General features: G+C 43.7%; 1 protein-coding gene across 4 annotated transcripts; it reads right to left on the bottom strand.

Annotated features, from left to right (window-relative positions):
• Positions 1-10,039: 10,039 nt before the first annotated feature.
• On the bottom strand, positions 10,040-51,543 carry Zcchc4 (zinc finger CCHC-type containing 4). 4 transcript variants are annotated; one of them, XM_021162938.2, is made up of 13 exons: positions 51,420-51,543; positions 50,336-50,454; positions 49,284-49,366; positions 38,516-38,791; positions 37,911-37,988; positions 29,936-30,008; positions 27,465-27,615; positions 26,226-26,326; positions 18,805-18,926; positions 18,490-18,565; positions 16,058-16,109; positions 15,448-15,592; positions 10,040-11,025 (listed from the first exon to the last, which is right to left on the bottom strand). In XM_021162938.2, the coding sequence occupies exons 1-13, from the start codon at positions 51,541-51,543 to the stop codon at positions 10,956-10,958; spliced, it is 1,470 nt and encodes a 489-aa protein (XP_021018597.1). In that variant the 3' UTR covers positions 10,040-10,955. The 4 variants fall into 4 exon arrangements, with proteins under 4 accessions (XP_021018597.1, XP_029333557.1, XP_085692820.1 ...); XM_029477697.2 differs by lacking the exon at positions 50,336-50,454 and having other exon boundaries at positions 51,420-51,492; XM_085836694.1 differs by lacking the exons at positions 49,284-49,366; positions 50,336-50,454; positions 51,420-51,543 and adding an exon at positions 39,252-39,412.
• Positions 51,544-64,410: the final 12,867 nt, after the last annotated feature.

Raw genomic sequence — 64,410 nt, 5'->3', positions numbered from 1 at the left:
ATGCACAGCAAGCACCAAAGGCATCCTTAACCATGTATACGCGAACGTGTGGGAACCCTTCCAAGCCTTTTCCGTTTGCTCAGAAATTCGCTGCTGTGTACCCAATCCCTTTTGTTCTAGGTTTAGGCTCTAATCAAAACTCCCGACTCACACACTGGACCTCCTTTGGCACACAGTCGCTTTCAGCCCTGGATGCACTGTAGAATTTAAAACAAACCTCTCTATCAGGCAGCATTTTAGCAAATTAAAAGAGGGTTAACAATGGACGGAAATCACCATTAAAAAGAAAACAAAACACTGAATGATTCCTATTTACAGACAAATACTGTTAAAGTGCTCGCACCCTCCCTGACAGGGACAAATAGTGTGTTTTCTCTCGCCTTATTTAAATGATCACTTAACTTGTAGCAAACTCACCACAGTTAAGAGGAAACAGGATTTATTCTGTGGCTATCTAAGCATTCAATTTTGTGAGAAAATGTGGACAGACACTGCCCAGGCAACCTCAATAGTCAATCTGTTGATCACAACTGCTCTGGGTTTTAAGTATAAAGACCATTCTGCAAGAAGGGAGAGCAAAGTAAGTCTACATTTTATCATCTGCAGTACTGTTTATCAAAACTGTTTCCCTCTGTCATGGTTTGAATATGCTTTGCCCAGGGGGTGGCACCATTTGGAGGTGTGGCCTTGTTGGAGTAGGTGTGTCACTGTGGGTGTGAGCTTTAAGACCTCATCCTAGCTGCCTGGAAGTCAGTATTCTGCTAGCAGACTTCATATGAAGTTGTAGAACTCTCAGCTCCTCCTGCACCATGCCTGCCTGGATGCTGCCATGTTCCCACCTTGATGATGTCCTGAACCTCTGAACTCAGAGATCTGCATGGCTCTGCCTCCTGTAATGCTGGGATTAAAGGTGTATACCACCATGCCTGAATCTAAATTTAGCTGGATGGAATCTTATCCCCAATCCCTTAATCTTTTATTTCCTAGAATGTAAGATTCAGCTCTCTTTCACTTCCTGGTGCCCCTTTAATATGTGAACCACATTTTGTATTTTTCCTTTCTAAGCTTGCTATGCTTATTTAAAAATGTTCTTCATAAGACTTAACCAGAGAACAAAGTCTCTTCTGGGCTTTTTTGAGACTTCCTTTGTCAATGCAATTAATATAAGTCTCTTTATCTTAGACTCAGGTAGACTCTTAAGACAAAGGCAAAAAGCAGCCGCAATCCTCACCAAAACACTTCAAAAACAGTTTCTGGGCCACATTGAAATTCTTCTCCACTGAACTGTCTTGAGCCAAGTCTGAACAGTTCAAATCAATCTCAGCAACTAAATCTTTCATATTCTTACTAGGATGGCCCATTAAGCCCCACTTAAAGCATTCCACTGCTTTCCAAATCCAAAGTCCCCAAATCCACATTCTTCCAGACAAAAGGCCTATCACAGCAATACCCCACTTCTGGTACCAACTTCTATCTTAGTAAGAGTTTTTACTGCTGTGAACAGACACCATGACCAAGGAAACTCTTATAAGGACAACATTTAATTGGGGCTGCCTTACAGGTTCAGAGGTTCAATCCAGTCCATTATCATCAGGATGGGGACATGGCAGCATCCAGGTAGGCATGGTGCTGGAGGAGCTGGGAGCTTTACATCTTCATCTGAAGGCTGCTAGCAGAATACTGACTTTCAGGCAGCTAGGGTGAGGTCTTAAAGCTCACACTGAAAGAGGAAAATTACTGAACTCTTCCTGAACTCTTCAACTCAGAGTCCTCCTACCCCTCCCATCTGAAGATTGTTCCCGGAACACTCCTGAACTTCTCACCCCAGAGTACATTCCTGAACTCTTCACCCCAGAGTCCGACCCCCTCCCAAATGAAAACTGTTCCAAGAACATTTTTTAGATAAGGGTCTCCTGGAACAAACCTAGTCCAACCCCTCCCAACTGAGGACTGTGCCAAGAACATTTTTGAGATAAGGGTTTGAACAAACCTCAGAATGTTCCAATAAGATCGGGTACATTGCCAAAATATAGGACACGACCCCTTGGTTACGGAAAGCCCCCTGGAAAAACCCTTGGCAGAACCCCTTAATGACGTACACTTGTACTTTCACTGCCCTGCTCCCCCCTTGGCTTTTTTTCCTATATAAGCCTGTGAAAAATTTGGGCCGGGCGTTGATTCTCCTCTGCACCTTGCTTGGTGTATGAGTTTCGGCCCCAGAGCTCTGGTTCATGTGCTTGCTTGTTGTTGCTTTATTAAATCTTACTCTATACATCTTGGGTTCGGTCTCAGCGTCTTCTTGGGTTCGCGGCTGTCCCGAGACTTGAGTGAGGGTCTCCCTTCGGGGGTCTTTCAACACCCACAGTGACACACCTACTCCAACAAGGCCACACCTCCAAATGGTGCCACCCCCTGGGCAAAGCATATTCAAACCACGATGCCCCCACTACTTCACTTACTGTTTTTGGAAAGAAATCCAGAGACTAACTCACATGATTCCAGTTTGAATAGTTTCTAGTAAGAGTTCTAGAGCCATAATATTTGCATTTATATGAAACACACACTTAGTAATATGATTATTGTTACATATAAAACAAACACCACACTGCATAGTAAGTAGTACATGATAATTATTAACACAACACATTTATCTACCCTTAAAGAAGTTCCAGATTTGGTAAAATGTGATAACTATAGGCTTGCTCAATGTAGTTTAAAAAAAATCAAACCAAATGTCCAACCATAGGAAAATATTTTGGACTTTTTTTTTTTTTTGGATATGGTATATCCATCCTGAAGAATTCCATCTTTATAGACATCAATTCTTGTATTTATGAAAAGATACAGAACATTAGACAGTGTGATGGTTTGTATATTCTTGGGCCAGGGAGTGGCACCATTTGGAGGGGTGACCTGGTTGGAGTAGGTGTGTCACTGTGGGTGTGGGCATAAGATCCTCACCCTAGCTGCCTGGAAGTCAGTCTTCCACTAGCAGCCTTTGGATGAAGATGTAGAACTCTCAGTTCTGCCTGTGCCATGCCTGCCTGGTTACTGCCAAGCTCCCACCTTGATGGTAATGGACTGAACCTCTGAACCTGTAAGTTAGCCCCGATTAAATGTTGTTTTTATAAGACTTGCCTTGGTCATGGTGTCTGTTCACAGCAGTAAGACCCTAACTAAGACAGAAGTTGGTACTGGGAGTGGGGTATTGCTGTGATAGGCCTGACCATGCTTTTATTTGAAAGAATGTGGATTTTGGGACTTTGAATTTGGAAAGCAGTGGAATGCTTTAAATGGGGCTTAGTGGATCATCCTAGTAGGAATATGGAAGACTTTGTTGCTGGGAGTAATTTGAACTGTGTTGACTTGGCCCAAGAGATTTCAAAGGAGAAGAATTTCAGTATGTGGCATAAAGACTGTTTTTGTGGTATTTTGGTGAAGAATGTGGCTACTTTTTACCCTTGTCTGAAAAGTCTGCCTGAGTCTAAGGTGAAGAGACTTGGATTAATTGCATTGACAAAAGAAGTTTCAAAAAAGCCCAGCAGAGACTTTGTTCTCTGGTTAAGCCTTATGAAGAGAAGTTTGAACAAGCATAGCAAGCTTAGAAAGGAAAAATATAAAATATATATGGTTTGAGTATTAAAGTGGTACCAAGAAGTGAAATGGAGCAAAATCCTGTGTTCTAGGAGATAGCAGATTAAAGGAATGGTACCTTGGGGCAAGATCCTACCCAGCTAAATTTAGATCCAGGCATGGTGATACACACCTTTAATCTCTGGAGACAGGCATGCTGATCTCTTCTTTCAAGGTCAATCTACAGAGCAATTTCCAGGATAGCCAAGCTTAGGCAGTGAAGGATTTGGAAAACAGAAAGCCAGTGACAATGTAATAGTACAAGCAGGCCATCTTCTAATTCCTGCAAGCAGCAGAACTCTTCAGTTTTAGCCATGTGGCTCTGGCTTTAGAGTCAATAATAGAAGGGACTACTTGGACAATTGATGCTGGTTAGCTGGAGCTAAGAAATTAGCAGTGATTAAGAAGAGACCAGAGTCACTGAGGTGAAATCTTCTGGGAATTGTTTTCTGTGAGCATATAGAAGCTGAAGAGATAGCCAAGGTTGTACCTCCCACTGCAGCTGTACTTGGTAATGGGAAAGAGTCACTAAGGTGGTACTGGTTTTGAAGAGCAGCTGAGGCTTGGCACTGTGAGAGGCCATGGAAGGCCATTGGTGAAGGTGCAGCCTCAGTTGTAGTTGATGGCCCAGAGCTGAAGGTGTCATGCAAAGTATTTGAGGCTTGGCACCATGAAGAGAGCCTATGAGAGGCTATTGGTGAAGCCTAGTTGGAGTGGAACACCCCAGTGTATTCGAGATGTCAGTACCATGGGATGATCACCAAGAACAGAAGCCATAGTGGAGTGGATCAACCTGAGCTTAGACTGCTACAGAGGACAGAGCTGGAGAAGTGATGCCAGCCCTTAGGAGGAGTCCAAAAGATCAAGTGGAATCCCAGACACGGAAACAAGAAGCTGTAACATTGAAATTGCCTTGGAGACTCAAAGATGTTAAAGATGCCAGAGCCATGGGATATATGGTTAGGAAAGCTGCTAACAGGGAGTGGAACCAGCCCTGGAGAAAGCAGTTTGTTGCAGTAAACAAAGATGAAAAAGGAGTGGAGATCTGAAGACCACTTTGATGTGGCCTCCCTTCCCCCAGCCTGGAACCTGCCTGCTCAAGGGTGGAGCTACCGGCTCATTCGTCCTGCCACGCCCACTGCTGGAACCTGCCTTTGCTGCCTGGAGTCACACACGTGTTCGTCCTGCTACTGGACCCTGAGTTACTTGGCGGGAAATTGGGTTTTCTCCCCCTTCCTTTATAAACTGGGTGTCTGGAAATATTAAATTGAGCCTCGATCAGAACTTGTTGTCCTGGCTTCATTCTTTTCTTCCGCCCCATCTAGTTTCCTCTCTTTTCAGCCTGAACTGCCTTTTTCAGTTGAACCGTTCGTGTTGTGGACCGCGGGCGGGCCGCAACACTTTGACATCAGCCTTGGAGATGCAGAGTTTGGAATTTGCCCAGCTGGTTTCCTGCCTTTCTTTGGGGATTACAGTTAAGTGATTGGATGAATCTGAGAAAAGACCTTGAACTTTGAATTTTTAACATTGTTGAGACTGCTATAGACTATGAGGAATTCAAAAGTTGGACTAAATGCATTTTGCATTATGCTATGTTTAAGTATGGCCCCCTATAGACTCATGTGTTTGAACAATCTATGGGGGCCAGGGAGTGGAATGTGATGGTTTGTATATTCTTGGACCAGGGAGTGGCACCATTTGGAGGTGTGACCTGGTTGGAGTAGGTGTAACCTGGTTGGAGTAGGTGTGTCACTGTGGGTGTGGGCATAAGATCCTCACCCTAGCTGCCTGGAAGTCAGTCTTCCACTAGCAGCCTTTGGATGAAGACAGAGAACTCTCAGCTCCTCCTGCACCATGCCTGCCTGGATGCTGCCATGATCCCACCTTGATGGTATGGACTGAACCTCTGAATCTGTAAGCCAGCCCCAATTAAATGTTTTTTTATAAGACTTGCCTTGGTCATAGTGTCTGTTCATAGCAGTAAAACCCTAACTAAGACAGACAGCATTCCCAATTATGGTGTCATTTATTTATTCATTTATTTTTGATGGGTAGCTTTAGCAAGTTTCATACTTCTACTTATAAAAGAATCTAATTGAAAAAAAATCAAGAAAATTGTACCTGGCTTTCTTTGGGTTGTAGTGTGATGCTTTTAACTTTCTGCAATTGCTGCTGCATGAAGTTACTGATAAGTTGCTAGGTAGCAGGGCAGACTGCTTGTATTAATAGAAGTTATTGAAATACAGAGTCATTTTGCAGGCCCTCGCCCAGCAGATTTTAGGTTTTCCTACAGGAGTCTCCTACTTAGACTCATTCTTCAGTGTGCTTACCGTTTCTATCCCCTACTGCCTTGTCTGCTTGGATTGTCTTATGGGATTGACTGGGTTCCGGCTTCCTTTGGTGAAGTCTTCCTTGAGCCCGGTTACTATACCATGCCTCCTCTGAGTCCCCCGGCCTTCTGTACCATCTCTCTGGAAGATATAAGCTTTCAATGTCAGTGCCCATTTATTTACTCTTCTGCCTTGTGCCTTGTAAAGTAAAATTTGGAGGAAAGAACCAAGTTTTTAGAGGCTTTGAGATGACAGACACACCTGAGGCAGGCAGAGGATTTGTTCTTCTTCATAAGAGGGAAGAAGAGAGAACAGACTCAGTTAAAAATGATCGAGGTAGTTATAGGACACACGAGGACTGTTTGTAACAGGGTCTGATGGCGGCTGTGCTGGGAGGACACTAGAGCCTTCAACTCCGTAAAAATAAACAGCTGTGCTTTCAGAGTAAAAAGTGAACCAAAAACCTTTTGTTGGTGCTTGCCCACTTCAATGTAATGTAAAAAGAAATATGAAAAACAGCCTACAGAGGGCCCGGACTTGCTGCCCCCTTCTTACCACATGCCCTTTATCCTCTCGATAGCTAGGGAGGCACATCTCTGGCCAGTGAAATGAATTTTGCTCTAACTTTTATTGACTTTTAGGCGTAAGTATAACTGTGGAAGTGTGTGTGGAGGTCAGAGAGCAGCTGGGAGGCATCCGTTCTCTCCCTCCTCCACGTGGGCTCCAACTATCAAGCTGAGGCTTGGTAGCAAGTGTCATTACCTACGAAGCCATTCCCCTAAGCCCAGTACCACTAATTTTGTAACAAGTGGAATGAAATTTACATGTAAATATTTTGCTGGCAGGTTTTTTTTTTGTCAACTGGACACAAGTTAGGTTCACCTTGGAAGAGGTTCACCTCAGCTGAGGAAATGTTACCGTGAGATTGGCCCGGTATATGAGTTTGTGGAGCATCCTTTTGGCTCATGATTGATCTGGGAAAGCCCAGCCTATTGTGGATAGAGCCACCTCTGGGCAGGCTATCCTGGGTTTCTAAGAAAGCAAAGTGAGCTAGCAAACCATAGAGAGCAAGCCAGTAAGCCGTGTTCCTCCACGGCCTCTACTTCAGCTGCTAGTTTTAAGTTCCTGTCCTGCTTAATCCCTCTCCTAACTTGATCGGTGATGAACTGGGATGTACAAACCCTTTGTTCCCCAAGTTGCTTTGGCCATGCCCTTTATCACAGCGATAGAAAATAAGTTAGGATCTTATTCATTTAAAATTCCCTTTTCAAAGCGTAGAGATCTTCAACTGCTGTCTCAAGCATGTACTTTAAAGTTCAGATACTCAAATGTCTAATCAGAACACTGAGCCCATTCTCACATCCTACGGCCCAGAGACAAAAGAAATCTTCCCATTAGCTTATTCTGAGAACAACAGTTCTATCTGCCTAAAATTAGTATTCACTAAGTGTAAGAACAGATTCATTAAACCACTTATTTTTAATTGTCTAAGAAAATAACGTTCATCTGGGTGGTGGTGGCACACGTCTTTATTCCCAGCACACAGGAGGCAGGGGCAGGCAGATCTCTGAGTTCGAGGACAGTCTGTTCTACAGAGTGAGTTCCAGGACAGCCAGGGCTACACAGAGAAACTCTGTCTTTAAAAATCAAAATCAAAACCAAAAACAAAACACCACCACTACCACCACCACCACCACCACACACACACACACACACACACACACACACACACACACACACACAAAGTCAAAAAAACCACCACCAACAAAACCAAAACCTGAAACTGAATTTAGTCTGACTAGAAGAACATCAGGTTCTCTTGACTACTGAACACTCCAAGTCTGAGAGTAGTTATTTAAAGCTTATTTTCATTTTTGCAGAGAGAGGGATGAAACCCAGGCTTTATTCATATCAGGCACACCACTAACTAAACCATATCCCTACCCCATATTAATTTGAGACAGGGTCTGGCTAAATTGCTCAAGGTGGTCTTAAACTTTTGATCTTAGTCTCTTGAATTACAATCTTGATTGCAATCTCAAGAGCGCTGAGATCACCTGCATGTGTGATCATGCCTCAGAGTTTTATAGTACATTACTCCTGACTATTACTAAGGCTTAGGCTCCTTAATTCTAAGATGTAACTTCTCTACATTTCAATATTTCCAAAATCAGAAAATCTAAAAACTAGTATGGACAATTACTGAAGTGTTGTGCCTTTTCCCTAGGGAAATCGAGGATAAAATCAATGGTGAATTTCTTGTGTTGAGTGGGCTAGGCCTAAACTCAGGTTCCAGCCATCCCCCCTCATCAGCCTCTAGAATAGCCAGATTGTAGGTATGTTCCATGACACCTAACTGGATGATCTATTTTATAACTGATAGTATCTTAAAATTAAGGAATATGGGGATACAAATGATGACTGGCCATCAGGACCCAACTCTTCAGTGGTCATGGTCCCTCCGATGTCTGAGTTCCAGAGAACCCAATAGATACCATGGTTAGGTAGACACAGGAAAGACTGGAAATGTCCCTATCCAGGCTGAAAACAGAGAGGGGAACACAGCGATGCCCAGGTCTTATCTCAAACCTGCCCCTCCTATCATCACAGTCATCTGTGTACAGTGACAGGATGGAACTGGGGCTGAAGCTCAGGGCTAGAACACTTGTCCAGCACACACTCACTCATACACACACACACACACACACACACACAAGCCTGGGTTTACCCAACAAGTAGACACAAAACAGAGGGAGATAAGAATTTCTTAAAGCTTAAGTCCCAGGACTTAACCAACTTTTAAATGTGTGTGTGTATATATATACACATAAATATGTGTATTTTGTATATGTGTGTATATTTATATATGCATATTTATATATAGACAACATAGATAGATAGATAGATAGATAGATAGATAGATAGATAGATAGATAGATAGATAGATAGATAGATAGAAAAATAAAATATATTTGGGGGTATACACGCGAATGTGTGTGTGCATCTGCAAGCAGGGGAAGATGTGCCACAAATATTTATGTGAGTCAGTTCTTCCCACCTTGCCTTGATTTGGGGTCTCTCCTATTTCTGCTACTGCATAGGTACCCTAGGCTAAGTAGCTCATGAGCTACCAGCAATTCTTCTGTCTCTACCTCCCGTAGGCGAACTGGATTACACATCTGGCTTTCTGCATGGTTCGGGGAAGGAACACAGATCAGCAGGCTTGCACACCAAGCACTTGCACCCAGTGAACCATCCACTTATCTTTTGATGCCACCTGATGTTGACCACTATCAATTTGATCTGCACCATGCTTAAACATCCCATATCACACATCCAACTGTTCTGGATTACAGGGAGTAGATAGAGAACTCACGGGGCTCCAGCTACCAAACCAGGAGGCTTCACAAGCAGTTCCAGAGCAGCTGCTTAGGAACAAGAAAAGTCATTATGCAAATTAAACCATTTGCAACCATTCAGTCTTACAGAGATAAAGCCAGGTAGCGGGCAGAGAAATGGAGCAATGAGCTGCTGCTTCTACGATATGGAACTACTCTCTTCAGTGCTAGGCACCTGGGTCAAAACCTGGGTTACACAGCTTGCTCTCCACAGAGAACCGAGATCACAAACCAAAGCTGACATATATGCCATACTGAAGACACAGAGGCTTAGACAGGAGATCTGACAAAGGCCACAGCCGGGAAGTGTTCCTCAGTACAGGAGTGAGGGAGTTAATCACCACCCTGCCTTATGTGACCGACGCCTTTCACAAAAGGGTAAACCTACAGCAGGTATGAGGACCCTAAAATACCAGTGCAATCACCACCCTAAACATTCATCCAACATGAATGATGCCGCACCAACAGAAGACAAGTGAGGTGGGGAAAGGTAAGTGCCCCCAAGTCTGACATACTCTCACAAGCTGTCCCCTGACTCGCACATGAGTGCTGTGGCATGCATGGGTACACACAGGCACACAAACAACTATCGATTGTAAAATGTTAAGAAAAAAATAGGAATAACAACTGAAAAAAGTACTGAAAAATAAAGATTTAATAATAAAACAACAATTACAATCCTTTTATCTTTACAGCGTTTCAATAACAATTTCCCCCACCATCTCTAGATCCAATCTATAAATATTATGTATGATACTTTTTGTTAAAAGTCTTAGTGCATCAAACTTTTTGTTTTTGTTTTTTTGTTTTTTGTTTTACAAGACAGGGTTTCTCTGTGTAGCCCTGGCTGTCCTGGAACTCATTCTGTAGACCAGGCTGACCTTGAACTCAGAAATCGGCCTGCCTCTGCCTCCCAAGTGCTGGGATTAAAGGCATGCGCTATCATTCCCCGGCTGTGTCCAACTTTTGACAAGGCAACATGACATCATCTACAATGTTCCTACTCAAGGTCTGTGAGAACAAGTCAAGACCAAAGTCTCACAAAAAGCCTCACAATGTATCAAGTGTGCTTATGATTCGGTGTTAGGCCACTTTCATAGCTATCCTGGGGCACGTGTGGCCGAGGGGCCATGGACCAGATGTGCTTTACTGTATTACAAGAGTTTCATACCTAAAGTAAAACAAAAGCCCAACGCACAAGAGGGGGAAGCTGTAGACTTTCATGTGCATTTCCATCCGGTATCGGAAGTACACAGGTGCTGAACATCCGTCAGTTTCTCAGACAAAAGACGCCAAAATCAACACTGGTGAGGCGTGGAGAGAGAGCCAGGCAACCTGCTGCCTACAGAAGGCTCCCCGGTCTGCAGAGGCAGCTGAAGGAACATAGCCAGCAAATGCCACCTGCCCATTACCAGGCTTAGGAAGGGGCACACCTTTGAAAGCAGCTGGATTTAAGTCCATGTGGCACGCGGAGAAAATGGCATCAAAGGTTGGACTATAAATCTTGCTTATTCTCAAGTCACTGGACATTTAGGAGTGAGGATATTGATGGCCCCTTCCCTCCTCTTCCTTTTTCTTGGAGCAGATGTGTGATTCATGGATTGTCCTTTAGTGCCTCCCTTCTTATCTTATTACGTTTTCTTTGCTTCTGCTTTCTGACAGCTCTGAAAAGCAAGGTGCTAAATTATTTTATGGAATGAGCACAGTGAATTATGTAATTATGCTGAAGTTTAATTAACTGGCTATCCAAATAGGAAAATAGAAGACATGAAAGAATTTACTGTGAGGCCAGCATAAATCCCCGGTGTCCTAACCATGACAACAAGGAAAGAGATGGGCCTGATCACACAGAAAATGTTTCCGAAGACATTCCTTTAAAAGATGGTTACTACAGATTTAGAACAAGCTATTCAGGACAGACACGCCACACGAGTGAGCAGCCACACCAATGGGCTTGTCTCTTTGCTACATTTATACTGCTCAACTCAGCACTTCCATTTCCAAGTCCCTGAATTACATTTTTTTTTTTTAGAAAGGGATTAATACATGCGGCAGTCAGCAGGGGCAGAGAAATGGAACTGCACAACAAGTAAAGGAAAACTGACCACATTGCAGAGGCCCTTTCCTAAAGCCTCAAAGCTAATCTCCCTTCCCCTCGCAGGTGTAAAAGTGCCAGCTAGCACCTCAAGGGATGCCTGACTTCTGTGTCCCAAGCTTCCTGAAAACAAGCTGTTCTAAACGAACAGGCTGGAACAGTCAGGCCCTGCTGCAACCTGCCACAGCGGACAGAACAGATCCTCTGCTCTGCTGCTCTCAAAACCAAGATGCTGCAGCCTGTGATGGCGAGAGTCCTGACTACTTATTCACTTCTCCACACTAGCAGAACCACGCCACTTGCCCTATCGAGGACTGTGCTGGTGCACACTGTGCCCCTGGGCACACCTGGCAAAGGCTCTGACTACCAAGCAGCATTCGTTGTTGAGAGGCAGAAGCCAGGGCTCCTGTGAGCCAAACTAAGCTAGGCCCTCACTTCTTGATCCTCCCAGGAAGAAACCTGGGAAAGGCCTCCATGAACAGCAGCCTCTTTCTGTTCCTTTAGCATAGGTTGTATTGGGTGCTGAAATACACAAGAGTGGGCATGCTCTTGAAATTCAAGGAACTAGGAAACTACACTAGGTACATGTTTCTCTGTCTTTTGGATTTTGTTGTTGTTGCTGTTGTTGTTTGTTTTTTTGTTTTTTTTTTTTTTCAGGTAAAAAACCTCAAGGTTCTGAAGTCCCAAATTCACCCAAGGAGAGAGTGGCAGGGCCTGACTCTAGAGTCTGTGTTCTGCCTCATCTGATAATAACTACCTAACTAGTAAAATGGCAGCCCTGTAGGACCATCCATAAACACCAGTTAGTTTAAGTTTTACTTGGCCACTCAGCAGAACTCTGATGAGTTATATCTTCCATATTTTGTGCTATGGACTAAGAATACCCACCAGCTCAAAATAAAAGTCACTTTATATTGTTTCTTTGCGTGTTACAGAAACCTCCTCTTCTCTCAACCAGTCATTTCCTTAAGGTAGGAAAACTTCCTGGTAAGTAAGGATTTAGAAACTCTAATGGAGTAAAGTGTAATCTCTAATAGAATAGTCAATGAAGCCTGGTTGAGAAATTTTAAATTTCTCTTTGGTTCATCTATTCATAAGCAGGATTAAAAATAAACCAGATTTCACTAGGGAATAAGCAGAAGGAAAGAATCTAAAAAGCATTCCATTGTAATGTATATAAACAAAGCCTTCAAGAGCAAAGTGTGAACTGGGGTACTCTGGCTGAGTAAAATTACTCATTTTAGTTTGCCTTAAAATTACACTGACCTAGTATTTGTCCTCTACCCTTCGGATTTATATAACTGACAGAATGCGCTTTCACCACAAGAGGGAGCCAGCACCATTCCAGTTCACATCTAAGGGAAAATTAACCATGGAAAAACAAACTACAAAAGACAGCTGTAAAATGCTAGGACTGAAGGATACTGCACGCCACGGTATGCTCAAATATCTTTAAAGTACTGCCATTTATAAAGAAGGGGCATTTTTTTTTCAGGGCTGGAGAGGTTGATGCTCTTGCAGAGAGCCTGGGCCTGATTCCCAGCACCCATGTGGCAACTGTGACTATCTGTGACTCTAGTTCCAGGGCATCTTCTGACATCAGGCAGGGACATGATCACATACGTGATATGTACAGGCCAAGCACTCATACATATAAAATTAAAAAAATAATACATTTCTTAAAATATTTTTTGTCAATTTCATTATGCAGGTGTGTGTGTGTTTCTGGGAGTTATTTGGGGGTTTGCTTGTTTGTTTTAGAGAGGAGTAACTGAGACAAGGAGAGTCCTCTGGCTGAAGAAGGCAACATTACCTGAGGATCATAGGCAGACTGTACCACAAAGGATTTGCTCTTAAAGTTGACTAAATCCAATACAGGAAGTCAGTCTCTGCTCCCCACCCCTGAAACAGAATGTCACTAAACACTCCAACAAAAGACAAGCTTTAAAAAAAAAAAAAGTTCTAGCAGGGCATCAGGACACCGTAGCCCTGGCTAACCAGGAACTCTGCCCGCCACTGCTTCCCCAGTGCTGTGATTTAAGGCAGGCACCACAACACCAAGCTAGACTTGCTTTTTTCAACAGCAAACATACACAGAGCTTATTAGGAGAGCCTATAGTCCATTAGTAAACACCACTCCAGTGTGGCAGCACAGGCCTGTGAGCCCAGCGTGTGGGGGAACTCAATTTCCAGGCCAGCCTGAGCCACAGAACAAAACTATCTTAAAACCAAAACTCACACCAATATGAAGATTCAATTTTCAGCTGGGCGTGGTGGCGCACGCTTTTAATCCCAGCACTTGGGAGGCAGAGGCAGGAGGATTTCTGGGTTCAAGGCCAGCCTGGTCTACAGAGTGAGTTCCAGGACAGCCAGGGCTACACAGAGAAACCCTGTCTCGAAAAGCCCGCGGGAGATTCAATTTTCATATACATTAATTCACAGAATTAAAGGCTGAGCATGTTAACTCCTGACTGTACTCAAAATTACACTGTAAATGATGCAACCATCCTAGACCAATAGGTAGATGGGCTGTGTTTTGTTATTGGAGGCTTCTAAGGGGAAAATTAAAAATGCATTTAATTAATTTTTAAAATTTATTATTCTACCTTGAACTACTCAGTAGAAATAATTACAAACTAAATTTATGAAAAACAAAACAAAACCAAAAACCTAGTCTAAATAGAAAACATAGCTCAAGAGCTGGTCCTTAATGGGAAAATGTCCTACTGGATTTAAACAAACAGATAAATAAGACAGACAATACCTATAATACAATCATGCAGCTGAAGCTTCAAAAACCTCTCATATTACTGTTCATTTCATCACAAAATAAGATGGTAAGGAAATTGTTTAGCATAATCTCAATTTTCACATAATGTTAAATTTAGCTATTTAGTAATCTGTAGGTAGTGTGTAATACCAAGGTTCTATTTTTGTTTTATAATTTAAATCACTGAAACAAGAAGACATGATCCCTAACATCAATTTAATTTTTTTTAAAAAGGTGTGTTCAGGGGCTAGAGAGATGTCAGTGGTTTAGAGGCCGGGTTGCTCTTCAGGGGACCCAGGTTCACTGCCAGCACCTTCATGAAAGCTCACAACTGTCTGTAGCTCCAGTTCCAGGGGATCTGATAGCCCTTTGTGAGCTCCTCAGACATCAGGCACTCATAGCATGCCCAGACATCCATGCAGGCAGGTCACCCACACACAGTTAAAGGGAGCTGCTGGGCTGCTCTCTTGCATTAGCCCAGTTGGCCCCTTTTCCTAAACATGCTATAGTCACGGGACTCAGTTTACTCTGAGTTTTACTGTGCGTTATCAGTGAAAAATGATAGTAGGAGATGTGAAATCCATCATGAAAAAGAATAACATTTTAAATATTTAAGTAAAAAAGCATGTGTAAATGCTGACAGAATTTACAGAACTAACGAGTACTAACATAAATAAGGTGTACTTCAAATCTTGTGGCTGGTTTGCTCAGCTCATTTTAATTTGGCTAAAGAGTTCTAGGGGCAGCGTTTGAATCCCACATTAACCTGTGACGCTTCCAGTTATAAGGCAACAAATTCAGCCCTTTTCTGCTTTGGAATTCATGCTTTACTGCTATAAAACGGCGTGCTCCTTCCACCAGGAATGCCTTCCCTATCTCCTCCTGCCAGCAGGTGTCTGCATCCGACCAGCCCGCAGAGCCTAGGAAGCATGGGGGATGTAGAGGTGCCCACTCCACCCCCCCCTACCCCCCCCCCCCGACTCCCCAATCCTGGCTGTCCTGTGTGAAAGCTGTCAAGGCTGGACTCCCTGATACACACACTCTCTGCTTGCCATGGTGCCCGCCCTGCAATCCTCGGAAATCACACGTAATGGTGAGAGGAACAATTTAGCACTCTGAAAAATTCTGAGTCCTCTGAAAGCTTTGTACTTCTGTAGATTGCTCCTAGGAAGCTTAACATGAGCAATCTTTTTTTCCAGAAAGCCAAAGAATTCAACTAACTTGTTAGCTCTCCGAGAGGTGCCGATGTTGGGACAATTGCTGCGTTTGTGATCCAGCACACCACAAATAAAGCAGCCATCTTTAGGCCCCGAACAGGAATGGTCTGGGAGTGCACAGCGATTGCAGGTGTTACAATGGATCCAGGCTGTAAAAGAAAACCCAAGTTTCAGAAGAGGTTCATTTAATGTAATTTTTCGTCTTACTAACTGCTGAGGTAGGTTATCATGAATGGTGTGTACTTCAGATCTTGTGGGTGACTTGCTTAGCTCCTCTGAATATGGCTAAAGAGATCAAGGGACAGTGTTTGAATCTCACATCAACCCGTGTCTTCTGTTATAACTTAAATCCAACCCTTGCCCAGCGTGTCATGACCTGGCAGCCGTTGCCACAATACAGGCTGGCTGAAAGGCACGGAGCCCAGTGGAAGTAAAGAAGCCAACAGCCACACTGACTGGAAGTCAGCAGCTCTCCCTGTGAAGGACATACACGTTGGTCATTATAAAAGTCAATGCCGGTCTCTACATTATTTTCTGAAAATAAAAACCCTATTTACATGAAAAGGGCTCAAAAATGTTTTCCTGGGATCCCAAACACCAGGCCAAACACTTACAAGGCTTCACACACTTTTTGCAGAGAAAGCAATGGCTCCATTTCCTGCCGTCCTACAAAAACAAATTTTAAAATGTTCAATTTGTTGTAAAAGCCAAGTTCCACAATTAAAAATTAAAATGTCTTATTAAAATCGGTGTAAATTATTCATTCCCTATTTCTTCCTTTCCTGGGCTTCACAATTAAATACTTTGATTTTAATTTATGCATTTCTCCACTTAACTCAAATGCCTCCTTGATGGGCCTCAATTTCCTTAACTATGAAACTAGATTTATCCAAATGATCTTGAAAATCCACTCTGCTTCAAGCCATCCAATCTTCACAAAGAAGGACGCAAATGAAAATTTCAAGAGAATTAATGATTCTATAATTTTAGGTTATCTATACTACATAGTCCTTAATGAAATTCATATTTGAGAGCGTCATGTAATTTAGAGAGATAGATTACAGGTTACTATTTGAGCAATCTTTTAACTGTGAAATAAAGCACACCTAGAAAAGCACATTCAACACGCGTGCACTTTTTGAATATTAAAGCAAGTGCTGGTCAGGAACGGGGCCCTTAGAGCCCCCAGAGATGTGCAGCACGGCCTCCACCGCAGCCTTCATCTCTCCTTCCTCGGGACAAAAGCCGTTCTGGTTTGATGCCCTCGTGTCCCTGTTCTTATTTTTCCACCCTCGAGCACATTTCTAAACAAGTTTTGTTTCAGTTTTACACTTTATACGATCTGGGTATAATACAGACCATTTCTAAACTAACAGTTACATGAACATAAACTTTTCTTTGGAAAATAATTTGTGCTGTTAAACCAAGCTAAACTCCATATGTTCTTTCTGACAAGGCTCAGTGAAAATGAGTGACTGAGCTGGAAGTTCACCCTGACTTCCTGAAAAGCAAGCAGGAAGCTTACTCAGAACTGCCCAAAGTTGGAAGCAAGCACGATGTCCTCCGCGGGGTGAATGGTTTACAAACTGAGATATTCCCAGACAATGGGAAATCATTACCAGGAATGAGCCATTTAGCAACAGAAAGACAGACAGGAGCTTTAAATGGCCATTTCAAGTGAGAAAAGCCAGTCTGAAAGCAGTTACCCATGCTGTGTGACTGCAGTATTGTGACTTTCTGGAAAAGACAAAACTATAGAGACAGTAAAAAGACCAGTTTCCCGAGGTTAGGGAAGGGTGACCAGGCAGTAAGCAGCAGAAGACTTTCAGGGAACACAGTGAAGTGACTCTGAAGCCCACTGTGACAGAAGCAGGACATTATATACTCAACCAATCCAAAGAACACACAGCCCCAACGTGAGCCTCAGAGTAAAACACGAACTCATCAACTGTCACACAAGGTATGCTCCAATCCAGGACACTAATGAGAGAAGGCTCTGCACAGGGGTGGGATAGAAAGCACATCTCAGTACTTTCTGCTTCACTGTGCTGCGAATCTACAACACTTTCAAACACAAAGGCTCTTAGGAAAAAGCACAAGAGCTAAACCCATCAACAGGAGGCAGGATCCCTTGTCCTAAAGCGGCTGTAAGAGAGCAGAGAGTAACCATGCCTACCTCAGGGACTATTTTGGGGACTAAATGTGTTTGTTAACCCATGCAAAGCTCTTAGAAACAAGGCTAGCACATAAAACGTGCACAGTGCATGTTACTAACCATTCCTTCATCAGAACAGCAATGGCATCTAATGGTCCAAAGCCTGATTTGAAACATCATAATTTTACTCTTAACAGACATATAAATTCAGCACTTACTGCCTTATTTGAAACACTCTTCATAAGTACCATATGAAAATGATTGAAATAGCTATTTACGGTGATGAAAGAAATTAAGTACTTTAAAAAGCCTGTTTTTGGGCTGGAGAGATAGCTCAGTAGTAAAGGCATCCATCACCAAGCCTGATGACCCAAACTGGATTCACAGAACCCATGTGGTAAAAGGAGAGAACTGTCTCCTGCATGTTATTCTCTGACCTCCATACGTGTGCCATGGCTCACATGTGCCTACTCACACACACACACACACACACACCTTTCATGCACAAAATAAGATTCTTTTTAAAAGCCTGCTGAATCTATAATTAGAATAAAATACTACTGTATTGGGCTGGTGAGATGGCTCAGTGAGTAAGAGCACCCGACTGCTCTTCCGAAGGTCCGAGGTTCAAATCCCAGCAACCACATGGTGGCTCACAACCATCCATAACGAGATCTGGCACCCTCTTCTGGAGTGTCTGAAGACAGCTGCAGTGTACTTACATATAATAAAAATAAATAAATCTTAAAAAAAAATACTACTGTATTAAGGTTAGGTGGGAATAATACACATGAATTCAAGTTTTAACATAACATTTTAAAAGTGATAAAACTAACAAACTAACATAAAACAATCCCTTCCATAAAAATGGGTGACATAAGAGAACTATACCTTGGATGTACAAGAATTACAATGCATGCAGTGCTGGTTCTCACGAGAAACATATCTCTGACAGAGAGAGCAAAATCTAAAGAGAGAAACAGGGAAATGAGTCGCAAGTGTTCATTGAGATTCACAGAACTGACAAAAGCAAACAAGGTACTTGCTCCAAAAATTGGAGGTAATCAGAATTCAATTCAGTATGAAATTATGGACCAAATCTGAGGGTAATATAAGAACCACATGATTCAGTATTTGAAAGCATTTTACTGTTAGGTACATAGAAGTGAATTTTCAGGTGACTTGGGAAGTTCAAAGCGCTCTCACCTGTATCCTTCCTCTGATGGAAGGATTATTTTGTTGGGTGGAATGTTGGTGAAAATTCGGACAGGAGACTGTTTTCGACCTGTCTTTCCATGTTTGTAAAGCGCATGATTATCATAATCCACCTACAAAGTAAAAAGAAAATTCACTCAAATGAGTCAACATTCACTAAGCTCCTTTAACCAATAAACAAACAAAATGATGCCAAGATACAGGCTGAGGTACTCCAGTAAGGGATAAAAAAGTCCTAAAAGCAAGTTTACTCGCCGTCAACCTCAGGAGGCTCCTAGAGCAGTGGCATTCCATTACAACAAGGGAAAGATGTGTTATGTCACACTCATGTTGGTGGGTCATGGGAATGATGCTAACTTTATCTAAAAGGCTACAAAACAAAGTATTTTGCAACTAAAGCTTTATTTCTGATGCTAACCACAGGCTTTGTTTGAAGATGGATGCTAGTGACACTGAGATGTTCCACTTTGTTAAAGAAAAGCTTGTTATTCAGCTGGCCACATCAAAGTGCGGTCTCTGCCCACCTTCTACAATCTGAGGAATGTGTTTTAGCTATAAAAGGTCATGGATCTTGACCTTGAGAGCTACAGTGAGGGGTCAACACTTAGTCCAGAGTCTGGCTGACACGAGGCAGGAAGATGGGGATGAAGGAGTCCACCCTTGGTTCTGTACCCAGCAGTGACCCTTCCAAACACTGACCTCCCTCGACATCTGAACTTGTGATGCCAGCGTTTATTTTCAAAGTGAGGCCACCAAGCATTGTCTTATATTCCTAAATCCCCTGTCCTGTGTGCTAGTATCCATACACACTCTCAGGCTGTTGTGAATCCCCCTCGCTACTAGACATGTCTTTCTTTAGATCAATAATACTCAAAAAGGGATCAGCAACACCAGCATTCCCGGGACGGGTCCTGTTAGAAATGCAAGTTCCTACCCAGCCTACATCTACTATCTCAGACACCTTGGCAGTGGGGCCCAGCAGTGTGTTTTAGCAAGCCCTCCTCACATGCTCACGTTTGAAAACCACTGCTTTAGATCCTCCTCAAGAATACGACGACAGTTAGGAGCTCAGGATCCTAACTTCCACATAAGATGGCATGAACGCTTTTGATGAGAAGCAAAGATACACTTAGGAAGCTGGAACGGACCAGGCTTACAAGCTGGCTATTAAATAAATGAAGCACAAACAAGGGAAACCATGACAGGGAGACGGGCTTTTCTTAAAAACAATTTTTAAAATGTATTCTTAGTCCCAGCACTCAGGAGGCAGAGGAAGGCAGATCCCTGTGAGTTCGAGGCCAGCCTGGCCTACAGAGCAAGTTCTAGGACAGCCAGGGCTACACAGAGAAACCCAGTCTCAAAACAAAACAAATATTTTTAGACTATACATACATGTATACAATGTATCTTGATCATATCCGACCAAACTCCCTTTCCCTCTGACTCCACTCCAATGCTTCCTCTTCCCATTTTCATGTCCTTTAAAAGGACATGGACGTATATATGTGCATGTGTATATGTGCATATGCATATACATATATCTCCATCCCTCTGAGTCTCTGAGTCCAATTAGAGTTACCTGCGTGTGCATGGGTGGGGGAGGGGGTCATTCAACACGGACAACCTGCCAGCAACCACACGCTAGAAGAAACCTTGTATTGCCTCTTCCAGCAGTGTTCAGCTGTCAACAGCTCCTCAGGTAGTTGTCACCCTCCCACATAGGGTAGGACGCAGACAGGTCCTGCACAGGTAATCAGAAAGCGGCATTCACAGCACGCCTCCCCATGCTGACTCTGACATTCCTTTTACTCCTTCTTCCGTGATGTCTCCTGAGCCTTGAGGATGTTCATACAAATATCCCGCTTCCGGGGAGTCAGAGAGAAAGTGCAGGAGTGGTTATGACCCAAAGACATCCTACACATGAATGAGATTCTCAAAGAATACATAAAAAAATATGGCATAAAAAAGTTCCATCAGAGCCGGGCGTGGTGGCGCACGCCTTTAATCCCAGCACTCGGGAGGCAGAGGCAGGTGGATTTCTGAGTTCGAGGCCAGCCTGGTCTACAAAGTGAGTGCCAGGACAGCCAGGGCTACACAGAGAAACCCTGTCTCGAAAAACCAAAAAAAAAAAAAAAAAAAAAAAAGTTCCATCAGGGCTAAGCACTCAACAGTCACTTATCCTCCATGCTCCAGCCAAACTATAGGAGTCAAGCTTTTGATGGCAGACTACTCAACTCTCCACAGCTCTGGTTTAACCCAGTATTACCAGATTTACTCATAAATGCATCCACTAAGGCTCAGACCACAGCAGTGAGAAACAGCTGAGCAGACTAGCTGAGGGAAGGCAAGGCACAAGTCAAAGTCCCAAGGGTTTCTGATGGGCCAGCAGGGGCCTCCACCCTCAGCCTTGCCTTGCCTCCCAGGTAGGCTGGTGGAAGGCCTCTACACATGTGCAGTATCCCAACAAGGGAAGACTTTGTTAAGATCCCATTTGCAGCCCTTCGTTCAGTCCCCGAATTTTAAGACAGACACTGATAAAACCTACTCATTTCTACTGAAAATAATAGCAATGAATAGGATTTATAGTTTAACAAATTGGGGGTGTTTGTTCAGAAAAGACTGGGAGGAACTGACAGCTAGTTCATAACTGAAGGAGGATCATATGGAATAGAAATTAGACTTATCCTTTATTGCCTCGGAGAACAGAACCAGGCGCAATGGTTAGGAGTTAATGGGGAGCATATTTTATCTCAATATGAGAAAATTCTCTAACGATTAGAGCTATTAAATAAATTGAGTTGCCTTGTAAGGCTTTAGGACTCTGTGCCCCGACAGCATCCGAGTGAGGCTGGATGAGCGCTTGTCATGAATTCAGCAGAGGGGATTATTACACTGGGAAGTCAGCCCAGGTTACCTCTACGTTTCTTCCCAACTTTCAAAAATCCTATGAATATATGTTACCTATTAGAGGTAACACACAAAAATGGATTTTACTTTAAAAAAAAAAATCAACCTAAAATAGTAGTTTAAGTAGTTTTCTTTTGAAGAGATTTCAATTCATAATGTTTCCCTGGTGCACCCCTTTGTGGAGTAGAATATATGTGGTACCTTATTAAATTCAACAAAAGATATTTTGCACATAAACTTATGAGTGTCCTAAGAAAAGCCACTCTTCCCACGAGACTCTGCTGCAACTTGGAATCGCTGGAGAGTTAAGAACGTGGGAGGACGTCTACTGTGTGGGACACTCCGTGCCACAGCAGCAGATGGAGGGGCAGCTTCTTTATGGTTTCCCAAGGAGCTGGAGAACTCGCGTGTCAGGAAGGTGGCTGATTGCTCGATTTTGCATAACCTAATTGAGATTATTATTATTTTTAAATGCGGGTTTGTTGTGCTAATTAACTATAAACATATGGTATGTAAAACGCATGCTGCTAGAGTAAATTAATGTACCTCTAACATACATCCATATTTCATAGCTTCATCCACACAAATAAACCTCCCGTGGAAGCGCTGTAAAGCAAACACAATTTTGCAAATTGCCTACCGCTACTGCTAGAGCTGATCCACCATGTTCCCGTCATTATCCCTGACATCTCACTCACAATGATGATGAGAGGCATTTTCAAACAGAAAATTTCTCCCACAGAACTGATTAATGTGATGAAGTACTGTATAGAAATGAGGGAAAGCACAAAATCTCTGCAGTCCCCAACTTTTAATCGGAGCCATACGCAAATGTCTCTGCAGCATGAGCCTCAACAGAGTTAGATGGAGACCGAGGCCATACGCAAATGTCTCTGCAGCGTGAGCCTCAACAGAGCTAGATGGAGACCGAGGCACTAGAGCATGAGCTTTGCACCTACTATGTTCCAGGCCACACTTGCATTTGCACAGCTCTCTGAGGACTATGTGCTGTGTGGTCATACTAAGGTTTCAAGACTGCCTGGGCTTTACCAACCAGCCCCCACAACCACAGTCGGCCTCACAGCCTTCAAAGCCAGATTTAAAATTCCATGTAGACGACTCCCCCTATTCAACACTTATGGAGTCTTTATTACACACCGAGTTTCAAGAATTTGGTTGCCATCTTCTAATATCCAACAATTGCCCCAAATTCCTATCAAAATCTCTTTTCTACTGTAAAAATAAGCTAAAAAGGGTTTCCTACAGGCTGATTATAAAAAAAGGTTAGCGCTGTTGACAAAGCAAACAGCTCTACTTTCAACATGCAAGGTGTATTCCAGGTTAGGAAGACACGAAGTCGCTGGGCAGTGGTGGTGCACACCTTTAGTCCCAGCACTTGGGAGGCAGAGGCAGGCGAATTTCTGAGTTCAAGGCCAGCCTGGTCTACAAAGTGAGTTCCAGGACAGCTAGGACTACACAGAGAAACCCTGTCTCGGGAAAAAAAAAAAAAAAGACATGAAGTCTAGAGAGAGCATTGCAGAGGGTGGGGGTGTGAAACTGTCTCAATGGAGTGTGCTAACCACATGAACGCTGCCACTCCAGTCCTTGTTCCTAGCCCCTCAGCCTGGGGCAGACATCACTAATCAGTGTTGTTAGCTTGCCGGGTGAGCCTGGCATTCTCTGAACAAGTCTAGGACATCACTAGAATGAGTCTCAGCACTTCGAGGGAAGCCCCTGCCACGCCTCTGCTCTGCTAAGCATTTACTTTATAGGTCAGGCAAACAGCTCTGGAAAGACCAGCTGATCGCCCTAGTCACATTGCTCTACAGGCAGTGCTAGGACTCAAGACTTCTAACTTGAAGTCGGAATTCTCCTCCTCCTTATCTGCCCTTAATAAAGCCGCAGCTGATCACTATTTCATTGCCTGTTTATCAAGCACGTTATCCGAGTGATTTATGTGTCATGAAGATTTGCAGCATGTGAGCCTTCCTCTTATCTGAACAGTATCCTCCCTGCCCCTACAACAAGAGTCAGTGATTGTGGTTTTGTTAGCTTTTTTACTATACTGTGGCTTGAAGTCTTTTTTTTTTTTTTGGTTTTTCGAGACAGGGTTTCTCTGTATAACCCTGGCTGTCCTTGAACTCACTCTGTAGACCAGGCTGGCCTCAAACTCAGAAATCTGCCTGCCTCTGCCTCCCGAGTGCTGGGATTAAAGGCGTGCACCACCACGCCCGGCTTCAAGTCTTATTGAGGCTTTGGTGATGATGGAGGAAAGGGTCAGAGCTATGCAGAAAGATCTGTACTGGATGACAGAGGGCATTCAGTTTCATTTTGATTTGTCTGTGGTGCTGGGGAATGAACCCAATACCCCAGGCATGGCTATGTTCTGTCTCCAGATCTCATTCTCCTCCTTCCCAGCTGCTGGCTTTTGCTTTGCTCCCAATCAGACACACATGATCTAACCTCAACATTTTTTTTAATATTACAGTGAATTGTACAATTATTTCCAGTAAGCTTAGGATGTCAACTATTTCCCAAAGCCCTTTCCTAATGACGCAGGCAGGCCAAGAAAACGACATGTAAGTGCCAACTCTACACTAACATCATGTGCCTGCCCTGTAAAAGAGTTGTCTTCTTTTGCCCTAACATCATTTCAAATTCTTGCCACTTCTGTACGTGCAGATGCAACTGTCTTCCAGGAAAGCCGTGCTAACCAATGTTAAGGTGTCTGAGGTGTACAAAAAAAAAAAGATGGAGAAAAGTTCTGCCCTGCCTTGAAACTATCTGATGATCATGTGGACAACAGCCTGGCCTCTACAGTGTCGCATATCAAGGACTTTCCATACATTACCCCAAGAGACATATGTGTTACCAGTGCTATACTCATCAGCATTATTATTATTATCGTCATCATATTCACTTAACAGAGAAGAGGAGCCTCAGAGAGGTTAACCCATTTGTGCTCTTTCTCATTCTATTCATATGGAATATATGGATACCTACTGTGTGCCGACCATCACAGGAGGGCACCACTTCCCTCAAAGGAAGCAGTTGCCACTGGAGCCTGGAGCCAGTTTAGTTAGTTCACTTCTTCAGACTAAGTCAGCTGCCTCTGCCTTGCAAATGCCAACTCTAGAAGCAGCCCTCCCTCAAACAGAACAAAGAGCTCTGCAAGCTTGAAAAGGAGGGTAAACAGCTGTGGAAGGAAGGACTGTGATGTAGGCTATGCTTTACCTACAAGTCAAGGTTAAAATGGCTTACACTACCCACTCTTTGGAAAGGACACTTTTAATATGGTTCAACCATCATACAAAACCCATCACAAGTGAGAAAATAATCCTAGTTTTCAAAGTCTATACTGTGGAAGCCACAGAAAAATGCTATGGATTAGAGATGCTTACAGCTGTTTCGTTATAGTACCTTAAAAACAGAAGAAACATAAGAAGGAAGGAAATCTGCACAGCCAGCTAAGGAAGTAAAGTGAAATTATTAAATAAAGATTATGTAGACACCTTTAAAAGTATATACTTATAGAAAACGGAGAAGAATTCAAAAAAGTCTCTTAAGCTGGCTGAAAACAACAGCAGCAGCACCACAGGTACGGTCTCCCCTACACTGGCTAACTAGCATCACTTCAACATATTCTTCACGATGGCATATGCCTTTGACAGTAGACAGTTGCACTATCTGGCAACAGCTGGTAAAGATGCTTACAATGTGAAGGCTGAAAAACTTCAGGCACTCAACTCCTCAGAAATCACAAAAGGAAAAATGCCTTTGCAAAAGAAGGAACAGTTCCACTTGGTGGCCACACAGAGTAATGGTAACAACAGGGTTGGTTAACTTTAGAACCCAAGGAAAGCAGGAAGTTGAGTGGAACTACCTGGGCTTTGGCCTGTGCCCCATCCCTGGCAGTGCCAGGAAGGCTGCTCACTCCAGTGGGTGGGCACAGTCACACACTGTCATCTCTGCCTCTTTAGACACCACACAGCGGGTAGCATACCCCTTTAAAGCGCTTAGCATCCTTGAGTGACACACAGGAAAGGACACAAGACTTTCCACCAACCAGAAAGGGTGATTTAGTTTCCTGTAACCTGTGAGCAGAACAAAGCTACACCCACACTGGTGGTCCTGGGGGCTGGTGCTGATGAGAGCAGAGACTAGTTAACCTAAACACCCAGCTGCATCCCGCAGTCACCTGGGAGACTTGAGAAACTATTTTCTCTTGGGGCTGTACTCTGATTTTGTTTGACAAGGGTGGGTTTGTTATCGTTTGAGCCTTTTTGTTGTTGCTTTGAGTGTGTATACTCAAGAATCTACAGTTTTAGCAAGTACCCTAGAAGATGGAGACATTAGGAGCCAGGGACTATGCCATACACAGAATAATTTAGTTGCTAATATACTTCAAAACACGTTAATTTACTAAAATCAAAGGTTAGTCTTATCAGAACATTCCAGCAGCATATCCATTCCCCATGCACGCCAGAAGACGGCTGTTACTGTACCTGGTAATCCAGCATGCAGAAGCTCGGGAAAAACTGACAAATCCGTGATTCAAAAAAATAGGGGAAAATCCAGAAAATGGGCAGTTCTTTGTGGCTGTCATCTAATAGATCACACAGGGGAAAAAAATAAAATATAAATAAGGAAAATAAGGTAAGAAAGTGATTCTAAAACCAAAACTAAAATCTTCCGTAGAAGTTTCAGTTGTTCCATAGTGCACTTGTCACACAGAACGGGATGCTTGCGACAGTGCCATCCTACCTTGACCTTTTCCAAAGGTCAACAGAAATACTTCATGGCTATAACAAAGCACAGGCTTTCCTTGTGCTGATTCGTGATCTTCAGAGCAGCACATAAGTAAATGAGTCATGTTTAACAATGAGCCATGCTTCAGAATTCCTCTAGCTTCTGTCCCTTGACACCTGCTACCTCCATGGCTCAGTTAGTGGAGAAGCCTGACCACACCTGGCCACTCATGTAATTTACCAGCTCACAGGCCAGAAGCTGCGTCTAAAAGGGAATGTACTTACTAATGGGATAACTGTACCAAACACTTAGCAGTCTCAGGCCACTTCAAACTGAGCAAGCATCTCTGTAAGATTGGCCAGTGGGTATTTTCTTGACTAATGATTGATATGGGACAGAGCCCACTCTGGGTAGTGCCACTCCGGGGCTGGCGGCCATGAGTTGTAGAAAAGAGCAGGCTGAGGAAGCCATGGGAGCAAGCCAATAGTCAGCACTCCTCCATGGCCTCTGCACCAGCTCCTGCCCGCCAGGTCCTGCCTTGGCTTCCCTCCATGGACTGTGACTCAGGACGTGTAAGCCAAATAAACCTTTCTTGCCCAAGGTGCTTTTGGTCATGGACTTTATCACAACAATAGGAAGACTTTAGGGATAGGACACAAAGCTCATTAATCTATTCTTAGCATCCAAATACACCCGCGCACAGGAGCCACTCACTGAGTATTTTTTGAACAAATGACAGCAGCTCACTGTTGTGCTTCATAGTGCTCCATAATCTTACAACCAGGCTCCTGAGAAGCCATTTAAAAGACATGACTAGGGTAAGAGGAAGTGTCCCATGGTCATCAAGTTTGCCATCATCCAATCAAATATGCTTTTATAGAGAGCCCAGAGCTGCACACTCCGTAACTTGTGTTGACACAAGCAGAAGCAGACACAATAAACACGAGCTCATTTTGCAGTAATTAACAAAAAAAAATTAAAAAAAAAAAAGGCACCTTGGCTTTGACCTTCTTTCCACATAGCAATTAACTTCTTGAATGTAATAGCCAGAGGTTCCACCAAGCCGCCAAAGGGAGGGTCTGTCACCATAATCACCCCCTTGCCTTCCTCTTCCTGTAAGAATTCCTTGCACACTTCAAGGGCAGCCTGTAACAAATAAAACGTCATTTCTAAATTAGTACCAGAGACGGGCCCCTTTATCCTATTGGGAGAATGCATTAAGCCTGGTCTCACTGGAAACGTCACCAAGTCACCCTGTGCTGCAGAGTCCCTCAGTGACATCCTAAGTCTCTCTTAGTCACTCCCATCAGATTTATCTTTGGGTTCCTAGATAAGCAGGTTTTTAAATTGCAAATTCAAATACCATCACTATCAGACAACTCCACATTTCAAATAGTCAAATTAAAAAACTAAATTTAGTAACCCAAAAGGAGAAAGCCGTCACCCGTGAAAACAACCTACACGTTCAGTCCAACAAACAGGGGCAGAGGGGTGGTGCTGAGCCCTGAGGACACAAGGGGGAGCCGGCTGGGGGTTTGCCGAGTGAGTGTCTTGTCCACTGCCACAAGCTCTGCTTAGTAAGTTCTGTGAGTCGGCAGGCAAGCAGGCACACACTTCAGAGTAGTAGGTACGTAAGCAGCAGACATATTTGCACATGCATAGCAAGTACATAAAGGAAGTTTACAAATGGCAAAACCCACCTGGCCCTGGAACCTGTGCCAGTAACACACTTCCCCACCAGGCTACCAGCGTTTCCAGAAGCTGCCAAACTAACAGCAGCTAGGCTATTTATCAGCTTCTGCTTGGGATGCAGTGAACAGGAGGCACATCTATCATAGTACCACTCGGCTACTGACTTGGAAGAAGTGTGCAAATCAACACCTTCGCTATTCAAATAACACAAGGTTTTAAAATGAAGAAGAACTGTAGACTTTACACAGTCTTCACAACAGTCCACAGAACAGGTCGGCCTTGACTTCCAGCTGGCATGACTGCAGAGTCCACCTCCTGACCCCCCCCTCCACTCTCCTAGCTGTGAAATGTGCCTGGCCCACTGTCAGCTGACCTCAGCTCTCCTCCACATGTCCCCAAGCAGTTGTCAAATGCAGGGATTCCCAGTGATGCCTTGTGGGAACAGTGGCACACACCTAATTCTAACCTCTGTTCGTCTCAGTCCTTGGTATTGGCAGCTTTCCTGGCTGAGAGCCACTCAGCTCAATGGCAAATTGATCCCCATGAGTGGAAAAATAGGTTTGCTACATCACAAGACTCATTTTCAACCCTAAGCAATAACTCAGTATTGGTGTTCACTTCCTGAAAGTTCTGTTGTCATCGGGTTTGGTTTTCATTCCATCATTAGCTAATACTGCAAAGGACACTACAGAATAAGCATGGGTCGCAGTTTTACAAAGACTGATTGACAGGCATGCACACACCCCTGCGTAGTTTCTACAGCATTCCTGGTAGTTTCCAGACACCTCTAATCAACCTCCCCATCAGCTGTGACTATTTGGCTAATTACAATTAGACTCCATGACTAATAGCATCAGCTAGGAACACACACATAGGTGGTATGACCCGTTTCTCCTCAGTGACATTTTCAGTATCACCTTGAAAGCCGCTTTTTCCTCCCAAACAACTCCTGCTTTGCTAGAGAGTTTATTTGTTTGTTTGTTTGTTTGTTTGTTTATCTGCTTTCAAACTCAGAGATCTGCCTGCCTCTGCCTCCTGTGTACGAAGATTAAAAGCATGGGATACCACATCAAGCTCTAACTTACTGTTAAAAAAAAAAAAAAAGAACTTGAGGCTCAAGGAATAGGGTAAGGTACCGAAACCTGCATTTAATTACAGTATGGTAGAAAGCAAAGGAGAATCCGACCTTGTTAGGAGGTCAGGGGAGGCTGGAGGAAGTTATTTGGAACAGAGCTTTGAAAGTTAACAAAGGACAGAAGCAGGGGACCAGCGGGGGCAAAGGGCTGTGGTCAAGGGACTAGCTGAAGGTACACACCATGCATCTTGAACACAAACAGCAAGGAGGGGAACAAGGACAGGAAAGGTTAACAGAGATCAGGTTACATGGAGCCCTGTGGGGGTGCCATTTGGGCACTCAGAAGGCAGAGGCAAGAAAAGCCCCTGACGTCTGAGGCCAAGCAAACCTACTGAACACAGAGAGCTCCAGGCTAGGTGGACTACATAGTAGGATCTTTTCTGAAGGAAAACAGCAAAAGGGAATAAAGACTCTCCTCTAGTTGCTCAGTGAAGGAGATGAATAACTCAGCAGTAGAGCACTTGCCTGGCACACACGAGGCCCTAAATTCAATCCCTATCACCACTAAACAAACAGACGAAAAAAGGAAAAATAAGCACTAAAAAATGATATAACAACAATAACAACAACGAAAAAGGTACTCCTGAATTTGTTAATCAACACTAACAGACGAAAGAGATGATGGTCGTTAAGTCTTACCTTTCCATCAAAGAAATGATGGTTGAACATGTTATAGCGGCAAAAGCTTTCTTCCAGGTAAAACTGTGAATATCTGTAAAATAATTCATTACCAAGTGACGTGCCCAGGCACATACATACAATAAGTAAACAAACACTAAACTAGAAACTCCAAAGTCACATTTTGATTAAATACATTTCATCATCCTTTGCTTTTTAAAAATAAAGAATACTTTACAATAACTTAAGGGCATCTGTAACAGTGCATATTGAATTTATTTTCCCAAGTAGGCCAGTACCAAATCCAAAGGATAATCATACATAAAAGATACAGGTTCAAAGTGGGCTGGTGGTCCTGGCCTGTAAGCCCAGTTATCTGGGAGGTTGACAAGGAGGACTGTAAGGTCAGAGGCAGCTTGGACTAACAAGTGAGTCAAGGGCGACTTGGTAAGACCCTGTGTCAAGTGAAAAGTGAAGGCTGAGAACACAGCTCAGTGAGAGAGCACTTGCCTAAGGTCTTATGCTCAACTCTGTGAACTACAAAACCAGCAACAAAAGACAGACTTAAAAAAAAAACTGATGTTTCTTTATTTATATGAATATACTGTAGCTGTCTTCAGACACACCATAAGAGGGCATCAGATCCCATTACAGATGGTTGTGAGCCACTATGTGGTTGCTGGGAATTGAACTCAGGACCTCTGGAAGAGCAGTCAGTGCTCTTAACCTCTGAGCCATCTCTCCTTCCCCAATGTTCTTATGGACCAAAACACCACACATAAACTGGGCCACAAGACATACTATGCAATTTAAGTTTGCAGAGTGTTTATAATTTAAATAAGTCTTTCCCAAGTAATAGTTTCTTAAGATCTTATTTTTAGCCGGGCGTGGTGGCGCACGCCTTTAATCCCAGCACTCGGGAGGCAGAGGCAGGCGGATTTCTGAGTTCGAGGCCAGCCTGGTCTACAAAGTGAGTTCCAGGACAGCCAGGGCTATACAGAGAAACCCTGTCTCGAAAAAAACCAAAAAAAAAAAAAAAAAAAAGATCTTATTTTTAACTACAAGTATATGTCTGTGTCTACATGTGGGTATGTGTACATGAGTGTAAGATGCCTGCAGGGTGCTAGCCTCTGGAGCTAGAATTGCCTGTGTTTTTGAGGTGCCTGATGTGGGTGCTGGCAACCAGTCACTCGGTTCTCTGAGAGAGCAGCATGTATTCTCCTGAGCCATCTCTCTAGCCCCTCAGGGTTAGAATTTTAAGGAAATACTAAGTCAACATTTCTGTTCAACAGCTCTTATATCTCCTGTGATTAAACACCCACACACCCACCATACACACATTCTTTCTCTCACACACACACACCACAAAAAAGCACTTAATGAAAGTTTTCCTTGTCTAATGCAAATTAGTTTAATAAAATATATTTCTCAATATAATACTGAAAGAAGTATGAACATTTAGTGTTTGCTGAATTTGTGCCAGGAGAAAGGAATATTTATTTACTGAATGAATTATTCTATTTTAACTACTACTTTAAAACACCATCAAAACTGAATGAGAGTGCCAGCTTTGGAAATTAGCATTTTATAATCTTTTTTCCCCCTAATTTGCTATGAAATACTCACACCACACAGTGGCTTGAGTTTATATTTACTTGACTCTGCAGAAGACTGAATCCTCAGTCTCCCAGATGAACTATCTGTCTCCTCATCTGTGTACCTGTGCCTTGCTGCCTTCATTGTTGTGTTTCCTGAGATTTTCACACAGAAACTTTAAAAAGTCTGGAACTTTGCCTGTCTTATTATAAATAATTCACATATGGACCATGCCATCCTATTGGAAAGATCTAAAAAAAAATTTAAAATTAAAAATCAGGTACTTGCCAGGCAGTGGTGGCGCACACCTTTAATCCCAGCACTTGGGAGGCAGAGGCAGGTGGATTTCTGAGTTCAAGGCCAGCCTGGTCTACAGAGTGAGTTCTAGGACAGCCAGGGCTGCACAGAGAAACCCTGTCTCAAAAAGCCAAAAAAAAATAAAAAAATAAAAAATCAGGAACTCAGCCTTACTTCTACAACCTCTTGGAAAAACCATGGTAGTGACATTGCACCTCGACTCCATCACTATGTGTAACGGATCGGCCACCCAGGGCAAGTTTCTTACAGTGGGCAGCTACAGCCTAGCCTCTTTCAGTCCACAATGGTAAGAGCACAGGCTCTGTGGTCCAGGTTCAAACTCTGGACCCTTGTGACCTGTGTAGCCTTAGGAAGTAAGTCAGTCAGCCTTTCTGAGCCTCAGTTTCCTCGGACCTCACTGAGAGAATGGCAGCTACACGCCACACATTCAAGTGTACCTGTATTTTAATATACTTAGTCATAAAGACTTACATCCCAGTGCCACCAAAACTAGGAAATGATGTCTTTAGTCACCATCATAATCTAAACCCATTGCTTCTTGCTCTGCAGAGAGGGAAGAGCAACTGCTCACCATTGCTTCATGATGTTTAAGAGGCAGTCGGCAATCTCTACCCATCTCATACAATAGTAACGTGTACTGAAGAAGTAAATAAAGGCTTGGGTACCTGAGGAACAGTCAAACCATATATTGAGCTGAACAGCCATTCCCAAACTGCAGGGGCAATGACAATGGCCATCAGTAAATAAGCAAATCCTCAGATCTAATTAAATTTCAAGGTCCCCCCACTCCCCCACTTCAAGGGTCTTGTTTGCTGTTTATTTGTTTTTAACTTCTAAGACAGAGTGACATTTTTTTTTTTTTAGCTCAGGCTACCCTGGAACTCACTTCTTGCCCAGGCTAGCCTTGAACAGTAGTCCTCCTGCTTCAGTCCCTAAGTGATAGGATTTTACATATTTTACACTGTGTCCTACTTTCTTGGTTTTTGTTTGTTTTTTGTTTTTTCGAGACAGGGTTTCTCTGTATAGCCCTGGCTGTCCTGGAACTCACTCTGTAGACCAGGCTGGCCTCGAACTCAGAAATCCGCCTGCCTCTGCCTCCCGAGTGCTGGGACTAAAGGCGTGCGCCACCACGTCCGGCTACTTTCTTGTTTTTTAACCAATATTAGCGCAGGCAGTTGTTGACAAATATTATCATTTGAGGATGTTCTGCCTTTTGAAAAAGGAAAATACAATCTTCCTTTAATTTATTCTCTTTTTCTTCATTGTTTGACAAACGCAAAATCCCTTTTAAAAGTTAAAAAGAGAATTTGATTTACATAAACTCCAGCACAGCACACCTGTCCAAGCAGTCTGGGCAGCAGTGTGCAGAGCCAGAGAGGGGAAAGGCCAAGATTTCAGTTCTAAGTTTCCATCAAACACAAACAAGGGTACATAATTATTCATATTTTAAATGATATTTAAAAAAAACCACCCAACATTGCCCTCTTAAAATGAAATTGGCCACAAAGAATTATTCTCTCCACTGAACAAGGCAAACAAAACCAATCAGGGAAGCGTGCACTTGAAAACTGCTCAAAAGGACACTCGCTTCATTTGGCCATTCATTCTCTTTAAATGAGAGTCAGTCACCAAGTGTGAAGCACGCTCTTCCACAGGAAATGCAATCAAGAGCTGAATAAAATTACTTCAGAAATGAACCTAAGAAATTCATTTTTTGCTCTAACTTTATTTGGATAATAGTTTGCCAAATAGAGTCTCACATCTTTCATGCTAAAATTAGAGCATACAGAAACCATCGTAGCAAATGTTATCTTCACATCACTCAGTCCCCCACTATCTATAGCCCACAAACAGAGAGCACGCTGCTGAGGTACTTGGACAACCTTAGACAGGCCTTTTACAGGGCAGAAAGAAACTACAGTTCCTTGAACTTGTGGCAATCCTCCTGCCTCAGCCTCTTAAGTAACAGGACTACAAGCTATCCTAATGATAGCCAGCAGGCCAGGCTTCTGTGGGACCAGGCTACCAATGAGACCCATGAAAATGACCTTTCAAGTGCATACTCTCCCCCAAGGGCCTCCTATTAGACCCCAACTAACCTAAGGTTCTACTACCCCACAACTGGGGGACACTGGGAAGCAAGCCTTTAACACATAGGCCATTGGAGGAAATACAGTATGAATAAAATATGCCATGATCCACACTTTGGGATATCACTCACCCATGCAAACAGGTGACTGGTGCACGCTCCCGCATGGATGGGCCTTGAGAGGCTGCCTGCTCTATGACCCCAGGTACAGAAATACTGGAATAGGCAACTCAAAGGAAGTCAGAAGGTAGTGGGCAAAGGCTGGGGGCAGAAAGCAGATGCTCACTGGGAAAATGTTTCTTTTCAAAGGTGATAAAAGATGTCCTGAAATTACACAGTGAGGTGGTGCTACAATCTTATGAACATACCTGGGAACACTGGTGTGTATGAAACACTTCTCAATTAAAAAGAAACACACCTGAAGTACAGGGAAGGGGGGAACCTATTTTTTTTTAATGTTTAAATGTTTAAAAACACGCTAAAAGATTGGAAAAGCCAGAACTCTGGGTGGCTTGTACAAACCTTCCCTTTCCAAACCAAACCTGAGATCCTGGAGACCCCGAGAAGATCCATGGGAAGTGCCCGGTTCCCCTCTGCCTGAGCCACCCACAGCTATCTTCAGAGAAGCTTCTCTGGGACAAAGTCAGAGTCGTACAACAATGCAAACTCCAGGAAGTCCCTGCGGCTGAGCGCTGGGACACAGGAAGGAGCCCCACTGACTTGTCTTAGAGACAGCAGCTTTTTCTCTCTAGCACTTCTAGCCCCGCTTCCCAGTCAAGTTTCCATCCTGGAGGGGAGCACACTCCATCTGCCTTGTCAGGGACTGCCCATGGTGGCGGCTTCTAGAATGGGGATTGGCGCTGGCTCGAAAGTTCATCAAGCTAAACAAAGCACTCTGGAGCTCTGCTACCAAGGCTCTCAGGAAAGACAACCTCTTTCTACTGCTAGGTAAGTAGGGGCAGGAGTAAGGTAGCTTAACTCTGCTGCCACCAAAGTCCCCCAGCAGTTCAGAGGACGTTAAAGCCACCATCGGATGATAAAAGGCAGTACACAGAGAGGTGGAGGTCTAACACCATGGCGTAAGGCTCAGACAGTGACTGGGACAAGGCTATTGTTGTCATGGACTCCAGTAATATGACACAAGAAATGTTTTCATATGAACTGATTGCTGGGATAATAAGAAAATACTTGCAACCAATAGGAGTGCCTTGTTATGAATGTTTAATTCACTTGGCAAAAGTTAGTGGTTCACATGAACCAGGAGGAGGAACAGAGGGTGGGGGGTGGATGGGGGCTGGCAGAGGAGGGGGAGCGCCTAAGACCGGTTCATGTGCAGAATGATAAGTATTTCCACTTGGAGTTAAGACTGCCTGGCTTTCAATTCTGGCTTGCTCACTAACAAGCTATGATTTTGGCTAAGTTACTTCATATCTTTGTACCTCAGTTTTTCCATCTGGAAAATAAAAATGATTGCAGCACCTATTATATAGGGCTATTACAGGAAGTGAGTTATACAGGGCCTGACACATGCTAAGAACTCAAAAAACACTAGGTACTGTTAACACATGACAAGAATCCCAAAGTAAAACTTCTACATATAAAACAATGTATCTATATTGATAGTAATACTTTAGGAAACAAAGTAATATAGAATTTTAAAAAGAAATTGATGTATCTCTACTAAACAGTCACAAAGAAAGGAAATGTTATTGTATGCTATATGGATAAGCTTTGAGCAACACTATGGTAACTAAAAGAAGGCAGACACAAGGTCACATATGAAAAGGGTCCATTTATATAAAATGTCTAGAAGAGGCCAACCCATGAGACCAGAAGTGGCTATCAGGGACAGTGACCATGATGTTTCTTTTCTGTGTGACAGGAATGCTCTAACACAAGCACAGTGGCTCACACCCGAAATCCCAGCACTCGGTCAGTAAATCACACGTTCAAGGCCACAGTGAGACCCTGTGTCAAAACCCCCAAAATTAAAGACATAGATAAAATGTTCTGAGAGTAGACAGTGGTATCTCTGAACAACCTACTAAACACAGACTCAAAACCAAGGGAACACACACTTCAAACTGTAATAATCACAACTCAATTTAAAAATATGGCAGAGGGTTGGAGAGATGGCTCAGCAGTTCTGAACATATATTGTTCTTTCGGAAGACCCAAGTTCAGTTCCCAGGACTCACATCAAGTGGCTCACAACCACCTCGGACTCCAGCTCTGAGGGATCTGATGCCCTCTTTGAGCCTCTGAGGGCACTTGCACACACATGCACACACCCATACAAACATGTAATTTTATGTAAATCTTTATAAAAGAAATCTACATTATCACATTGGGAAGGATCACTCCTGTTGAACACAGACGAGTTCTGTCAACAGGGATAAGTGGTTCATAATGGCTGAGAACATGGAGGAAAGAGCTAGAAGCTGCATGCTGTAGACAGTATGCAGCTGATTTGGAAGTATAAAGAAAGGTACCCTGTACGATCTGTACTTTTGGAGGTGACAGTTATGTGGGTGTGTGAGGAAGTCAGAGGTTAACACTGGCAGTCTTCCTCAATCATTTCTCCACTTTATTTTGGAGATCCGGTCTCTTCCTGAACCTGGAGCTCACGTTTTCAGTGAGGCTGGCTGGCCAGCGAGCCCTAGTGATGCTCTCATCTTCGTCTCACAGAGCCGGGGTGAACTGTTCATTCCCGTCATGCTCGCCTCTGACCAGAACTCGGGTCCTGGTGCTTGCAAACCTTCCCTCTCCCCTCTCTTTACCTCTGCAATATTTTCCCAGCCACTAAGCTGTGCTGTTGTTGTGTGTGACATTTTACTCTTTAAAAATCTGCTTTGGGGCGTGATGATGTCATTAAGGGTCAAAGTCACTGGTATGATTCTATTTGAGAATTGTTTTATTCCATTCTGTAAAATGAATTAATTATTAAAAGTAAAAAAAAAATCTGCTTTGGGGATGTCAGTGTTTAAGAACACTTGACATACTTAACAGAAGACCCAGGTTCAGTTCCCAGCACCCACATAGTGGCTTACAACCATCCTTAACTCCAGTTCCAGGGGATTCGATGCCCTCTTCTGACCTCCAAGGGCATCAGGCATACATGTGGTATCTATATAACATGTAGGTAAAACACTTAATCACATAAAATAGCCTTTCTAACCCTGACTTATTTGCAGGGAGAAAAAGCATATTTAATGTCTCATACAAATACTGCAACACTGTTCAAACATTTCTAAAAGAAAGACACAAAGCCCGATCCTTTAGTATAGTCAATGACATGTAAAACTTGCCAAGAATAATTGTCTTCAAACCATTACAGAGACTAAGGAACATTTCAGTCTGCACACTCAGGCAGTGGACAGACATTTGTCCCTTGTACACTACAAGTCATACTACAGAGGCATCCCAATATGAAAAGTGTCCTATAGTCCCAACACATAGCTATCTCCCACAAATAGACCTACTTTCCAACTCTCAGCCCAATACCTGCCTATTGCACGCCTGCACCCACTCCACTTCTGGCTACACTCCCTCCACTTCCGGCTGCACCTGGGAAGTGCACATCATCTGGTGAGATGGTACTTTTAGAACGACCTATCACATAACTAAGATTTGAAGATGAGACAAAAATCCCAAAATTCTGACCACCAATGAGGCAGTTCATGAAGAGTTAGTTCATGAGGAAAAGTACATTTAGCAGGAATCATCTCTGCTCCTAAGTCACATACAAGAATACCCGTTCACGGAGGAGAAATCCGTGGTCCACAGTACCAAAAAAAATAAAAATAAAAAAATAAAAATTCCAATGCTAATGTATTTGAAACAAAGGTCATGTGTTAACTTTATATACGTGACAAGGTGTTCATAACCTACCACTACTCCTTAGTGTTACTTAAAGCGTGTGTCAGGTTAGGAACAGTTCAGAAGAAGGAAGAAATGAGAGAACGAAGAAGCAATGTGATATTATAAACCTACCGAAAGTCAATGTCCAATAAAAGGCTCCTCATGACGGACCTCTCACCTGGTGCTGTTAGCCTGATTTGCTCGTGGAGCCTGAAGCAAGTAATGAAAGCAAACTTAATAAGAAACTACAAATGCCACAGACAGGCAGCAAACAAAACACGTTGCAGGGAAACACTGTAGAGAATCTGGCTCACCTTAGTTTTACAGACTTTTTTTTAAGGGCAGAACTTTTTTTTTTTTTTTTTTTTTATTTATTATATGTAAGTACACTGTAGCTGTCTTCTGACACTCTAGAAAAGGGAGTCAGATCTCATTACAGATGGTTGTGAGCCACCATGTGGTTGCTGGGATTTGAACTCAGGACCTTTGGAAGAGCAGTCAGTGCTCTTAACCGCTGAGCTATCTCTCCAGCCCCTTAAGGGCAGAACTTAAGAGAGAAATCTAACATAAAACTTTCAATCTCGGATCAGAAGGCAACCATTTGAGGGGGACACGGTTTCCACGCCCTCTTGTGTCAAGAGCCTCATGCCTCACTCTGCACACAGTATGACTGCTTCATAAAAATGCGTGAAAGCATAGAAGGGTAGAGAGGGGAGAACTTTTTAAGAGGACCATACCTTGGTGCTCCAACACACAACACTCTGCTGAATCCAAGCGTAGCAAGGAGGCCTGCCAGAAACTGGCAGCTCCTGTCAGCAAACAGGTACTGGGCGTGCGTCTTCTTGTTCTCCAGTGGGTAGAGCAGCTGACTGGGCCTTCCAAGCTGGGCGACAGAAATGTCAGCCGACAGCTGATGCGTGCCGTGCTCCCTCCAGTCTGCAGGTAACAGCAACTGCTGGCAACTTTGACAGAACTTTCTTTGAGCCAAGGGCAACTGAATGAAACTCAGGTACCTTCAAGATACAACAGAAGATGCGGAAGTGTATTTTAACACTTTTTTTTTTTTAAAGACAATATACTTTTGCTATTTTTAGAATCCACAAAGTACTCTTACTTCCCCAAAAGTAGTGCATAAAGAAGCGAAAATGAGAAAAAGGATCTATGGAATGTTGGCGAGAATTTATGTCTGGCTGTATACCTACAAAGTGGAAAAGAGTCAGCAATTTCATAAGAATTGAGATGCTCCAATTTAGTCACTGAATGAAGATCAATATCCATTTAAGATGTGAATATAATATATTACTCAAACAATTTAGTAGTAATGGCAACTACTAGCACATTTAAATTTATCGGCAAATCCATGTGCTCTAACTTTGACACGTTAAACAGTCTGGCTCAGTTGGCAGTCATTTTACAGCGAGAAATCAAGATCATTCTTCAAGTTCTTATGACATATTTAGCAAGAAAAATTACCTCTTAAAAGGAAAGATGTTCCTCCAGCGTTCTCTGTTCTGAGCAGTACTGACAGCGGCTGGCAGCTCCCCTCCCCTAGCCAGCGGGCCAGGACCAAAAGCCTTTGAAAAGACTCTCAGGCTAGGTGTGGCAGACAGCACATGTCTGCAACCCCGCACCCATAAACTGGAACAGGAGGATGAGGTCTAGGCCAGCCTGGGCTACAGAGTGAACCAGTCTTAAAGGCAGAAACAGGGATGATGTTGGATACCTCATTTGTTTGATCTCAAATCTGATTTCAGCGTCACTACAGCTCGGTTTTTCCTTTTGCACTTTACTAAGGATTATTGAATAAAGAAAATACAGTTATTAGGTCTTAAAGCAGTGATTTTAAACCTGTGGGTAGCAACCCCTTTGGGGGTCAAATGATTTTTTCACAGGGGTCACCTAAGACCATCTGCATGTCAGATACATTACAATTCATAACAAGCAACACTACAATTATGAAATAGCATTGAAAATAATTTTGTGGTTAGGGGTCACCACAACATGAGGAGCTGCATAAGGGTCACAAAATTTGGAAGGTCAAGAACCACTGCCTTAAAGGCTGGTGGTAACTTTTACATATGAGACACCAGTTACAAAATCAGAGAGCACAAAAGGAAAAAAAAATGAGCCCACTGAGGACAGACAGAGGTGTGTGGATGTCCGTATGACACATGGCACTGTGCTAAGGATTGCTGCAGTCTGGCAAGTCAACAGGCTCAGGCCAGCTAATGGTAGGAGCTGTATGGTAGAAGCTGTAAAGAGGAACCCAGAGAACACTGGAACTTCTAAGTAGTTTCCCTTCAAAGGCCCCAAGGCAGTGACAAATATCCTAGACTCTTAGAGCAAGAAATCAGCTGCCTGTCTGCAACTGAAACATCTTGAGCCTCACGATGAGTGCTCCTCCGACTGCTTTATTCATGACTACATAGAGAGAGATGAGGAAACTTCACAGTGACGCACAGTAAGGGCAGCCAGGAAGGCCCCAAGCCACAGCGGGAGGACCAGCAGCCGTCAGCAGCACTGATGCCGGACCACGGCTGGCTCTCCTCACTGAGTGTTATGTGTGGATCACTTCCATGAGCGGAGGGAGCAGAGGGACTGGGCAGCTGGCCGTGCATCACCTGGAAGGAGGACATGGATCATGACTCAAGAATCCACGTGACCCCAGAAGAGATGTGTACCAAAACCAGAGCAGGGAACCCTCATGTATACAAATCCTGGGGTCAGCACTCTGAAAGGACCTGACTCAGGAGTATGGGAAAATGGCCCCAAGAGCTGGTGAGAGGCTCAGTGGGCAAGAGCACACTCTGCCAGCATGAGGACCCAGTTCAAGTCCCCAGCACCCATGGAAAAGCTGAACAGAACTGCACATGCTCTCAACTCTAACGGTGAGGGTTGGCTGTGGGCTGAGGGCAGACGGACCCCTTACAAACCAAACAGGAGTAAACGTACACAGCCTTATCTATAAAGCTTAGCTAAGGAACCTCAACTCAAGGCTGACATCTTACTGAGCGAAGACTCAGTGCTCTCGCTCGAAACTGGAGGCAGGCTACTCTCCCCTTCCTGCTCAGCATCTGATGGCGTGCGTGCCCCCCGACCTAGTCAGACAAAATAACGGGCAGAGATGGGTCGGGGAGCACTAACGTTTATTTATTCACAGTCAACACAGTCACACATATAAGGTCCTAAGAAAATCTTCAGAAAGGCTGCTAAAGGAGCAAGCAAGCTTAGCAGGGCTGCGAAGCAAAAGCTAATGTAGAAAATCAACTGTGCTGTTACAGAGTCACAAGGCTGTGAGGTCGGTCTCCAGGGCAGCCAGACAAACAAACAAACAAACAAACAAACAAAACCAAAAGAACTAAACACATATCTAAACTTTTTCCCACATGCGATGCAATGAGACAGCCCACAGCGTTCTTTATAGAACTACAACTCACACACGAATTGAGCAACGATCAGATTCTGCCATCCTTCCTAACCACAAGGTAACGGTTTTCACTATTTCTAAAAATCACCAGATGAAAGGCTGGTAGGAGATTCTACAGGCTAACTAATATCAATCTCAACACCATAAAAAGAGAATAAGTAACTGGTATCTGCCTTACGGTACACGAAAAGAAGGAGGAAGGGAACATCAAAAGAAGGGCTGGAGAGAGATGATCTGCTCAGTGGTTAAACGCACTCACTGCCCTTCCGAAGCTTCTGACTCAATTGCCAGCACCACATGGCAGCTCACAACTGTCAGATGTTGTCTTCTGGTGTGCAGATATACATGCAGACAAAGTACCCATATACATAAAATACATAAATCAACCTTTAAGTCTGAAAGAAATCATCCAACAGAGTCGACTGTAAGTACTTCTGGAGGGGCTCCTCAGGACTATCTACGTCTACTGCCGCAGACACAGCTTTGAAACGGAAGTGTGATCGACTGTGAGTACTTCTGGAGGGGCTCCTCAGGACTATCTACGTCTACTGCCACAGACACAGCTTTGAAACGGAAGTGTGATCGACTGTGAGTACTTCTGGAGGGGCTCCTCAGGACTATCTACGTCTACTGCCGCAGACACAGCTTGAAATTGAAGTGTGATTTGCATGGTGTAAGGTTCACTGGTTGCCGTGTGCGTGTGCACGTTACTGGTGGGCAGGGCATTCACAAGGTTGTGCTATGTTGCCACACCCTAATTCCAGATCATTTTTTATCACCACAAAAAGCTTGTGCCACTGGCAGGTGCTCCTCATTTCCCCACCCCAGCCTCAGCCACCACTAATCTACCTCTGGTCTCCAGGAATTTGTCTACTTTGGATATGTAAGATAAATGGAGTAACAGAGGAACCACATGCAGACTCTTACGTGAAACTTTTAAATAAAAGACTTTTGCTTCAAAATAGAAAGTGCCTTGACTCTCAGCCAAAAAGATGCATACAGAAACTGCCAGTGGGCTATTATAGACTGAACCTCACCACAGAATCAGAACAAAGGGGGACTACAGCACAATGCAAGAAGCGACAGAAGGGGAGAGAAAGTGGGAGCCAGCGGGGGAGGGGAGGTTTTGCACTGGGATAGCATGCAGGCCCACATAACCCCAAACTAATAAAGTCAAGTAAAAGACCTCTAAGACATAGTCAAAAGCATCAAAGATAATCAACCTAAAGAACAAAACTTCAACTACAATGAAAGTGAGAAAACATTAGAAGGAACGGACAGTCATTTCTCGTTTTACATGGATGAAGGTCAGAGAGAGTTACACATAACGTAAGTTACAAAGGAGGACTATCAAGATGACAGAACAAAAACAGGTGCTTTGCTGTGAGAATAAAATACAGGTGACTTATTCCCAGTGCCAGAGGTGCTTAGACTTCTATTTACCAGACCGCAGATAGAGGAGGCAGTGGCCCTGGGGTCTTCCCTAGCAGGTGACACCCACTTACCTACAAACCTATAGTGCCTCTTAGAGTATATAGTTACAGTCTACTTCCTGGCTGAGACCCTGTATCAGAATGGAGAGTGAGTCTTGAGCTGCAAGAGGAAGGGAGTTTGGGGCAGGGATACACCAGTTGATCATGAAGACTGTGCCTTCTCAAGTACTCCACACTAGCAAGAGACAGGGCAGAGAATTTGCACTATGATTATAGAAACCACTAGTTTGTGCCAAACTGGAATCTGAACAGCAGCTGTGTGAGTGTGTGAGTTTGTTTGGACTGGAATGGGTTCTGGAGGAAGGAACTGCAGGGAGTGCCTGCCCTCACTACTTGGAGTATCTCAACCTCATTATCGTAGGGTTTGCATCTTTTCTGGATCAAAGCAAAATCCAGACTGTTATGTCATCCCTTCCAAGAAGCATGTATTTTCACACTTTATCTTAGCATTTATGTTACTGAGGTTGGATGGATAACTGCTTGTCAGATCAGCTGTATGCTCATAGGAAAGCGTGGTCCCAGTTCCTAATGCCATCGTGTATTTAAGTCAGTTCTGCACATTACTGAGCCCTATGAAGAGTTGTCCGCCATGAAGCCACGGCTCAGTATAGAGGCATACTACCACACAGCCAATGGGCACATTTGGTGCTGGAGAGGGACACATTTGCCAGCCACAACAAACACAGGCTTTCTAAGACCTAAGAAACAAGGTTAGCAACAATCTAACTTGACAGAATCTGCAAACGAGCCTCCACCCAGGGCTGAGAAGGGTTACCTTGATCTGCTTAACTGAGATGGGAAAAGCTGCCCAGATAAAGGGCAACACTTTCTTTCCCTGGGCTTGTGTCCTACATAGCATAAAAAGGAGGCTAACAGAGCACTGTTTCCTGACTACAGACTTAAGTGACCAGCTGTCTCAAGCCCTTGCCACCAGGACATTCTTGCCAAAATGTATCACACTCTCATGCCGTGAGCCAAAATAAGCCCTTTCTCCTGTAGGATGCTTTTGTCAGGATATTTCACCATGGCAACAGGAAGAGTAAAGCAATCCCACATGCAGATAAAGTACGTGAAGCTCAATCAATTCTGATACCGAATGTGGCCAATCGGACTACCTATCCCACAGAGCAACAGCCAGCTGCAGGCAGAAACCATGAAATCTGTAGGGAGGTAAGTGTGCTGGTTTAATTGGGATGTCCTCCATAAGCCCCAGGTAACTGATACTTAGTACCCAGTTGGTAGCTGCTTGGGGAGGACTAGGTGTGGCCTTGCTGGAAGAAGTATGTTACTGGGGGCCAGTTTTGAGGTTTCAAAGGACTCATGCCAGTTAGTACCCTCTACTTCCAGTTTGTGGCTCAAGACGTGAACTCTTAGCTGTTCCTGCCACCATTTCTTGGGTCCACTTCCATAGACTCTAACTCTCTGGAACATAAGCCCAATTAAAGGCGTTCTTATATAAACTTGCCATGGCTGTGGTGTTTTATCCCAACAACACAAAAGCAACTAATACAGAAAGCAATAGAGGGCAGGGGGGACAACTCATCCACCTGAGAGTGACCAGTATGAAAAGGGGAAAAGAACACTACTGTCTGACCTAATGGCTTCCTTCCTTCAGGGCCTTGCAGACTGCTCAGCAGAGGGCCCCGGCCCCCGCTCCAGCTCATTAAGCTTTTCTTGATGGAAGATAAACCGAGATGTTACACTCATCCCATATCTCATGAGCACAACATCATCATTCACCTATGCTGCTTTAAATTTAGTCTGCAGACAGGCTTTTGGAGTTTGAGGGAAGGAGGCACGGGAGCCGGAAGCGCTCAGATTCCCCAGCTCCTGCCTCCTGGTTACTGCACGTGCCCTGGGGGGGAGGAAATCTCATTCTGCCGCATGGCTCAGCATGATTCACAAATTGCAGGCTAGCATTTTGAAATGTCATTTTTATTGATCTCCATTTGATGTTCCATTTGCCTTTCCTGGAGTACACAAATTATGTTTATGGCATTTGTCTAACAGCAGACCTTGAAAATCTAAGTTTAAATGAGTTCTGGAAAAAAAAAATAACCAAATGAAATATCAACCAAACAAAATTATCTGGATGCACATAAATTAACACTGATCTCCACATTCAAATTTATCTTCCCCTCAGACTTCATAGGTCACAATAAGGATGGAGGCACCTCATATAATAGAATATTAACACATTTTAAAGCATAACAGGCAGCTAAAAACTATGAGGAAAAGCAAATCTGAGGCACAAAATGTAAATCTGTCAGCTGAGCATCTATGAAATATAACACAATTCAAAGACCATGTTAGGAAAAAAATGCTTATCGAATCCTGCTCCATAAACTAAAAATCTGTGCAACATTCCCAGGCCCATAATGAAAACTGGGTAACGAAGATCTATTAATCTCACTGCCATCATTCTTTTCTAACAGTTTCAGAGCAAGCCAAGCCAGCTGGGAACCGTGGTTCATGTGTAGGAGCCCAGAATTTGGGAGGATGAGCCGGGAAGGCTGTAAGTTCAAGGCTAGCCCGGACTACCTACGAAGACCTTCTCTAAAAAACAAACAAACAAACAACAAAACAGTAGAAGGGTCTTCCTAACTGAAAACCATCTCAAGAATGTGTCATTCTTAGGTTCATTCACACACAGTGAACTCCTAGTCTCAGCATAAAGGCATGTGAAGGGAACAGGTAATCCACTGAGCTTCGACTTGACCTCAACCTGGTTTATCTTAAGGTAAAGTTTACAAGAATATCCTACCTAGAACTTTCTCTCTACACAGCATACAACAAAAAGTAGGAGCACCTACCAGAAAGCAATGCTGTGAAATCAATTCAGCCTCTGTAAATTTCCCCAAACCTGTGACGAGTCCACATTTTTACAGGGTACGGGTCAGCTCATGCACAAGTCAGCAATAAAGTCTTCACTTTCCTGAGCACATAAACCTTACCAAAGAACTCAGCTGAAGGTCAGCATGTTCTTCAGACCTTACATCTCTGTACCTATACGTGTTTGTATCTAAACACACATGCATCGGCTCCAATGCCAGCATTTATGTTTTTTCTCTGAACTCTCAACAAATACCTGCTGTATGAACAAACGACTGGAAGGATGGATGTTTCTGGAAATAAAACCTAAGGTTATGGGTCATACATGGTTTATGATGTTGAAGATAGTTTTATCAAAACAAACTCTCACGAGATCAGCGTAAGACAGAGGAAGTTACTACTCTCCCCCACCCCCCAAATACAGCCTTTTGGAAACTCAATACACTATATCTTAGCCATTTTATATATTAATTATGCATTTAAAGAATTATTTAACTGGAGAGATGGCTCAAGGTTAAGGACACTTATTGTTGTTATAGAGGATCGGGGTTTGGCTCCCAGTACTGAAATGATGGCTCACAACCATCCATAACTCTAGTTCCCAGAGACCTAATACCTTCTTCTGGCCTCCTTGGGCATTAGGGACACACGTGATGAATATACACACATGCAGGTAAAATACACACGTAAAAGAAAATAAATCTAAAAATAGACTTAAAAATATTCTTTATCAGCCAGGTTTAGTGGTGCACTCCTTAATCCCAGCACTTGGGAAGCAGAGGCAACTGGATCTAAGTGAGTTCAACTCCAACCTGGTTTACCAAGCAAGTTCCAGGTCAATCAGGGCTATTACCCAGAGAAACCCTGCCTTGAAAAACCAAAATAAATAGATAAATAAATAATATTCTTTATCAGGTCTAGAAATGTAGTTAAATGGTGGGTGCTTGCCTTGAAAACACAAGGCATGTGTGAAAAATGACTCCCACACTCTGGCAGCATGGAGACAGAAGAAGAAAACTCCACTTCAAGACTAAGTTTATTATGCAGAGAAAAGGATCACTGAGCTAGTCTCAGTTAGATTCTAACCATATCACCAATATCCTTATGTGACATGAAAACACTCTTTTTTTTTTAAGATTTATTTTTTTTTAAGATTTATTTATTTATTATAAGTAAGTACACTGTAGCTGTCTTCAGACACTCCAGAAGAGGGCGCCAGATCTCGTTACGGATGGTTGTGAGCCACCATGTGGTTGCTGGGATTTGAACTCTGGACCTTCAGAAGAGCAGTAGGGTGTTCTTACCCACTGAGCCATCTCACCAGCCCATGAAAACACTCTTATCAGATAAAAATGGCAACAGAAATAGAGTCCAAAACTACGTACATAGTATGAGTACAACTCCAAAAAAGAAGCAAACTTTAGTGTCAGTATCAACATGCCTTCCCAAAATGGCTATGCTGGTGGCAATGTCCTAAATAGAAGAACTTTGATGGGCTAAAGGGAGGATTGTTATTGAGGAAATAGGGCTAAAGATGGGTTTCTGTTTACAAGGAGTCTCCCTTAACCTACCCTCTTAATCTGCCCCCCCCCAAAGGTCAGCTACCTTGGGCAAAGGCATCGGTTCTGGTCAATCAGCCCAAAGACCCCATTCCGCTAGTTGTCTCTTGCTTTGCCACCATTTGCTCTCCCCTCTCCCTCCACCCCCAAAATAGCCATGGCAGACTGATCCCCAATAAACCTTTCTTTCTACCCACAGAGTGGTCCAGTATAGACAGGAACTCTTCTGCACTGTGTAAAAGCATTCATCTGTCAATAAAAAGCCTACTGCCAACAAGTTGAAGGAGGAAATAGGAGTTGGGCGTTCCAAGAGAGACAGAGACACAGACAGACAGACAGACAGACAGAAACAGAGAGGAATTTTGGGAAAGAGTCAGATGAGGAGACTCGCCCCAAACTCTGAGGAGACAGGTACATGAAGCTGAGAAGGTGAGCAGCCATGTGGCATGCTTAGATTAGAAGAAACTGGATTACTGAGATATGAGCTAGTTGGGGAACAGAGCTGGGCATTTATTCATGGCATACTAAGTTTGAGTCATTATTTCAGGGATTCACTGAACTCTCACAATTAACAGAAGGAAAAAGGCAGGAGCAAACCCTACATGTGCAAAGGGGAGGGGCTGCAGGGCCGGAAGCAGGGGCCATGAGTTTCTCTTTCCCCAACCATCAATATTCTGTTTCCTACAGTTACGATAACCACATCCTGACATATCTTTATCTCCTGTCTACATACAGTAAATTATTATAGATCACTAATTACTATCTGCTCTCACGTCTAAAACGATCCTTTGAATGAGAGATGCAGAAAGCATGAGTCACAGTTCAGTCACTCTAACAGCATGACCTTCAAGTTGCTTCACTGCTCCCAGCTGCCACTTCCTGCCCAAGCTGGCCATCTTGGCAGGACTGACTGTCACCTCGGGTAAAGCATCTCGCACAGCACCAGCCTCACACACATGCTTGCTCACACCCACTCCCTTCTCAATCTTTCTCATTGCTGATTGAACTCCTATACAGGAAACAGACCTCTCTAGTTAAGTAGTAAGTGAAGAGGCAATCCTGTTATATTTAGAAAAGCATCCTCTAGCACAAGCATCAAAGTCTAAAGAGAGCCCAGGCAAGAGGTTTTATTTACTTAGTCACTTACTGTGCTTTGGGTTCGGTTTGTTGGTTTGTTTGAGGCAGGATCCCTCTCTACTTAGCTCTGGCTGGCCTGAGACAGAGCGCGGCCACCTTGACTCCCAGTGCTGAGATTAAAGGTGTTCACAACCATGCCTAGCCTCAGACAAGACATGCATGCCCCAGAACTCCTCTTCATGTGGCCAGAATAAGGCCTCACAGTGCTGAATGCTGATGCCCAGAGAGCAGAAGGAAGCACCATAAATGAAAACCTGCCTGCCATCAGCAAACTGATGGGGGGCCGGGGGTCACTTTCTTGGACAGCTTTGTCCAGCACATGGAGAATGTGCCCAAAGGCAAGGGCAGACATGAATTTTTGTCACCAGTTTCCTAGGGAACTACATCTACGCATTCTAGTGCATCCAACAACATTTTAATAACGCTGGGTTTTAAGATGTTTACAGCTTGAAAAAGATTTTACCTATATTGCCCTTTTCTGGCCTCCATAGGTACAAGGTACAAATAATTTACACAGACATACATGAAGGCAGAATACTCATATAGAACATGGATGTACCTTGGAAACATACTAAGTGTAAAAATCATAGATATCAAGAACAAATAAAGCCAGGCCGTGGTGGCTCACGCCCTTAATCCCAGCACCTGGCAGGCGGATTTCTGAGTTTGAGGCCAGCCTGGTCTACAGAGTGAGTTCCAGGACAGCCAGGGCTACACAGAGAAACCCTGTCTCAAAGAAAAAAAAAGAACAAATAATATATGAATAATGAATAATATATGAATAATCAAATTCACAGCCACAAAGAGGTCACTAAGGTTTGGAGTAAGTAGAATAAGGAGTTATTACTTCATTGTGAAAATTTTCTGATTTTTTGATGTGATAAAAATGTTTAGGACACAGAAGAAACAGTTGCACCGATCATGAATAAAATCAATACCTGTGAATTGTACACTTGCAAATGATTAAAATGGAAAGTGTAAAAAAATAAATGAAAGTAAGTTTAAAAAGCAACATCACTGACAAAACAATAAAGAAAAGAAGACACCATACTAATACCTTTCTATGCATTGTGCTCGGGACAGAGGAGGCTGGCATCTTTGATTATGAATTTCTCGGGCAGCAAGTCTAGCTTCTGACAACTGAAAGACAGAACAAACGTTTGTGTATTTGTTTGTTTGTTTGTTTATCAGAAGGGCAGAACACACACACCATCAATATTACTCCCTCTTTATCTAGAACTTCCCAATCTCTAGAACTCTTGTGAAATAAATAACTGTTGTTTTTCAATATTCTCATTACCAAGTAGAAGTTGCAAGGAGTAATGGCACACTCGGGAGGCAGAGGCAGGTGGAGCTCTGTGAATTTGAGTTCAACCTGGTCTACATAGTGACCCAGGACTGTCAGAGCTAAACAGGAAGATACCAAAAACTAACCAAAAACAAACCAAAAGAAACCAATAAATAGCAAAACCGAAGTTGTAAGTTGACTACCCAATACTAGCACATCAAATCTTATAGGGAACTAATTTTCTTTTGAGACAGTAACACATCTGTATCAAAGTTCAGAGTTAAGTATTAATTTTAATGCCCAGAATTTAAAAACAAAGTCCAAAGCATGAAATTTTCATCCCTCCTAAGATATTTATTTTGGGGTGAGAGAGATGGCTCACAGTAGTTGAGATCAAATACTACCTTAAGACCTAACTCTATTTAAAACACCCACATCAGGAGGTTCATAACTGACTGTAACTGCAGTTCACGGGGATCGGAGGACCTCTTCTGATATCCATGGGTACTTGCATTCATGTGTACATACCTATAAATAGGTACACACACATATACACATAATCAATAATTAAGCTGGGCAGTGATGGCACACACTTATAATTCCAGGTCTCAGGGGGCAAAGGCAGGCCAGCCTGGTCTACAGAATCAGTTCCAGGACAGCCAGGGCTGCACTGAGAAACAATGTCTCAGAAAAACAAAGAAAAAGAATAAAAAATCTTTAAAAATACCAATGCATTAAAATAAAGAAATCCTTTTATATAATGCTTAAACTTCATGTTTACTGGTTCATTCTCAGTAAAACTAGCCAAACTGTTACCGTACCTTTTCATCTTCCCACTGAAAAAAGTTACAGTCTTTTCTATCTCTACAGGCTGAGCAGGCATAAAACTTTCGTGTTTCTTCCTTCCCTTGGTTCACTTTTACAAAGAGAAGAGTGGGCCCTAGTGCCAGAATAGGAAGAAAAAATAAGTATCAAGCAGTAGTCTACACCAAGTTTCTCTGCCTTAAATAAAACTTATTTAGGCATTATACATAATTTATAATTCAATGTACTATCCTCTTTGATAAATCTTATTTTCTTCCATTGCAACATTGATGCATTTGAAAATTAGAAATAATTTTTAAAACTGCTCTCTTCAAAAAGAAAATGCTTTCTGTTTACATTACAAAAGTCAACAGAAGCCGGGCGTGGGAATCCCAGCACTCGGGAGGCAGAGGCAGGCGGATTTCTGAGTTCGAGGCCAGCCTGGTCTACAAAGGGAGTTCCAGGACAGCCAGGGCTACACAGAGAAACCCTGTCTCGAAAAACCAAAAAAAATAAAATAAAATAATAATAATAATAATAATAATAATAAAAACAAAAGTCAACAACTCAGGTCCATGATGAAAGTATGCTTAAAAGAACAAACGCGAATAAAACAAAGGGGAAAGCCCGGAGAACTGCAAGGTTTGCCGTTACCTTTTCAGTGAAACCCTGAGCTTTACAGTTGGAAAGCTGCAAGAGGTAAACTTAATTAGGCTTCCAGGGTTTTGTTGTTCATTCTAACTTCAAAACAATAAAACTCCATCAATTCAACAAATTAAATTCCGCTAAGAACTTGTTAGCAGGAAGCCTTCAGCCCCGTGCATTCTATGCTCGGCTTTCTCCCTAACCTGTCCCCCAAAGCAGAGATGCTAACAGCTCTGGAGACAAAGCTCCAGCAGCCAGGACCTCTCTGGGGGTTTACTAAATAGAGTGACAAACACTTTCTGAAACCTGGTGTTATTCACACATCACACAAGGTAAGGAAGAGGGGGTGGGGAAAAGCCTTCTCTTCCAGACACAAATCCGAAAAACCCGCAGAGCACCCAGCCCAAGCCTCGCCATTGGCGCCGCCGGCAAGGCTGAGTGCAGACGCCGACCCACCGTGCGGGCACAGCGGGGCGGGAGCCGCGGGGTCCGAGGGAAGCGCCACCTCCACCCCGGACGCCCTACGCCCCGCGTCGCCGTCACCCTCCAGGGACTCAAGACAGTCCATGGGCGCCGCCATCTTTCCGCCGAATTCCCGAAAGCCTCTGTTCCAACCAAGGAGGCAGAGAAAGAGCGTCGCCGCGTCACGCGGGACCCACAGCGCCCCACGCGTCCTGGAGGAGCCATGCCACCGTCAGACCTAGAGCGAGAGACTAAGCAGGACACACCCCCACCTCCGTGGGGGTCCTGGGATGAAGCTGGAAGACCTATGCCAAGAGAGCTCCTATAACCAGGAGAAGAGATGAATCTTTAGAACAAAGATCTGATTAGATTATAGACCCAAAAGAGCAACAAAGAGTTAAACAATGGCTAAACCACACAGCACAGCAGTTCTATTGGGTTTTACAATGCCAAAGAACTGTCTAGTCTTTTGGTTTGGTTTAGTTTGGTTCGGTTCTGTTCCGTTCTGTTCTGTGACAAGGTTTCACGTAGTCCAGGCTAGCCTCTAACTCCCCAGTAGCAGAGTGTAGCCTGGAACTCCTATCTTTTGCCTCTACCTCCCAAATGCTGGGGTTACAAACATGCCTCACCATGCCTGGAGCTCATCTAACACTTACTCTTACACGTGATTATTGAATTCTCATTATCATTTGTACCTCAGTAAAAGAATGTCCCCATTTGCCAGTGGCAGTTGTCTACATAAAAAATATCAAAGAATGTACACTTTTTAAATAAATTCTAGGTTAACTTGAGTTTGGTAAGTTTCAGGATATGAGACTAACATACAAAATTAGTCATATGTCTGTACACTGGCAGTGTTTGTCTAAACATAACATATAGAATACTGCTTACAATTTCCAAGCAAAAGAAGCATGTATTTGTTTAACATACACAGGTCTCATGAGCAGAAAACTAGAAAATGTGGTTGAAAAAAAAGTCAAGAAAGATCTAAATAAATGTGGAAGCGTAGTCTGTTCATTACATGGGAAACGGAACACAGTAAAGATGCCACCTCCTACCAGGTTAAGTGCAGACAGGTTGAGTGCAGTTTCTAGCAAAACCTCAGCCAGATATACAAAGTATTATTCTGAATTTTATAGGAAAAGGCAAAAAAATGGCTAAAATAATTTTAAAAGAAAATAACCGAGTGGGAGAGATCAGTCTAGACAATTCCAAACAGTGGTAGTAGTAGTCAAGGCTCATTCATACACACATCTGTCAATGAAATTGCAAATTGTAACATGCGTGTGTGCGCGCGTGCGTGCGTGCGTGCGTGCGTGCGTGCACACACACACACACACACATGTGCACATGAACACACTATGATCTGAATAAGGTACATGAGGAGGTATATAATTATGATAATAAAGCAGCCTTCAAAAATGATACAGTCAGGCTAGAGAGATGGCTCAGCGGTTGAGAACACTGACTGCTCTTCCAGAGGTCCTGAGTTCAAATCCCAGCAACCACATGGTGGCTCACGACCATCTATAATGGGATCTGATGCCCTCTTCTGGGGTGCATATGCAGATAGAGGACTCACATTAAAAAAAATGATATAGTCTTCTCTTTTCTGAGGAAAAACTTTGGTGAGAAAAATCCCACACCTTAGATTTAGGTACACAGTTATTCACCAGTTTACAACAGGCACAAACTAGAAACTCTGCCACTAGGGGATTTTAGAGTAAAATTCAAACAACTGGGGAGGCTACAACACCACCAAGATCCTAGGTTTTAGGGTTTTTTGGGGGTGGGGGAACACTTACATAGACATCCCATCGGTAATTGGATTGTTATGAGGTGTTAACTATGGTTAATAGACATCTGTGTATTTATTTCCTAGCAGGGTTATGATAATCATCATTAAGTTATGAGTGTTTTTATTGCCTAATAGTGTCTTTACTTCATACTGGGAAATCCTGGGGGCAGAAATAGTCTGAAATCCTTGGAAGGATTCTGATGGAAACTGAAAATAGACCTGAGCACAGGAGTGGACTCTGGCCGCCTGTCCTGTCACAGTGTGATCCTAAGACCCAGATCAAATTCGGAAACTCCTCCCACAGAGTCTCTGGACAAATCAGTAAAATCCGACAAGCACCAGGAAGACTATCCCATTATCCTCAGAGAACTCCACTCTCCAAATCTCCTTCAAACACAATGAATGAAGCCAGATCTTTTGTAGAGAATGTCTTAGCATTGTCTCTATCTTCTGGTTGAAAAACGTTGGTCCTATCAAACACAAGCAACAGAGATGACTGATAGTCATCATGACAGTCATCATGATGGAGATGTGTAGTCACTACTGGGACATCCTTTTCCACAAGGAAGGTTGTTTTCTGCAACAAGTAGCTCTGCCTATTAGCCTTCCCCGAAAACTTCCAGATGCTTGGTAGAATATGGTTTTTTGCTTTACCACTCTAGTCACAGATGTGAACGTACTTTTTATTTGCCTATCCAATTGTTGTCTGGAAGGATTATGGTCTCAATCTGCTAACCTAGGCCTGGTCCTGGAAGCTTCTGGCCTCCATGTATCTGGGCTTAGAATGATTTCAGCTTCTGAAACTTCTTGGTGAATAAGCTCACCCTTTCTTGTTCTTTCTGAACTCTAACTGCCTGTTCAACTCAGCAGTTCTGGCTCACAAACTCCTTTCCAAGCTGACTGATTCAATCTGGTTTCTCTTCCTTGGCCTTTCCCGAACGGTTCTGCTTGACCTCATACTAATTTTGGCAATATGTTCTAATCTTCTGTCTCTTTCTCATCCACTGGCTCATTCTGTCTTCATCTGTGTCTGGCTTGTTCTCTCTGCAACTTGTCTCTGTGCAACTGTCCCAGTGAAACTGCCTCCTTCCTCTCTTTCTGTGTTCTTTTGCTCTCCCTCCCAAACATCCTGTTCAAATATCCTGCAACGCTCACATCTGGACCCTGATGCCCTGCTGAGCTGGCCAGGAACCCCCCTAGATGTCCTCTCTCTGCTTTCCTCCCCAGCTGTGAATAGCCCCAAACTGTGATGCTTAGCTGGGAGGGCCTGAGACCCAAAGGACCATGGGAGATTTCTGGGATCTCTAAAAAACATGAGGGGACTGGCGAGATGGCTCAGCGGGTTAAGAGCACTGACTGTTCTTCCAGAGGTCCTGAGTTCAATTCCCAGCAACCACATGGTGGCTCACAACCATCTGTAAAGGGATCCGATGCCCTCTTCTGGTGTGTCTAAAAGACAAGCTATCGTGTACTCATATACATAAAATAAATAAATCTTTTAAAATAATAATTTTAAGAAAAGAAAAACAGTGAGAATACTGCAGAACTACACACCCCAGAACTGCTACTTCTGAGCCCTTGAGACTTCCAGAGCTCTTCTTTGTTGTGTTTGATTGCTTTTGTTTTTTAGAGACAACAGCTAGCCAAGTATCACTGGCCGGCCTAGAATTCACTATTGTAACCCAGCCTGGCCTCAAACTTGTGGCCATTGTCCGATTCAGCTTCTAAACTTCTACAATTACAGGCATGTGCTATCATGTATTGCCTTCACCTTAGCATGTCTGATGTGCTGGGCAAAGTCCCATGGAGTAGGTCTGTCGAAAGCCAGAACAGCCCTGAACAGGAGGGTACAGTTCCATGGCAGAGTGATCGATCGCCTGGTGTGCAGGAGACCCTGGCTCCCACAAAGCAAAACAAAAAACAGCTCTGCAGATATAGAAGGTTTCAAGAGGCCTTTCATCAAATCTGGAAGAGCAGCCTAGTCCCTTCTTCCTGCCTGCAAAACCTTTCTGGCAAAGAGACCTGGGCAGAAGGGTGGGAGGAAATAGGACTCATTTGTGAAAGTGGTTGTCCCCTGTAGACATGGACAATGGAACCTCGAGATAAAGAGATCTGCTACAAAGGAGAGCTGTACAGATAGATGGTGGACTGAAGGTGTTCTCCGAGACTCCCGCCCATCTGCAACTCATACTACCTTCCTTTGGGTTAGCCTTCTCAGAAATACCAGGTGGTTCATCAAGTTGAGAATATGGTGGTAGGTTAGAGGTAGGTAGATAGCCAATGATTCTAAGGGCATCTATGGTGGTTGAATGAGAATGGCTCTCATAGGTCCACATTTGAATACTTGGTCCTCAGTTGGTGGAGCTGTTAAGGAAGGATTAGTAGGTGTAGCCTTAGAGAAGATATATTACTAGGGATGAGCTTTGTGGTTTGAAAATCCCACACCAAAGCTGGACATAGTGGTACACACATTTAATCTAGCACTTGAGAGGTAGAGGCAAGTAGGTTGCTGACCATTTGAGGCCAGTCTGGTCTTTTTCTGGTTTCTCTGTATAACCCTGGCTGTCCTGGAACTCACTTTGTAGACCAGGCTGGCCTTGAACTCAGAAATCCACCTGCCTCTGTCTCCTGAGAGCTGGGACTAAAGGCGTGCGCCACCACGCCCGGCTCAGTCTGGTCTTTTTGGTGAGTTCACGGGACAGCAAATTCCAGGTAGAGGTACCCAGTCTCAAACTAACAAGAACAGCAAAGGAAAACCCCCATATGGTTCTCAGTGTCTGTCTTGTGCTTGTAGATCAGATGTAAACTCTGTACTACCGCCCCACACAATCCCTGCTGCCATGCTCCCTGCCATGATGGTCGCAGACACTACCGCCTTCTGGAATTGTGAGCCTCAAATGCTGTGAGCCTTAAACTTTTATAAGTTGTCTTGGTCATTGTGCTTTGTCACAGCAATAGAAAAGTACCTAAGACAGTGGTACCCTTAGAAGAGGAAATTGGAGGGCAAGAGATTATAGAGACAAAGGTCTTGGAGAGGGAGAAGTAGACTAAACTTGGAACCCTCTGACTCGACTCTGATAGGGGACAGGAGGGACAGCTAAGAATCCTTTTATATTATATATTATAAAGATACACTTGTACTATGTATTGTAAACTGGAAACAGTAAAGCATATCATTTATTACCAGCATAACATGCACACAGTTAATGCTTTATTTGTTCTGAATTAACCCCTCCCAGCCCAGACGGTCCCTGAGGGATACAATGGTTGATATTACCAGAAATGAACTAGACTCAGTGTTTCAAAGTGTCTGAGCCCCCACACATACACCCAAGCCCCCAAATAAGCATGATAGAGAATCTTGAGCTTATATTAGAAATAGTCTTTTCATTCATTTATTTTATTTGAAATTAGGTGTTTAGGCGCTGGGATGCAGCTCAGTTGGTGGCGTGCTTGCCTAGCACACAAAGTCCTAAATCCACCCCCACCCCCATAACTGGGCATGGCAATACAAGCCTAGGGTGCCAGCATATGAGAGGAAGAGGTAGAGACACGAAGTCCAAGGTCATCCTCTGCTACACACTGACTTCAAAACAACCTCCTTGCTTAGGAGGAGGAGGAAGAGGAAGGAGAAAAGAATTTTTGTTTCAATTTTACTGTTCCACAGTAACTATGGATTTCACTCCAAGGGAGTCAAGAAGACTTGCAAAGCTTTGCTTTAGGAAGCGGTATCCCCAGGAATAGGAACCCCAGAGCCAATGCAGTGTAATCCAGGCAGGAGAAAACAGTAGGACAGAGTCAGAGGGACCTCGACCCATAGCCTGCTCTCCCATAAACAAAGCTTTCTGACCTGTTTCTCCGTGTATGAATAAAGCTTTTTTGAATGAATGCAGGCTGATAACACATAGCTCCTCTGAGGGGGAAAAAAAAAAATCAAACACCACCTGTGTGGGCTGCAGAGTCTTACCTGGAGCCAGAAGACACAATCAAGGGGGGTGTTGAGGGCGGTTTCATAGAAAGGCTGCTTTCTAAATTGTATGGTAAGTGAAACCACCAAGGAGACTGGCTGACTTTGAGACGGGCGACAGTGAGTGCTATTTCCTGCACGATCTACAGATGTTAATCCCCCCCCCCATGAGAATAAGACCTAGCACCGTTTCCAGCCAGATTTGAAGCAAGCCTTATTAAATACTGGCCAGGTCTATACCCAGGATTCCCAGAGTATGGCACCAAATTACACTAGACAGAGACTTATAAAGAGAAAACCCACAAGGCTAAGGACTTCCTACCTTCATCCAATCAGGGGCAAGCATACCCCCTGCTGTGCTTCCTGCCTAGGTGTGATCAAGCACACATCCTGTGCAATTAGTGCAGCCATGCTTGTTTGCAGAAGTGAAAACATGTGGCTTGTTATCTTCTATGAACAGCCCTCAGCATCCCAGGAAGTTATCAGTCCTTGGGCAAGTGGGGCGTACAAGTTAGAGGCATTTAACAAGATCTCTGTCTTAGTCAGGGTTTTCTATTCCTGCACAAACATCATGACCAAGAAGCAAATTGGGGAGGAAAGGGTTTATTCGGCTTACACTTCCATACTGCTGTTCCTCACCAAGGAAGTCAGGACTGGAACTCAAGCAGGGCAGGAAGCAGGAGCTGATGCAGCGGCCATGGAGGGATGTTCTTTACTGGCTTGCTTCCACTGGCTTGCTCAGCCTGCTCTCTTATAGAACCAAGATTACCAGCCCAGAGATGGTCCCACCCACAAGGAGCCTTTCCCCCTTGATCACTAATTGAGAAAATGCCTTACAGTTGGATCTCATGGAGGCATTTCCTTAACTGAAGCTCCTTTCTCTGTGATAACTCCAGCTGACACAAAAATAGCCAGTACAATTGACCCCTTGTCAATTTGACACACAAACACATCACTAGTAAGCCTCAATCCTTAATTTCTTATTCATCCCCAAGATCTAAACAACTTTAAAAGTCCCACAGTCTTTACATATTAAAAGTCAATCCCTTTAAAATGTCCAATATCTTTTAAAATCCAAAGTCTTTTTACAATTAAAAGTCTCTTAACTGTGGGCTCCACTAAAATAGTTTCTTCCTTCAAGAGGGAACATATCAGGGCACAGTCACAATCAAAAGCAAAAATCAATCTCTAACCATCCAATGTCTGGGATCCAACTCACGATCTTCTGGGCTCCTCCAAGGGCTTGGGTCACTTCTCCAGCCATGCCCTTTGTAGCACACGTGTCGTCCTCTAGGTTCCAGATGCCTGTACTCCACTGCTGCTGCTCTTGGTGGTCATCTCATAATACTGGCATCTCCAAAACACTGCATGACCCCTTCAGTCCTGGGCCGTCAATTGCAACTGAGGCTGCACCTTCACCAATGGCCTTCCATGGCCTCTCACAGTGCCAAGCCTCAGCTGCTCTGCGTGACCCCTTCATGCCTTCAAAACCAATACCACCCGGGTGACCCTTACACATTACCAAGTCCCGCTGCAGCAGGAGTACAAACTTGGTTATCTCTGGAACACAGCCTCTTTGTGCTTTCAGAAAACACTTCCCAGAAGATGTCACCTCAACGATGCTGGTCTCTTCTTAATTGCTGCTAATTTCTTAGCTCCAGCTAATGAAAGACCCACAACGTGAGGACTCCCTCACGTTCTGACTCAGGAGAGGCGACACCCCAAAATCACCCACAAGAAACGGTCTTGCTGCAACTTGCAAGAGGATTTTTATTCGAGAGCGTTCTCGGGCCCATGGTCATACACCACGCAGGGGTAGAGGACCATGGCGCCCCGAGTAGCTGAGTAAGGGGGTATTTAAAGGAAGAAACCACAACTCAAGGAAGTGGGGAGGGGTTGTTGGAAAAATACCAAAGATACCAGTTAAGAGTCATAAGGAAGTGTAAAGTCACAAGAGTCACAGAGAATACCTGGTAATTGTTTTGGTTAACTCTCAGTTTCTAAGAGCCCCTAACAATAGCACATTTGCATGGCAGTTTCCGGCGTTGGTCAGGGTGACTTTCTTTGAATGAACACTCTTTGAACTCAGGAAGCAGGTAGGTGGAGGAAGGAATGTCGCTATCAAGGTATGATTAGCATACCTTGGAGCAATGAGTCACAAAGGTTACATTCCCAAGCCTCGACCTAAAGGCCTAGAATTTTGTTACTTCTTCATTCCCCCCCTTTTTTTTTTGTTAATAGTTCTAATCTTAGAACTAGACACTATCTTTTCTCTGACATATTTGATCCTTTAGGGCATAGTACTGTTGTCTCAAAACTAAAAGCCGCACTGCACTAATTCTTGTTCTAATAAAGGTGACTTGTCTATTTAACACACATGCACCTATAATTAAAAGCAGAAGCAAAATCAAAAGGGGTATCATAAAGGTAGAAAGTAGGGTGGTCAAGAGTACAAGATAAGGGCCTTTCCACCGGAGTCTCAAGGTTTTCTGTGCAGAGACGTCTAATGTAGCAGGTCTTCTTCTCTTGAGTAGGCCTTCTGGAGCTGCTTTTTTGCTCGCTGTCTCACTCACTGGAGCACCTTGAGCCTAGAGAACAAAGGCTGGGATAGCAGCATGTCAGCACTATGTACAGAGGCTATTTTTACCAGTGGAGGGGGCCCCCTGTAGAGTAATTCATAAGGGGGTCAGTCTAAACTGTCCAGGGGTGTTTCTAACCCTGAAGAGCAAAGGGTAGGAGAGCTATCCAATCATTAGCGCCAGTCTCTGTTGTCAATTTGGTAAGGGTCTCTTAATGGTTCTATTTATTTTCTCTACCTGTCCTGAGCTTTGGGCCTGTATGCACAATGTAACTTCTAACCGATCTCTAATATCTTGGCCAGTCCCTGATTTACCTGGGCAACAAAGGCAGGTCCATTACCTTGGGAAGATTTCTTTTAGGATCTTCAGTCCTGGTAGGAAAAGCTTCTATCCATCTTGAAACGGTGTCTATAAACACTAACAAGTACTTGTTGCAATATCTAGCTGGCTTAATTTCTGTAAATTCTACCTCGTCATAGCACAGGCCTTGCAGCTTTTGACTATTTCTTCTGCCAAGTCAGAGAGTCCTGTAACATAGTAGTCAAAGGACCTAACCACACCTTTGAATTTCTTGGCCCCCAGGTGGGTCAAATACTGTCCAAACTTGATAGTGCTCAGGGGTGTATCTAAAGCTGGTCTCTCTGATGTCATAATAATCTTTAGGCTCCTTGACTGCCAGGATCATTGCTCCTTGAGTCACCTGTTTGGCAGTTAGATCTGCTATCTGATTTTCTTTAGCCACAGCATCTTAGGTCTTTCTCTGCAGATGTCAACAGCCCTCTTTGTCTGTATATTGCTCCGTACAGTGGCAAAAGCATACCTGCTGTCATTGTTGACTTTCCTTTTGCCATTTATGGACCTTGTCTCAAAGTCACAAGTTCAGCTTTCTGGGCCGACGTCCCTTCAGGGAGGCTGCTGGCCTAGATCACTTGCTTTCTGTCCACCACCATACTGCTGTCCCCGCCTTCTGCTTACCTTTAACCTTGAGGCTGCTGTCATCAGTGTACCAGCTCGAACCCTCAGGCCAAGGCTGATCTGATCCTTCAGATCATTTCAGCGCAGTGGTGAGTAGGTGCAGTCTCACACAGTGGGACAGCAGGTGGAATGAAGCGAAGGTCACTCGTTCGTTCAGTCAACAAAAAGTTCTGATGTGTCACAGGAGCATTGGTAGTCATCCATCAGTCAGGGGGCTTTCAGATAATGCTTTCAAGAGCGTGGGATGCCATTACAGCCAGTTGCTGTCCCAGAGTGAGCTTATCAGCATCCTTGACAAGCAGATTATGGCAGTAATAGCTTACAGGCAAGAAAACCACCCGCTGGCAACAGGGTGTAACTTCTTGGTTAGGTAAGCCACTGGCCTTTTTCAAAGTCCCAAAGTCTGAGCAAGAACTCCTCTGGCGACCCCTGATCTCTCTTCCACATAAAGAGTGAAAGGCTTGGTTAGGTCAGGCAAAGGCTGGCCATCAAGAGGGCCTTTTTAATTTTTTTAAGGCTTTCTGGCAATCCGGGATCCACAAAACACCTCCCCTTTCTTGGTTAGGGGGTACAACAGGGCAGCTAAGGTCGCCAACCCAGGTGTCTAGAGTCTGTAGAAGCCAGCAGTACCCAAGAATTTTCTTACTTGCCTTGGTGTAGTTAGCCACTACTTCCCGTCTCGAAGGGTGTCTCTCAAATAAGTAACTTCAGTTTGACACAGCTGAGCCTTTTTAGCTGAGGCTCGGTCTTCAGTTGCCCAGGTTTCCTGTCTAGATCCTGTCTTTTTCTTTCTCTCCTATCACTGTGGCCAAGATTCTAGTCAAATTTTTCTCTTGTCTATGATCCCTCCTGTTTTCTCTTTCTTCTGCCTCCCGCCTCTCTCTCTCTCACACACACACTTTCTCTGCCTCTTTCACTAGATTGCCTAACTGTCTCCCTCTTTTCTCTGAAGCTTCTTTCTGATATCGGGGGCCAACTGCCTTATGAAGGCCAGCCAGGCCACTGAGGCCTTCTGGGCTTCCGAGGTAAGATTAAAGGGAGTGAACTGCCTGAAGGCTTCCATAAGTCTTTCAAGGAACATTGAGGGAGGTTCGATCGGCCCCTGCATTACCTCTTACCTTAGCCAAATTAGTGGGCCCATCTTGAGGCACCTTGGAGACCAGAGCCTGGCGTTAGATTTTCAAGCTCTCCTTACCTTCAGCCATGTCGCAGTCGCAACTGGGGCGAGTCAAAAGGAATCCCATGTCGATCTCATTTTGTAGCTGTGTAGACCTCCGTTGGCTTCCGGGCCATTTTTCTAGCTTCTAACAGAATTCTCTCTCGCTCTTCGGTTGTTAAGAGCATCTGCAACAGCTGTTGATAATCATCTCAAGTAGGCTGATGAGAAAACATAAGGAACTCTACCAACCCTGTGAGGCGTTGGGGATCCTGAGAAAGGGGGTGGTTAGTTTTTCAGTTATAAATACCAACAGAGGAAAATGACCAGTACTGAAGGGTTTAAAGTTTGGGCGGGTCCACCAGAGTCCGCCCGGACTCTGTGCTCTGCAGTTCCATGTACCCGCAGCGGTCCGCCTCTCGACACCCCGAGGGGTTTAGGGTTCCCTCGGCAGCTGGGGTTGAGGCTGTGGATAAGGGGAAGGTTGTGGACTAGGCCACTCAGGAGGCTTCATAGATTTTGGAGGAGCCGAATTGGCTGGTGGCTGCGATTTGGGAGAAACCTTTAATTTCTCTTGTAACATAAGAGTACAACCACAATTTTGAGAAGCAAAACCCAATTTTAACAGTGAAAACAATCTAGTTTTTTTTTTTTTTTTAAATGAACTCTAAAAACATTACTTGCTATAAATTTTGGCTGCCTGTTCCTGCACACAAACACAAGAAGGTGTAGCTGCCAATACTTCAAAAAGACACTACCCTAAATCTTATCTTTTATAAATCGGATTTCTAGGATAAGAATTACATAGAATATTACTCAATTTAGGCGTATCTTTAGAGACCTGTTCCCATGGATTGTCTCATGCTGCATGTTGTAGTTCTAAATTACTCTAACCCAGAGTTACCAGTTTTAAGTCAACTTTTTGTTACCAATGTTACAAATTTTTAATCATAACTAATAACTTATGAGCCACTAATCTATAACCAAGACATATAAAAACATATTTATACTTTTGAAACTATTTAGAAACAAAAATGAAATGGCCGCATACATTTGCTCATTTAAACCAAACAAAATTCTTAATTTTTCTAGCTGTAATTTCAAGAGAGGAGCACCTTGTCACCTGATGAATCTAATTATCACAAGCACAGAGATTTTTGTAGAACTTGAGAAGCTGCTGGTCCTTATAAGAGCAGCGTTTATAATCAGCTCCTAGCAGGGCTTCTCTAGCCACACTAGATTCCTAACTACAGGTGCAGGGCCCCAAAGACCAATTAATACTGTTTATTTTATTTTATTTTTTACCAAATTATCCCCAGATAGTCGGAGAGTACTGCTTTTCTCAAAACCCATTCTCTCACATCTCAGGTGTAAACTATCTCTAGTCAGGGTATAAAGCACCTATGAGAATTACCTTTGCTTTTCTAGATTTTCACATAGCTCTAAACACATACACAAAAACACATAAAACAGAAACCAACAGATCCAGACACATTCGACCCTTTCTTGTCCTCTACAAGCAGGCAAGAGAATTAGACGATTTTGGAGGGGGAAGCTTCCGCTTCAACAGAACTCGGTCCCTCTGACCGATCCGGAGACGGCCAGGCGTCCCTGGCTCTCCTTACCTCCCAGGGCGTCCCCCAGGGCCACAGCCTGTGGTCCTCCTAGCACGTCTGCCGACCACAGTCCTCCGGTCCTTACGGCCCAAAAGGACAGCTGCAAATACCGACCGCGCGCGCATTTCAGACCCCATCACCCCATCGTCTACAAACACCAGCATCCATTTCTACCTAGACGACCAAAACCAGAGAAGCACACTTGTTCCTCACTCTGCCAGGTGTAAAACCAAGGCACGAGGTGGGACTCGAACCCACGATCTCGCAACCCGAAAACCAAGACACAAATTTCACTCTGCCAGGTGTAAAACCAAGGCACGAGGTGGGACTCGAACCCACGATCTCGCAACCCGAAAACCAAGACACAAATTTAATAAACTCAGATGGATCCGAACTCAGACTTCGCCATGCTTCAGAAACATAGGACAAGACACAAACAACCCAACACAACAAGCACATGTTCCAATGTTCGTTTCAGAAAACAGACACTCAAAACAGAGACACCGGCCGGCACACACACAAGAGGGGATCCCCATACCTCCAAGTCGGTTCTCGGGTGTGAGGGGTGGTCGCGTTTCCCGGCCAACGCACCAAATGAAAGACCCACAACGTGAGGACTCCCTCACGTTCTGACTCAGGAGAGGCGACACCCCAAAATCACCCACAAGAAACGGTCTTGCTGCAACTTGCAAGAGGATTTTTATTCGAGAGCGTTCTCGGGCCCATGGTCATACACCACGCAGGGGTAGAGGACCATGGCGCCCCGAGTAGCTGAGTAAGGGGGTATTTAAAGGAAGAAACCACAACTCAAGGAAGTGGGGAGGGGTTGTTGGAAAAATACCAAAGATACCAGTTAAGAGTCATAAGGAAGTGTAAAGTCACAAGAGTCACAGA

Source organism: Mus caroli, unplaced genomic scaffold (assembly GCF_978045245.1).
Source record: "Mus caroli unplaced genomic scaffold, Mus_caroli_1 scaffold_4, whole genome shotgun sequence".
In the NCBI taxonomy this organism is placed as follows: domain Eukaryota; kingdom Metazoa; phylum Chordata; class Mammalia; order Rodentia; family Muridae; genus Mus; species Mus caroli.
The sequence above is the reverse complement of the archived record's forward strand: the minus strand, read 5'-3'. Positions and strand labels throughout refer to the sequence as shown.

What these genes read in the sequence shown, in the direction of transcription:
- Zcchc4 (XM_021162938.2), bottom strand. Translation starts at nt 51,543, where the DNA reads ATGGCGGCGCCCATGGACTGTCTTGAGTCCCTGGAGGGTGACGGCGAC. An exon ending in TTATTGGACATTGACTTTCG is followed by an intron (nt 30,009 to 37,910) that starts GTAGGTTTATAA and finishes ATTATTTTACAG; the next exon opens with ATATTCACAGTTTTACCTGG. An exon ending in GTAATTCTTGTACATCCAAG is followed by an intron (nt 16,110 to 18,489) that starts GTATAGTTCTCT and finishes TTGTTTTTGTAG; the next exon opens with GACGGCAGGAAATGGAGCCA.